General features: G+C 33.8%; 2 long non-coding RNA genes across 3 annotated transcripts; both read left to right on the plus strand.

The window, feature by feature from the left end:
• Positions 1–23127: 23127 nt before the first annotated feature.
• LOC130457409 (uncharacterized) lies at positions 23128–53027 on the plus strand. The gene is made up of 2 exons (XR_008916598.1): positions 23128–23464; positions 52933–53027. It is a non-coding gene; the product is annotated as an uncharacterized LOC130457409 (long non-coding RNA).
• LOC130457408 (uncharacterized) lies at positions 32082–37191 on the plus strand. Of its 2 annotated transcripts, XR_008916597.1 has the most exons (3): positions 32085–34590; positions 34780–34904; positions 36264–37191. It is a non-coding gene; the product is annotated as an uncharacterized LOC130457408 (long non-coding RNA). The 2 variants fall into 2 exon arrangements; XR_008916596.1 differs by lacking the exon at positions 34780–34904 and having other exon boundaries at positions 32082–34590.
• Positions 53028–72089: the final 19062 nt, after the last annotated feature.

Consider the following 72089-nt stretch of genomic DNA (forward strand, 5'->3'; position numbering starts at 1 on the left):
TTTCCTATCAATATATTCATGGAAAAATCTCTCAAGCAAAGATAGATTTCCATTATTAAAAAGAAGCTAATTTATGGTCATATTTTAATCAGATTTAATTGATATATTTCATTTTTACATAATTTAAATTCCCTACTGTATCCTTTTCGTTTTTGGTCACCAAGTATGAGATTTTTTCTTAAAACATAAAAAGAGAAAAAGAAATGGCAAAACTGATCAATTCATTAAAAATGGCATTAAATGTAATAAGAACACATATCTGGATCACCTAGTTATATATGTGAGTAGTGAGAGACATCTCATATTTCTTCCTTGGAGCCAAGCTTATTTCTTATCCTTTGCAATATTCATTTATTCTGTTTAATGGTAGTTCTTTGAATGCATGTATATATCCATATATCTAGTTGTGGTCAATTACACATATTGTTTTCTTGGTTTTACAAACTTCACTTTCTATCAAATCATTAAATCTTCCTATGATTTTTGTACTCCTCATAGTTCTTTTTAATGTTCTTTCTTTTATCTCCTTAATATTCCATTCTGTTCATGTACCATATCTCATTTAATGAATTGCCCATTTCATGGACATTCTCTATTTCTAGTTCTTTGTAGTTCTTTGCTACAACAAAATATATCTATAATTATTTTGCATTCTATGGAGTCTTTCTTTTTTCTTTCTTTTTTTTTTTTGCTAGCAATCTTGTTACCTAGCAATGGAATCTCTAAATCAAAGCACTAGGGTATTTTAATTATTTTGTTTGCAAAATTCCAAAATACTTTTCAAAATAGTTGTATTAATACATAGCTCCACCAACAATTTATCAGTGTATTAATCCTTCACCAACTTCTTCCTTATTGGCTATTCACATTCTCTCTTTACTACTTTACTAGGTATGAGATAAAACCTTCAAAATATTTTAATTTTAACTTTTTAAATTATTTTTATTTTTCTTATCATTAGAGATTTGGAGCATTATTACATATTGCTGTTAATAGTTACAATTATTCTTTTGAGAACTGTTCATATCCATTCTTCAATTATCTACTGGGGAATGGTTTTGGAATATGCACACGTTTTTGTGTTGATTGTTTGAAAATATTGGATATCAAACTCTTATCTGAGAAATTATATTGTATATATATATATGTAGTTATCAATTTTATCCTTTGAAATTACTTCTCTCTCATTAGATGAATAATTCATCTCTTTATGATACTATGCATTTATCTTCTATTTTTTTTTCTGTTTTTTAGCCACTAGAAATTTTTTTTAAAATAATTGTTACTTTATGTTACAGTTTGAGGTCTAGTAGTATTATTTCCCCTTCATATATGCCCTTTCATTATTCCTTTGATATTCTAAATCTTTTTTTCTCCAAATTAATTGTTTATACTTTTATCTACTTCTATAAAGTATCCCTTTGGTAGTTTGATATAATTAAATTTATGTAGTATTGTCATTTTTATTATATTGGCATGGCCTAGCCTTGAGCACTGAATATTCCTCCATTTGTTGTTTTTTTTTACTTCATTAAAGATTATTTCATAATTGAATTTATATAAATATCATGTGTTCTTCAGTACAATAAAACCCAACTGTAATGCATTTGTAGCTATCTTGAGTGAGATATCTTTTTTTATCTATTGCAAGTTAGATTTTGTTGTTACTTTATAGAAATGCTGTTAATTTTTATGACTGTATTTTGTAGCAAACATCATTGCTGAAATGGTTTTAATTAGTTTCTTTGCTGATTCCCTAGAATTTTCTAAGTAAAGTAACATGTCATCAGCAAATAGGAAGAGTTTTGTTTTCTTTTATGATTCTCTTACACTTTAATTCCATTGTCCTATCCTATTGCTACTTATGGCATTTTAAAAAACAATTTAAATAATATCATAAAGAACTCTGAATAGAATTACGTGAGTACCAGAAATGTGCTGAGAAGATAAGGCCCTTAGAGAGAACTTCTTGTAGTATTAAGTGCATTTGCTTCAGAGTTGGAAGACCTGGATGGAAGTATTAGCTCTTTTGATCACTAGTTTTACAATTTTAGGTAACTCATTCTGAATTTCTGAGCTAGTGTTCCTTCAACTACACAATGAGAAAAGTAGACTATATAATATTCAAGGTTACTTCTACTACTAGTATTATATGGTTTTAATCTTTAATTTCATTTTCCAGGAGAATGTAAAATTAGGTGTATATTGGAATAAGTCATCAGCATGGCTTTTTATACTACTACAGTCTACCTTTAGTACAATTCACCCTTTATTAGGTACTTCTTATGGTGAAAATGCAAAGTCATAAAAATATAAAAAAGCAAAGGCAATGTTTTCCAAGAATCTAAGAAAAACAACTCTATTTTAAAATCATAAACTCATTCAACATAACTACAGTATGGGGAACTAAAAGAATTTAAGAATTTATTGCTGTAAAAATTCTTGTTTAGATAGAATTATGAAAAAAAAATGGATTGCTAAAGAGTTCCTCACAATCAGTAGCAGAAATATGAACTTACTGAATAAATTACTAATAATTTATTATATTTGACTATTAAAACTTTCATTTGAGAGTATATTATATAGATATATAAGCACATCAATATATATGTAAAATAAAAATTTACAGCCATATATTCTTCTATAATGTCTATAAAAAAAACTGAATTTGTACTTGGGATAAAAATGCTAACTGTCCAAAAAAATGACAATGGAAATTAAACATATTGATATTTGTTCCTTAAAAGTTGCCTAGGAGCAAGTAGATTACTAAATGGATAGAGATATAAGCCTGGAAATGGAAAATCCCTGGCTTCAGACACTTTCTAGCTATGTTACCCTGGTAAAGTCACTTAATCTCAACTGCCTAAACTTTACTGCTTCTCCACATAGGAACCAATACTAAGACATAAGATAAGGGTTTTATAAAAAGTGGTCTAACCTAGCAAGGCAGCATTATATGGTGGATAGAAACCTAGCCCCTGAATAAAGAAAATTGTTTTTAAATCTTGATTCCTATACATCACTGCTTTTTAACCCTGAATAAGTGACATAACCTCTGTCTTATCTGGATTTCTAAATTTATAAATTTTTAAAGTAATATAACTTATTTTCTTTATCATTCTATAACAAAATAGTAATAAATGAAGAGACATTTTAGATAGTTACAAGAACAATAATAAAACAATTATAGAAAAACTGAAATTTATATACATAATATATGTATTATATATATAAAGCAGTTGAAATTCTCCTATTAAAGGAATAGAAAGTTACACTGTATATATTTATGTAAATAGTGCCTGCCAAAGTGTATTTACTTAAAGCTCTATTATTCATTCATTAATGATAATACATTTTCAATAAATTAAAAAAATAAAAATAAGTCTATAATCACCTGTTTGTATGAATATAATATGAAAAAAGACTAAAAATTCCCCAAATAAATCAGATCAAATGTTCTATACTAGAGTGATAGGGGACGGAACAGAATGTGAAAGATGTAGTAAAGCCTCCCGGCCAGCGAGAAGCTTTATGGTAGGAAAATAGAAAAGGGATAGAAGTTTTGAATCCCATGAAGGGTGTGAAAGAGCCCGACCTTTGAGATATGAGTAATGAGTCAGTAATCAATTATTAATATTCGGGAGCCACAGCCATGCTTCGACCACTGTACATTACTTTTAAGGTTATTCCCATCCAGTGATCCCAATTCAATACTGCCCTGGTCAGAGGATAATACTAGCTCAGTAGAGAGAGAGATTAGAGACTGAAAGAGTTAGACAATGCTAGGTATTAGCATTGGAAAAGAGAGAGAGACCTGATTGAAGGGCCAGGCCTCAGGATAGAAAAAGAGGAGAGAGAAAGAGGATAAGTTGGTCTGTAGGGCAAACCTGTAGATGTCCTCGAAGTGGGCGGAGCTGGCTGCATCCCTTTCTTTTATTCTCTTTGATATGCAAATGAATGGAATACATATTGATAAGTTACATGATGCCTCAATACATATAGATGAGTTACATAGTGTATTGCCATTGGATAATTGCAAATTATGACAAGGTGAAGGTGGGGTTATTTTCCTCAGGTGAGTGAGACAAAGGGAAGCAAGGTTTCAGCCATGCTGGGAATAGAGTCCATTGCCATGCGCAGAATGGCCATGTGCTCACTCACAATCCTTGTCTCTCCACAATACCTATGGGCTGGACTGCTACATGTAGTAATAAGATTCATAGACTTAGACTACTGTTTGCATACGAAAAGTGAAGGAAAGAGATAACTCCAAAGTTACAAATGTGGGAGACTACATAAATGATGTTGCCCCTGACATTAACAGTGAAGGGTAAATGAGGAGTAATATCCAAGAGAATATTGCTAACATAAGTAACCAAATATCTCTATAAAACCTGAATGAGGATTATCTAAACCAATATTAATTATATTCTTTAGGAAACTAATAGAAGGGAAGAAACAAGCTTTCTTGAATGATTTTATATAGTTGACCAGATTTTTAAATAACCAATAAATTGAACAGTTGCATGAGATAGCTGGTGGATAGAGCAGTGGACAGAGCATAAGTGATAAAGACCTAAGTTCAAATCCTCCCTTTTGCACTTACTAGATCTTTGACACTGTTAAGTCACTTAATCTCTATACATAGATGGTACAATATAAATGTTTATTCTCTTCATCTACCTTGAAGACATAATTGGATTGGGCCTGTGTATTGATTATAAAAAAAAAAACTAGAGAGAGACAGAGAAAGAGAGAGAGAGAGAGAGAGAGAGAGAGAGAGAGAGAGAGAGAGAGAGAGAGAGAGAGAGAGAGAGAGAGAGATTTAGTCAAGTAAAATGTATCTGCAAAGACCTGTTTCTAATAGATGCTATTCCTATTAATTTTTTTCATGACATTTCTTATAGGTTGAAGTTTAAGTCCACTCTTGGGATGGATAAAGTACTGTCCAGAGCTTGTAATATGGTCTATTCTGTTATCTGTGGTTAGTTCCTCTGCCTCAGGAGTCCTGTAGTGAACACTTGCTGGGGTGGGCTGACTGGCTTGTTATAATAATTTAGGAAAGGGAAAGGATTTATACAAAGGGAAAATCACATATAAATAACTGAGTTTATTAATAGAGGAGGGAAAATATAGGGGAGAATAAGGGGAAGGGTTTGCATCTGACTATTTACTCCAACCCACTATAGTTAATTTATAAAATTAATCCTTCTCTAAGCTAAACTAAACTAAAGATTACTAAGGGTTATATAATGCCCATTGCCTAGACCTTACCACATTTCTGCCTTAGAACCAATACACAGTATTGATTCTAAGATGGAAAGTAAGGGTTTAAAAAATAATATAAATATGACAGTATAGGAAGCTTCTTTAAAAAAAGGAAATAGAACTAGTTCATGATGAAGACATTCTGAGTATTAGTGATCCACACCACCCTTTCTAAATGATTAAAGCACATTGCCTTTGTAATACCTTCTTGAATATGGTCTATTGTTTATAGCCTTTGCTCTCTTCTATTTTGTGTGCCTATGTTACCCTAGGTAAATATTTCCTTTTATGAAACATATTCAATATATCATGTTTTTATCCTTCTCTAGTTTGATTTCTTCCTCTCTAGTCTGCAGTGGCTTATTTTTCAACAATTTTTTTCATTTTCAATAAGTAATTAATAAAACATTCTAATTAATATCCTTAACCCTATATCCATATACTCCTTGACCACCTTAATCTGCTTCTGTTCCTCCACTCAGACTTTTTATTTCATCACTTGCCAAATTATGAAGTGTGAATTCATAATCACAAAGATTTCCCAACCAGAATAAGGATTCCTCTTATACTTCTTCATTTCTAATTCCTATTTTTCTTCCTTAATTTAGTTAAATACATTTATCAGTCCTTTCCAAAGCTCTGTTTATCCTATACCTCCTCCACATTCCTAAAATAACTCCACTTTCCAAATTCCTCACAATAAAAATGAAAGAAAGCAATTTTAATACTTAAATATAATCTTTCCTCTTAACTTCTTAAAATGTCAGCAACCAAAGTTCTAGTGACTTTAATTTTATAGGATCATAGCATTTAGAGCTTGAAAGGACCTTAGAATCATTTAGCTTATTTGCCTTATTTTATAAATGAGAAAAGTGAAGTCCATATCAAAGATACAACTTATGCAAAGTCACAGTTTTTAAAAAAAACTTATTTTGAACCCTGTTCCCCTGAACTCAAAATGCAGTGGCCAGAAAGAATGATAAAGAAATTCCCTCCCCAAAATTCAATTTTTATTTAGATGTTTGGCCCTTCAAAATGTATCTCTATTAAACTTATAACCTAGGAACAACCAAATCATATTCATTCATTTATTAACAACACTAAAACAAGTAACAGTGAAATTATTTCTAATTCAAAAAATGTTACTAATTCTTAGTAGCTGATTAAATCTTAATATCTATGTTTAATAGGTATAAAACAATTTGCACTGTGATCTGAGGTTAAGTTGATTAGCCATGGTACAAATCTAATAATCAAATGAAAAAAATAGATATATCATCATAACCATCTTTTATGACAATGAATGTCAAAGGCCAGGAACAGAGTAGCCACTTAATTAAAGCTTATTGACAGACTAATATTATTTGTGTTTCTTAAAGTATATCATGATTTTTTTTTCTCTTGAACTAAAAGTCCTTGAAAGCCTCTATATATTTCAAAGTGTCATCTCATATTTTCTGCATATTACTTTTCTTCTCCTTCAGTTACAGGTTACTGCCTACTTTTTTCAGTTTTGGAATCATAAAGTTCACAATAACAATTCTATTGATGGAGATGCAAAGCTACCTTCTCTTCTGTGATTCCTGGGGAAAGGAAAATGAGCAAGGGTTGGAGAGGGTGGAGAGATAGAAAAATGCCAAAGCTCTTTAATAGTCATGGAGGTCTGATGTCTAGAATCTCTTTGCTGCCAACATTCTTTGTCTGGAACACTTTCCTAATAACACAAATAATGTGCTGTATGCAAAGGAAATGTTACCTTGTATATAAACAAATTAATATATTAAAAATCAACAACATTAAACTGTTAGAAGAAATTATTTTACTAGTCACTAAGATGCTGAGATACAGAATCTTCTCAGTGCAGTGAAATATAAGAGAAGCCAGATTTGCCCTAGAAAGGAAATGTAATTGAACCAAGAGGCTGGCATGGGACAAGGATGCTGCCTCTATGTTCTTAGGAAGAGATTCAATCTGGAATGGGTGACTGAAGCAAATTTCCTGACTGAAGACTGAACTAAACCACTGGAGAGGCAGGAAGAGAAATAAAGAACTCAAATAAGAACGAAGTAGACATCACCAAATAATGAATTGAGTTTGTTCCTGGTCTAATATCCTGGTCTAATTATATATATATATATATATATATATATATATATATATGTAGGTGATTTCCATCAATTTTATTTAGCATACTGTAAAGATAATTTTAGGGTTGTGACTCAAAATCTAAATTAATCAGTTGCCAGGGAAAAATCCCCTATAAAATATCCAAGTCAGTCTGGAAATTTATGGTAATTTTAATTAATATAGAGAGAAGGATTTAAGGAGAAAGAGGGAAAAGGATATAGGATTTCTCATACCTGGCCTGTGCCAGGGGGAGTTAATGATCTCTGCCACTGGGCCTCTGAAGGAGATTAGAGGCTTCTAAGAGGATAAAGTTTGGAAAGTAAAAGAGGGAAAACTCAGCCAAAAACTCACCACTGAACTGGACAATTGCTTGTAGCCATGGAAAGATGCCAAAAAACCCAGCACGCTGCCACCAGCCAACTCTCCACCACTAAAGGTATGGGAGAGAGGAAGTGACACAAAATATATAGACCTTTTACTTTTGTGTCCCCTCCTCTCAATTTTCACATCCACCAATCACATCAGAGAGCTTTTCTCCAGGACTACCCTTTCTTTAGTTCTTATCTTCTTTGATTAGATTATATCTTTGGAGTTACTTAGCACTTCTTTGTTTAATTCATCTTTTGTCATTTACTTAACCTTTTTGTGATTAATTTAACCTTTATAATTACTTAACACCTTTTTGTATTAAGATCTTAAAACAGACTTAGCTTAAAGTTCTAGCTTCACTATAAAGTAAGAACTAAGTACCTTCATTGTTCAATCAGGAGATTACAACTTTTTTCTTCACCATAAAGTAAGATCTAAGTAGGGTAGAGTAATTTAAAGTTCACACTACACAAGTTTATTTTTTTTCACAGTTCATGAGGATAGAAGTGCAAATAGGTCAAGATTACTTGGAAGAGATAGTTCTGACTTTAGAGGGATGCAAGTTTAGATGGTATTATTAGTTCTGTCTCCCAGCAACATTGAAATAACATGGTCAGATCTATAATAGAAAAAAAAAATAAAAAGCTCCCATATTGCAAGTATGATTGAACTCTTTCTTAGCATTGTTAAGCTTTGCACTCACTTATATACAATGAAGACAGTGACCACAAGGCAATATACAAAGATCTCTGGGCTTCACATCCAAATATAGGGTATTTTTCTACTTGAACTGAAAAGCTCATATGCTCTTAATTTAGGGCATTATTTTCACAGATTGCTCCAGGAGCAAACATTTTTTTTTCATTATAAATCTGGTTATAGCAAAATAACTGGAATGCAGACACCATTAAAATCTTTATTTCCCTCAATTTTTTTATTGTAATCATTTACCAAATTAAAAAAGGTTAAGTAACTCACAAAAGGTAAACTTAACAAAGAAGTGTTAAGTAACTCAAAAGATATAATCTAATCAAAGAAGATGAGAACTAAAGAAAGGGCAGTCCTGGAGAAAATCAACACCATTATTTACTCTTGTTCAATACTTTAAAAGACCTTTAGTTTCAATATTGTGGAATTCACCCCATTAACACAGATAACAACCCCTATATGCTTTAATAAAATTTTCCATTGTTAAAAATATGTCTGGATAGCAGAAGTAAATGCCACAACATCTTCAACAATGATAACAACAAAAGCCATACTCTTTCATGAGTATATAACTGTTGCCTGTATTCTGGCTTATTTCATCTTGCCTAAACCATGTACATATCTTACTTCTCAAAAACCTCTCCCTTAATCTGCAAATACTCAATACTTGTCTCCCTATATTTCTTCTCCCTTTTATGGTAAAGCTCTTTGAAAAGGTCATCTAACCTAGGTGATTCCACTTTCTTTTTTCTCTTTCTCTTCTTAGCTTTTTGAAATATGGCTTCCAAGCTAACCATTCCACATTGGTGGATTTTCTTAAATATGTATACCTCATAATTTTGGGACTCTTCTGAAGTCCAGTTATTTATCTTGTCTTCTCACTTAATACTCTTTCACTTGGTTATCTTATGTAGACCTCTCAGACCTACTAACATTTCCTCTGACTTCTAGTACTGTAGCTCCTGCTGATTGTTATACAGCTCAACCTGTAAATACCTTAAACTCAACATGTCCAAAATTTAATATTTTTCCCTCAATCAATTCATATTTCAAGATAATTCATTATTTCCCTTCTACTTCATTGCCACTATTCCTAAACTTCCTATTACTGTTAATTATATCCCTCAAAGGTACCATCCTCCTTCCATTTGAGTAGGCTCACAAACTAGTTGTCATCTTTGTTTATCTTTGATTCATCACTTCATTTTTCAAATTCCTACTGTAAAAAATAAGGGGGATCATTCTTTTAATAAATAATGGATGATTGGTTTGTCTCACTGGTTAAGATGCTATACCAGTGGGGAGTTAAGAGGACCAAGTAATCAGGAAACAGGGGCTAATTTCCCTCTGTTGAGAGAGGGAAATTGGCAGGACCTCTCTCTCTCCCCTTTAGGTGAATAGGAGCAAGGGTTTGAGGTAAAGTTTAGAGAGAGGAAAAGATAATTCCTCTCTCTCCTACTCAAGAGATATCAAGCAGGATATACCTCTTGAATCCCTTTGAGAACAGTGGCTGAGGGGATGAAATGTCAGTCTCCCCTGTCAGCTGCTTCAAAGGAAGGATCCTACTTTTCCTTCCCCAAAGGAGATATGTGACAGGCTTAGTCTGGCCTCACCACAGAAGGACTGACCTCAAGCTTTGAGGCCTGTCCCCAGTTACCTAAATATGCTTTTTGTTATTGTAATAAGCCAATCCAAAATCTGACTTGTTAACTAGAGGACTTATTGAAAGGTTAAGGTAAATGGGTTGAGTGGAAGTGGGTAGAGGTAGCCCTGTCAAGTTATACACTCAGCACATGACTTGAGGTTCATGTCAGTGCCAAGGAATGCTTTTTCCCCTTTCCCAACTGACTTCCTTTTTAATAATTCTATGCTAGTATTTCTGGTTTGACTAATCTTGAAAACAGTTCAGGGAAGCAGAGAAACCAGAAGGAATCAGGAGGGCTGGGTTCTGGAAAAGAGAGTTCTAACCAGCACCTCCCTAAGGGTCTGTGATCTTTGTAGCAGGAGCAGGAACAGTAGAAGGATTTTTTGGAGAGGAAACAGCTTCAGGATTAAAGGCAGTGTGGCTTCAAGGGTCCTTTCAGCCTCTCGGGAACTGAACCTTTCAGCTCTCAGTCTTGAGACAGAAGATCCAGGGACTGTTCAGAATGCCCCTCAGTCAACAGTTCTTGTCCCATAAGTCCTTGCTCTTCCAACTGCCATTCAAGTCCTGCCAATCAACAATAGGATTCCAAAACCCTTCCTTGTCATCCCAACACTACCCATAACATTGCTTCTGAGTTCCAACCCCCAAGTCTACTGATTTGTTGCCAATGTAAGTACAACTTTGTGTAGTCTGTCATTTACAGAGGACAGGCATCTGGATCAAATGAAATCCATCCTTGTCAGTTTCAATACCCTGCTGAGAGTCTGGCATTTTAGTCATTGGTCCAAAAACAGAGTTGTCTTCTCAGAGAAATAGGGCTGTACTGTGGAGCTTAATTATTCAGAGAAGTCAGCTGTTGTAACTTCTAATTTCCAGAAATATCTACCCCTAGTTGGATGGAAGACATTAATCAAACTTGAATCACAGTGGAGTAGAAAGAGTTCTGGCAGTAAAAGAACATCTGAATACAAATCTCAATTTTGATACTTAATACCTATGAGACCTTGCACAAGTCATTTCCTTTTTTGTGACCTTATTGACTCATCTAAATAGTGAGCAGTTCTAAGAACATTACTCTGTTCTGTTTTCTCTCTAAATCCTATGGCTTTTAAGGAAGTGATAAACTTAGACACAGTCATTTAAAAATAAAAGTAGATATTGGTATGATATATTACTCTCCCACTCCAAGAGAATATAAGTTTATTTAGAGTAGGGACAATATTTAGTTCATTTTAATTTAATTTAATTTTCTTTTCTTTTGTATTGGTATTCTCAGTATTTTTCCCAAAAGTTAATTGGGTTAGATTGAACTTAAACATTATAGGGAAATAACAAAATCCATTCTTTTCTTCTAATATTTTTGCCAAACTTCATTCAAAATCCTGCCAATATATCTATGCCTTTGTGGCAATGAGGGGGCCTAAAGCAATATTCTGTATTTCAGGTAGAGTTTTACTTACTTGATTTTCTATTTGCAGCACTGCTGTTCTTCTACAAAGTGATCCTATAGAGATGTCCTCAATTCTCTCCAAAATCAAAGAATGGCAAATAATATTAATAAAAATAATATCAACAAAAGTTCAAGGACATCTCTGCTTTGACATCTTCTGGAAATACCAAGGTAAGTTTATATTTTATTCTCTATAGTAAGCACCATCACTAACTTTTGAATCTACTAGTTTTAGCTGCAGTACTAATTTAGCTAGTTTAGCTGCAGTTTTTATTCATATATAGAGTTAAGTATTCAGTCCAAATTCCTATTTCCAACAAAATCAGTACAATGATATCATATACAAAGAAAATATTGTTCTTTATATGTTACAAAGGAAGTTAATTTTCATACTGAAAAAAATCCCTGAAAATTTTATATTCAAATTTCCTTTTTGTAATCATACTAAAAAAGAACAAAGGATAATAACTATAGAAGAGGTATGATGCAAAACAAAAAACTGACTGGGCATTTTCAAACTTTCCTTTATAAGAACTCTTCCCTGAATCCTTCTCTCTTCTCATTTTTATAGTTTTCTATTTATATGCAGCTTGTCCCAGTTTGACTTCCTATAGTTTCTATCAGAGCCCATTTTCATTTTTGCTAGAGAATAAGAGCCAGCAAAAAAGCTTCTGACCTCTCCACTAGTCCAGAAATAATGGGAGTATGGCACATCAAAGGTCAATACATTATAACCTTGTTACAATGAAGAGACTTATTATCTTTGCATGAATAATGAAAGAATGTGGAAAATAATAAAATTTCAACACCCTTAATTATTAACAAAAAGAAAATAATATTATTGGTATGTGACCTCATTTTCAAAGAGAATAACTCTTTCCCATAGCAGTATTAGAAATATGGTAAATGAGCTAAAATTATTACTACAGTTGGAATAAATGTTAAGGTTTAAAAACTCTTCTACCTGGAAAGCAGTGGGTCATAGTACAAAAAAACCATTGTTTTAGGAATCAGGATTCTACCATTAACTCTTTCCATTGAAAGGTTATCACCTTTGGAAAGTAAATTCTCATTAAGATTTCAATTTTGTCTTCTGTATATGGAAGTCCCTACCCCAATCTATGGATCAGACAAAAGTTTCCAAGCACTTAGACGTATATTTAGTTTTTTCATTGCTATGCTGATGAGTCATGTATTTATTTATGCTTCCCTTCTCTTTCTTGAGTCCCAGTCTCATAACCATTTCCATATGTTATATGTAGAATTGTATATTTTGTAGGCTTCTAAAGATGTCATCTTAAAAGAGGTCATTTTTTTATCCCAACCTATATGTCTTTGAGGCTTGCATATCTGGTTCTAGGGAACAACTATCTATCCATTTAACCAAGTTTTAATTTTTATGTCAATTTTTCCTTCTCATTCTCCTTAATTACACTTGCCTATCAGCTGCAAAATCTTGTTTTATTGTCTCCATACATTTTCTTACATCTTTCCCTTCTTTATTATTTTCATAGCCACCACTTTACCTAACATCTCTTTCCTGGACAATTATTATAGATTTCCAATTCATCTCCTTGCTTCAAGTCTTTTCCTCTCTCTACGTTTTTTTCCACAAAGTAGCCAAAGGGATTTCCCCAAAGTGTGGCTTTGATCATATTATTCTCCTATTAAGTGAATTCTAGTGATGAACTATTGCCTCTGAGATCATATATAAACTCTGGTATTGTAGTAAATAATAATAAGGGTCTATATTTGATTGGTAATTGATAAGTAAAGATCAGGCAGTTATCTTCTTTCTTTTGTCTACCCTCCCTTCCTCCCATTTCCTCCCTCTCTCCAGCCTCTTCAGCTTCCCTCTCTCTTTCTTCTTCTTCTTTCTAAATCACTCAGGGTGAGTTTATGATGTTTCAAATGAAATATTCTTTATCTTCTTTTATCTTAAGTAAGGGTTTATTTGGGGAAGACAGGAAAAGATAGAGAATGGAGGTAAGAGGATTGGGGATTTCCTTAACAGTACAGGGAGTCTGAGGTTGGAGGATGTTGGGATATGGTTCAAATTAAGAGAAATGTCTGAAAGGTCTGGAGGTTTAGTCACTATCATCAACAGAGTAAGTCAGAGAGATAACTGGACTATTGACCTTCTTTCTTCTGCTTTCAAAGTCACAAAAGACAACCTCCTGTCTGTCTTCCAGGTTAAAAGACATAACCCTTCAGTTTGTCTGTTCCTTTCCTTCCAATTGCTCTTCCCAGTGACATTCCAAATAGAACCTTCATTTGACTGACAGGTCATAAGCCTCTGCTTCTGCCTTTTTCATGCATCCCAATTTCTCTCTTCCACAAATCCTCCCTTTTCATCTTGGAAAAAATGCAACCAGCATTTTTTAATGATACTTACCTTTTAGATATATATTTTGTTATCTTTCTCACTATTTAATTCTTAACCCTGTACTATATTAAATATCCCTTTACCCCACCAAAATAACAATTATTAATGTATCTTAGCTATTCTGTCAATATAGTTCTATGCTAAGGTTGGGTATAGGAAAATGGTTTAAGTTTTCAAGGAATTTACATAAAATATAGTTTTGAATATAACAACTCATGTAACAATTTTAAACAATTTCAACAGTATCTTGAGTAATTGTCTTATACCCTAATGTCTATAAATTCAACTAAGTACAATTTCTATTACTAATAATTTCTAACCTAAAATCATAATATATTCTAACTTCTATACGTAGTTTTTTGTCTATCCCTATTTCCCTAAGGCTTTGAACAAATTTTCTAAACTGTCCCTACAGATAGTTATTAGAACATTAATAAATTATTCTATTATAGTTAGTTTGTTAGTACATTAGTATTCACATATGTACATGAGTTGTATCTATGCAGATTTACATATATACCAATATAATACATTGTTCGTGATTTCTGTGCAAAATCAGGCAGATAAGAAATTTTTGTACGTTTGAATTTTCCACAGAAATTCATATATGAGTGTGAATTTTTCATTTTTCAACTATGCATATGTTGTCTAATTACCCATTCCATGAGATTTCTTCATATATTATATTTCTGTGTAGCATGTGTATGTATATATGTGATGTTAACATGTAAGTTACATTCTTACATAACCTCATGATCACAAGTCCAAAGTTTCAAAATCTTTTGATGTTGATTGTAGAAAATTTATGTCTTGATCTCTTGTCTGTGCTGCATGTCACTTTTTTGTCTGTTGTCTTTCTTGATTGTGGTCCTGTGTTCTTTAATTCAGGAACTTATTGGAACAGTCAAGAACATACTGGAACAATCAGGAACATGCATACAAGATTTTTACATGTGCATGTAAGATTGAAATTTTCATTGTGCATGGAAGTAAGCTATGAATTTTTCATGAGTGCTTATCAGAATTCATTAGTTATTCTTCATGTGTGAAAGTAAGCATTATATGTGATCATCTTCATGAGTTGGTGCATGCATAATAAGTTCTTAGATTTTGTTAAAATATGAATCTGAAGTTTTCCTCTTATCTTTTGAATGTTTGAATTTTTCACAAGGAGATTCATTGTTTGATGTCTTTAGTTATGCCATGGAGATATTATTTTGATATAATGTAGTTCATTTGGTCATGGAGTTATGTTTTCACTTGAAATAACTTTGTTACTTTCTTTGTTGTTACTATTGTTGGTAGAGACTTTGTATAGATTATGTAGAGACTTTACTTTGGAGCTAATCTTTAAAAATGCATATTTTCCTTTGTGTTACTAGATTTCTTATGAAGCTGTTTTATTTGCTTTTGCAGAACTTTTCTGTTATCATTAACTCCATAAACATAAAAGGTAATCCATAAACCCCACCTGTTTACCAAAAACATCACCTCTAGCATTTTATTTAGATTTATATCCAAAGACTATGAGATTTTAAATAATTATATGTGTTTGCCCATGTGTGCACACTGCAAATATTTATCTAGATTATTAACAAAATTTACCTAACTCAAAAAGAATGCCCAAAATCAGATAATAGTCAACTTCTAAACATGTGATATTTACATTTTTATGTCTGCATTTTAGAAATCATAAAATCTTCAGAAGGCAATCAAAAATAATAGTGTAAGAGCAAAATACCATTTAAAATCAGTATAAGAAAAATGGGGTTGTTTTCAATCTAATCTCAATCTAGGAGTGACAGTGGGTAAGGGTAATGTTATGCAATCACCACTCTTAACTTTGGAAACTCTCCCTTTCTACCCATTTTCCCATGAGAGGGTAGATGACCACATCTCAAGATAATATTTGGATGAAGTGAAAGAAAATAACAATGTATATGTTCCTCATTCACTTTTCTCAGAAGGGCTTGGTCTGGTGAGGAAAGGTCTTATGTTTAGAGATTACTTTAGTCAACTCCAATTAGAGAAGTAGCATTAAAACAGAGATCCTTAGATTTCATGAATAACTTTGATGGAGAAAAAATACATCTTAATTTCAACATCAATGATTTCCTTTTTTTATTCTATATATTTTATTTCATGTATATAAAATTATTGTTCTAATTAGGGATCCATAGACTTCACTAGACTGCTGGAGGGGTCCATAACACAAAAAAGTAAAGGATTCCTCTCTTAGAGGAATGTGTTTGAGGGATTTTCTACTTTTTTTCTCTGTAAGAGAAGTGAAAGGAACCCTGTCCATTATGGTAAATAAACCTTATTAGCTAAATAGAATTGCTTGTTTTGTATAGAGACCAATGTCTCAGAATTTTATTTTATTTTATTTCCACACCGTTGAGATATGTCAGTGCATGTCATTACAGTTAACAAAGGTAAAATATAGATTAAAAAAAAAAAAACAACCTTCTGATTTAGGGGCCAAAAACTGACTCCTTGATGCAATCATAGAAGAAATCATTCAATCTTTTGCATCTCTATAGCTTAATTTTTCTAATAGAGAAAAAGAGATCATATTAAAAAGACCAAGTGGGTTGTTCCAAAGATACAGACATGAAAGAAAGTCTATAAATGGTGTAGTGGTTAATAACAATGTCACATTGCACCTAAGGCTAAGGGTGGGATTTGGGGGAGAAAAAAGATTAGATTGGCATGAGAATTAATTATAATTATGAAGAATTCTATTTAGCTATAGTGTTGATGAATGTGTGCTTGTGAAGATTTTAATTCCAGGTTTTAAGCTTCCAGTGGTATACTACATATGTGCATACATACATATGCATATGTTCATATATTTATCTATAGCCTTGGGGCCCTGCTTTTGTTTTGTTTGCTATTTAGGTAAATTGTTGCTGCCATTTTCCCATTATTGAAGAGAGGGATTTTCCTTGTTTACATAATGAGGGAAATCACTCAAATTTATATCTACTTAGTCTCAAATTTAGACCTATTTAGCATAGCTTTTTAGTAATTTTAACTGCTACCCAATCTTAACAGGCAAGAGGGAAAAAGGGGAATTTTCCCTGCACTGCAGAATGTTATGAAATAATTTTACAGAATTCATTATATATCCAGAATTACTTTAATAGGAGAGTGATATCACCATAGGATTATGACTCCTTTGTTCTTTAAAACTAAAGAAACTTGGAATATGTCTGGTCTTGAACAGAAATTTAAAGCATAGAAAATACTTCATTTCCTCAAGTTTTCCTACTCATATCCATCAAAGAAAATGTAGTTATATCTTTTTTATGTATTAAAATAATTTATATTTTACTATTGAATCAGGAGAGGAAATATGAGAACACATGAAGCTTAGCATCAGCAATCCAAACATATTAAACATATGCATATACCCAGATACACACATGAAGAGAGAAAGAATATTTCCTAACTTCCCCCTTCCTAGATTAAGATGCCAAATCAACAAAGGGACAACAGTTCAGCATCTATTCAGTATAATATACTGGGTTAGACATTGTGAAGTATATAGTCATGAGTAGGGAATATTACTCCCCCCAAATCAACTTAACAGTTTATATGAAACCCAATGAAATGTGGTATTATCATATGGATGAATTTTTTGTTTCTCGGTTCATTTGATCATATAGTCTCATTGCTTCTTGGACATATAAAATGAGTATTATAAAGACATCTTGAACTTAATATGTACCAAACTAAACTCATGATCTTTTTCTATATAACATATCCATTTCCAATTTTCAATATTTCTATGAAATGTATTACCATAGTTATAATCTCTTAGGATTATCTCAGGTTTTTCTCATGATTTTTTTCTATTCTTTATTTTCCTTCAAAAGACATTTTCAATAATTTATCAGATTACATAATTTCCAACTCAATAGGATTTATCATATTTAACCTGGCCAATTGTTAATATAACTGTTTAATAAATGCTTGTTGATTGATAAGTTGATTCTTTTCAAAGAGAAGCAAGAAGTCAGTATGAGCTGGATAGAGACAGAAGATTTTCAATAATTTTTCAAAGTAAGATGAATGATGAAAAATTATTTTAATTTACTTTTATGAATTTTTTATTCTGTATTAGAAAAGTAAAGATCATTATAAATATGTCTAGTCATAAGAAACATATCCTCTTTAACCATGTCCTGAAAATATAATATACTTCAACCTATCCTCTGAGGCCATCTATTCTCTATTAAGGCATAGAATGTTTCATCACGATTACTTTAAAATAGTGGTTGGTTTTTGGATTTATCAGTCATTAAGAACTTCAAAGTTGACTCAATTAAAAACTGGTATTTTTCTATAAAAATTCCCTGGTTCTATTCACTTCAGTATGCAATAGTTCATACAGATCTTCCCAGGTTTTCTGAAATCATGATTTCAGGTATCTTAGAACACAATAGTATTCCATAACATTCATCTACGGTAATTTGCTCCACCATCTCCATATTGACGGACATCCCCTTGGTTACCAATTCTTTGCACCACACTACCTATACCTTTTTACTTGTAGGTCCTTTTTTCCTTTTTCCTTGATCCTTCTGGATATAGATTTGGTAGCTGTATTGCTAAGTTAAAAGTATTTATACACGTTAATATCTTTGTTTGAGAGATTCCAAATTGCTCTCTAAGAGGATCTATTAATTTAATAGTTCACCAAGAGTACAATAGAGTACCTTTTCTCCTATAGGGACTATAGTATTTATCATTTTCCTTTTTGGTTATCTTAACCAGGCTAATGGATATAAAATGGTATCTCAGATGTTTTATTTCACATTTTCTAAAATAGTGGTAATGTAAGGGCATTTTCAAATGATTACTGATGAACTTTAGTTTCTTCCTCTGAAAAATGTCTTTTGATGTTTTTTAAACAAATTGTAATTGGGGAATGGTACATTTTCTTGAATACTTGAAACAACTCCCCATAATTTTTAAATAAGGTAATTTTCAGAAAAAATTGCTAGAAAGATTTTCCCCAGATTTCTACTTTTTTTCTAATTTTAGCTGCATTTATTTTTTGTGCAAAAAAAAACTTTATGAATATCATGCCATAAAAATTATACATTTTGCCTCTTATGAATTGTTCTATATCTCATCTATGGCCTTGACCTGTTCTCCAAGCTTTATGTTCTACAGGAAATTTTATTTCTTCCCTACTTCACTAACTTGGTCATGATATCATCCTTTGTGCCTAAGTCATGTGCCTGTTTAACTTATCTTAGCATGTAATATTAGATATTGATTGTTTCTGCCAAACTATTTTCCAGTTATCCAAACAGTTTTGTGTTAATTAATGGTTCTTTCTTCAAAGCTAGGATCCAATTATTGAAATATTTATATTTTTAGAGTTTTATAATTATGTTCATACAGTTAAAATGTGTGTCTTGGCATGTAGAATCCAAAATATATTTTTTTTCTTTCTGTAATTACTTTAAACAGAATTTCCTCTTTGTAGCTCTTTCTCTTTGTTTTATTAGTAATATGTAGAAATGCTAATAATTTTTGTGGGTTTGTTTTACATCCTGAAACTTTGCTGAATTTGTTAATTGTTTCAGTTAGTTTTTTGAATTGAATCTATAGGGTTTCATTATATGCCAGTACAATATCTGAAAAAAGTGATAATTTCATTACCTCTTTATGTTTATACTTTTGATTTCAGTTTTTATTTTATTGCAATAGCTAGTATTTCTAGTACAATATTTAATTGTTGTGGTCATTATGAACTTCCTATCTTTACTACTAACCTATTTTGCAAAGTTAATAATAATATTAAAAGGAAAAAGTGGCCTTTAAGTGAATAAATATCTCATCATTCTTGTAAAGAAAAATAAACTGAGTTGATATTTGGAAATAGGAACACAGACAAAGTAAAAAAAAAATCACAGAAATAAATATTTGAATAATTTAAGTGAATAAGTGGCTTATTTTCACATTAATAGAGACTAAACAAATATCTTCTCAGAAAATTTAAAGAAACTTTAAATGACAATGTCTTTATTGATTTTGTTCTGAATTAATGAGAGAAGGAAAAAGTAAAGATGGAGAAGGAACTATATTGGGGAGGAAAAGGGATAAGGAAATTGAGCTGTATGAAATGAAACATTTATATCCATGGAAAAAGACTATGGGTAATGAGTATCCAAATGAACTTCAATTTCATCTAGTTTGTTTAAAAGAATATTGGATATGACACACACAAACACATGCACTTATCTGTATAGAAATATACCAATATCAAAAGAGAAACAGGAAGGTAAAGACAAGGAAGATGCAGTGAGAAATCTGAAAGCAAGGACAGATAAGGAGGAAGTCATCAGCAAAATAATCTCATATTTAAAAGAAGATCAAAACTTAAAAGGAAGAAATAGTAAAAATGTGATCAGGGCTGGGGTAAGTAGAAAAGCTGCAACAAGGGAAACAGGCTATTTGACATAAAAGATGATGCATCAAGCAAATATTCTCTCTTGTCATGGTAGTCAAAAACTGGAAACTAAAAGAGTATCCTCATCTTGTGGAAAGGTAGAAGAAATTGTGGCATTATAATGTAATAAAACATTTTATTGTGCATAATAAATTACAAAAAATATTTTCATTTTCTGGGAAACTAAAGAAACTTTTATGAATTGATGTTAAGAAAAGTAAAAAAAAAAATCAAATGCTTTATACCACAATAAAACATTTTAAATAAAAGTAACATTGGACGACTTTAGAATTCTAATGGACACAGTGTCTAACCACAAGTCCAAAAGTATGAAGATGAAAGACAACAATCACCTCTTGATATAGAATTGATAAACTTAACATACAAGAAAGAAATGTTCATTTTTAAAAATTATAAAATGTGATATATTTTTCTTAGTGACTTTAAAAAATTATTTAGGGTATTTTTCCATGATTACAAGATTCATGTTTTTCTTCTCCCTTCTTCTCTACCCCCTCCCAGATCTGACAAGCAATTCCATTGCATTATACACATGTTATTGTTAAAAATCCATTTTCATATTAATTATATTGAAATAGAGTGATCTTTTAATACCAAAACCCCAGTCATATCTCCATTGAATCATGTGATTGAGCAATATTTTTCTTCTTTGTTTCTATTCCTACAATTCTTTCTCTTGATGTGGATAGCATTCTTTCTCATAAGTTTCTCGTTATTGTACTGAATCATTGCAGTGCTATTAGTAGAAAAGTCTGTTACATTTGATTGTTCCACAGTGTATCAATTTCTGTGCACAATGTTATTCCAGTTCTACTCCTTTTGCTCTATATCAGTTCCTGGAGTTCTTCTAGTTCATACAAAAATCCTCCTGTTCATCATTCTTTATAGCACAATAGTATTTCATTACCATCAGATATCACAATTTGTTCAGCCATTTCTCAATCAGGGGAAACCCCCTTATTTTCCAATTTTTTGCCACTACAAAAAGTGCAGCAATAAATACTTTTGCACAAGTATTTTTCCTTATGTTCTCTTTGGGGTACAAATCTAATAGTGGTATTGCAAGATCAAAGGCTATGCATTCTTTTAAAGCCCTTTGGCCATGATTCCAAATTGCCTTCCAAAATTCCTGGATCAATTCACAACTTCGTCAACATGGCATTAATGTCCTAATTTTGCCACATTCCCTCCAAAATTCATTATTTTCCTTTGTCCAATCTGCTAGGTTTAAGGTGGTACATCAGCATTATTTTAATTTGAATTTCTCTAATCAGGAGGGATTTAGAATACTTTTTCATGTTACTATTAAAAGTTTTTATTTCTTCATCTGAAAACAATTTATTCATATGCTATGACCATTTGTCAACTGGGGAATGGCTTGATTTTTTTGTCTCCTTATATATTTGGAAAATGAAACCTTTGTCAGAGAATTTTGTTATAAAATGTTTTCTCAGTTTGTTGCTTTCCTTGTAAGTTTGATTGCATTATTTGTTTGTTCAAAACCTTTTTTAATTTAACATAATCAAAATCACTCATTTTACATTTTGTAATGTTCTCTATCTCTTGCTTGGTCTTAAATTCAGATCTTAAGATCTGAAAGGAATACTATTCTATGTTCATTTAATTTATTTGTAATTTCACCCTTCATATTGAAGTCACTTATCCCATTTGAATTTATCTTGGTATCAGGTGTGAGATGTTGATATAAACCTAATTTTTCTCTTACTGTTTTCCTATTATTCCAACAGTTTTTGTCAAATAGTGTATTCTTGTCACCAAAGCTGGGATTTTTGTGTTTATCAAACACTAGCTTACTGAAATCATTACCTAATGTTTATTGATCCCCATGGATCTACTCTTCTGTCTCTTAGCCAGTACCATATTGTTGTGATGACCCCTGCTTTATATTTAAGACCTGGTACTACTAGGTCACCATCCTTCACATTTTTTTTTCATTATTTCCCTTGATATTTTTGATCTTTTGTTCTTCCAGAAAAACTTTGTTATAGTTTTTTTTCTCATTCTATAAAACAGTTTTTTTGGGGGGAATGATAGGTATGGCATTGAATATGTAAAATAATTTAGGTTAGATTGTCATTTTATTATATTAACTCCTCCTACCCATGAATAATTAATGTTTTTCCAATTATTTACATCTAGTTTTAATTGTATATAAAGTGTTTTGAGGTTGTGTTCATTTAGTTCCTATTTTTGTCTTCATAGATAGATTTCTAAATATTTTTTTATTATCTAGAGTGTTTTTAAATGGAGTTTATCTTTCTAACTCCTGCTGCTGAGTTGTGTTGGAAATATATAGAAATGTTGATTATTTATGTGGGTTTATCTTGTATCCTGAAACTTTGCTAAAGTTGCTAATGATATCCACTAGTCTTTAGTTGGTTTTCTAGAATTCTTTAAGTAGACCATCATATCATCTGCAAAGAGTGATCATTTAATCTCTTCATTGCCTATTTTAATACCTTCAATTTCTTCTTCTTCTCTAATTGCTACTCCTGACATTTCTAGTACAATATTAAATAACACAGGTGATAATAGGCATTCTTCTTTCACTCCTGATCTTACTGGGAAGGCTTCTAACTTGTTTCCATTATAGATGATTCTTGCTGATGGTTTTAAATATATACTGTTTATTATTATTTTTAGGAAAGGTCATTCTATTCTGAAATTTTCTGGTGTTTTCAGTAGTTGCATTTTGTCAAAGACTTTCCCCACATCCATTGAGATAATCACATGGTTTTTTATTAGTTTGGTTTTTGATATAGTCAATTATGTGAATGGTTTTCCTAATATTAAATGAACCTTACATTCCTAGTATAAATCTCATATGGTCATCCTAAATAATCCTTGTAATAATTTGTTGTAGTCTCTTTGCTAGCATTTTATTTAAGATTTTTGCATCTATGTTCATTAGGGAGATTCATTTATACCTTTCTTTCTCTGTTTTTCGTCTTCCTGGCTTGGAAATCAGTACTATATTGGTGCCATAAAAAGAATTTGGTAAGTCTCCTACTTTGCTTACTTTGTCAAATAGTTTGTACAATTTCGGAGTTAGTTGTTCTTTAAATGTTTGATAGAATTCACTTGTGAATCCATCTGACCCTGGGGATTTTTTCTTATGGAATTCCTTGATGGCTTGTTCAATTTCTTTTTTCTGATATGGGATTATTTAAGTATTCTGTTTCTTCTTTTGTTAATCTAGGCAATTTATAATTTGTAAATATTTATCCATTTCATCTAGAGTGTCATATGTCTTGTCATATAAGAACTCTTATATAGCTTTTAATATTTGTCCTAATTTTCTTTTTCTTGGAGGTGATATCACCCTTTTTTTATTTTTGATACTGTTATTTTGATTCTCTTCTTTCTTAATTAAATTAACCAAAACTTTATCTTTTTGATTTGTTTTTTTTCAAAGAACCAGCCTCTAGTCTTATTTATTAGTTCAATAGTTCTTTATTTTAAATTTTATCAATTCCTCTTTTAACTTTTATGATTTCCAATTTATTTTTTATCTGGGTTTTTATTTTCTTTTACTAAATTATTTTCTTTTATTTTCTTTTACTAAAATTTTTTTTAAAGTTGTATGCCCCCAATTAATTAATCTCCTCCTTTCTAATTTGTTGATATAGGCACTCAAGGATATAAATTTTCTCTGAGTACCTCTTTGGCTGAAACCAATAGATTTTGATATATTGTCTCCTCATTGTTATTCTCTTCAATGAAATCAGAAATTGTTTCATTGATTTGTTCTTTGACCTGCCAGCTTTGTAGAATTAGATTATTTAATTTTTAATTCCTTTTAAATTTGCCTCTCCATGAACCCTTATTAATTATGATTTTACGGCATTATGAGATGAGAAAGTTGCATTTATTGTTTCTGCTTCTCTGTATTTGTTTGCAATGTTTTTATGCCCTACTGCATGGTCAGTCTTTGCATATGTACCACGTTTTGCAGAAAAGAAGGTAAATTATGTTGTGTCTCTATTCAGTTTTCTCCAGACATCTATTAGCTCTAATTTGTATAACTTTTAATTTACTTCCCTTACTTCTTTTATTTTTTTTGTTGCATGTATCTTATTCTCATAGGGGAAGGTTGAAGTCTTGCAATAGTATGATTGTACTATTATTTCCTCCTTGAACCTTCAATTTCTACTTTAAAAATCTGGCAGTTGTATCATTTGGTACATATATGTTGAGTACTGATATTTCTTCATTATTTATGTTACCTTTTATAAAGATAATAGTGTCCTTCCTTGTCTCTTTTAATTGAATCTATTTTTACTGTAGCTTCCTCTGAGATCATGATTGCTACTCCTGCTTTCTTTGTCTTATTTTCAGCCCAATAGATTCTGCTGCAGCCTCTTGCTTTTAACCTGTGAGTATCTACCTACCTCAGATGTGTTTCTTTTAGACAACATACATTAAGTTTCTGATGTTAATACACTGCTATCTGCTTACATTTTGTGGGTGATTTCATCCCATTCACATTCACAGTTATGATTACCCTCTGGGTTTTCCCTTCCATTTACCTTCCTTCTTTAATCCTAATCTTACTTCTTTTATTCTTTCCCTTCCCTCCAGGGTTTTGCTTTTAGTCAATCTCCCCCCTTTCCTCTCCTGTTATGTTACTCCCCTTATCCCTCCCTTCTTATTTCCTTATTACTATATGACTTTTTAGATGACCTCCCCACTAGTTTCTCCATCCCTTGTATTTCTTTCCTCCCCACCATCCAATTTCTTCTTCCCCTTATACTTTTCTATAGAATATGATATAATTCTACACCCCAACAAGTTTGGCTATTCTTCTCCCTCTGAGCCAATTCCAATGAGAATATGGTTTAGGTATTAGGTTCCTCCTTTCCATCCTTTGGTTTCCCCTATCCCCATCCCTAGCATTTCTTTATGTGATATATTTTGTCTCATTTTAACTACTTTAACATTATTTTAGAGTTTTATATACATATATATGTATGTATATCATCATCATCATCATCATTCCATATAGGGATATAAGGCCTTTAACTTTATTGAAGCCTATAAATTTTGCCTCTTTTTTGTTTACCTTTTCATGCTTCTCTTGAATTTTGTATTTTGGCTTCAAATTTTCTGTTCAAGTCTAGTATTTTCTTTGGGAATACTTGGAAGTCTTCTATTTTATTAAATGACCACACTTTCTCCTGAAAGAATACAGTCAGTTTTGCTGGTAGTTGATTCTTGATTGTAGACCCAGTTTCCTTGCCTTCTGGAATATTATATTCCAAGCCTTCCAGACTTTCAATGTGGAGGTTGCCAAGTCCTGTGTGATCCTGACTGGGTCCACTTGACATTTATTTTTTTTTCCTTCTAGCTGCTTGTAGTATTTTCTTCTTGATCTGGGAGTTATTGAACTTGGACATAATGTTCCTGGGAATTGTTGGGATTTAATTGGCGATTTAATGCAGGAAGTGATCTGTGGATCAGGGCAGTTCACTTGGATATTTTCCTGTAATATGATGTCAAGACTTGGGTTTTTTTTTGTTGTTGTTGTTATGGCCTTCAAGTAACCCAATAACTCTTAAATTCTCTCTCCTGGATCTATTTTCATGATCTGTCGTTTCTTTAAAAGATGTTTCATATTTTCTTCTATTTTTTTCATTCTTTTGATTTTTTTTTATAAAATCTTGATGCTTATGAAATCATTAGCTTCTAGTTGTTCAATTCTAATTTTCAAAAGGCCAGATTTTGATTCTCCTTTTGCTTTTTAACTATTTTTCTTTTTAAATCATTCTCTCTCTCTCTCTCTCTCTCTCTCTCTCTCTCTCTCTCTCTCTCTCTCTCTCTCTCTCTCTCTCTCTCTCTCTCTCTTGCCTTGTTTTTTAGCTGGTCAATTCTGGCTTTCAAGACACTATTGTCTTGTTTTAGTTCATGTGTCTCTGTTTCCAGATGAGCTATTTTGCTTTTTAATTTCTTTTCCCAATTTTCTTCAGCCTGTGTTATTTATTTTTGAAATTCTTTTTTGAGCTCTTCCAGGGCCTAAATCCAGTTCACTGTAGTTTCTTAGGTTTTGATTACTGTTCCTTGGTCTGCTTCTGTTCCATCTCTTCTTTGTTGATTTTCTGAATGGAAGCTTTCAATCATAGTGTTTTTCTTTTCTTCTGTTATTTATTTATATGTATTTTTTTCTTTTTTCCCCCTCCTTGTGGGCTATACACTTGATCCTCTGGTTGCTTGCTAACTCGTTGCCTTCTACAGTATTCTTCTCTGTTCTGCTCATATACTTGATTAATCCAGTTGAGCTGATTTGCAGAGCTGAATGAGCCCTTAGTCCAAAACTTCCAGGAACAGAGGTCTAAGGTTGAGGTTTGGTGGCTGAAGGCTGTTACCAGCTTGCCCTCTCCTCTGCTCCTCTCTACCAGCTACCTCCTTGACAGCTGTGATCAGAGCCCTAAGCTGTGTGTACTTGTGGTAATAAGGTAGTCTGTCCCAGTTGGAGCCCTTTCCTTAAGATCCTCTTGCCTTCCTGAGTCTCAGCACAGTAGATGGGAGAGGGGTATTCAAACCTTCCTTCTTTCCTTCCCTTATACCCAGAAATTCAACCTTCTCTGTGTGCCTTTTAAGTTTAATCAAGCAGGAGGGTCCTGTAGCTCTGTGTTGTTGGTGGATTTGGTTTTCTGTACCTTTTGAAGCTATTTGTTTTTGATTAGTGTGGAAATATTCACACAGGAATTGATTTTTGCTATTCCTAAGACACCATCTTGACGCAGATCCAGATCTATTCATTTTTTAACATGGTAAATATTGGGATTTATTTGGCCAGGATATGTAGTTATATTAAGAAGAATTTGCATAGTTTGTTGTTGTTGTTGTTGTTGTTGTTGTTGTTGTTCAAGATAGGGATACTAAGAACTGACTGATTAAAAGAAAAATTTATTGGCACTTGAAAAAAATAAGTACTACATGCAAGGCACACAATTACTGATGTTACAAAAGCTAAACAAAAACAACATATTTTCTCAAGGAACTTGCTTCCATACTGAAAGAATGAAAGCATATACCTATGTTGAAAAATAAAAAATATACAAAAATACAAAACATTTTCAAAGGGGATAGGGGAATACAAAATGTTGGGAATAGCTTTTGGTACTGGATCTTTCACCTGAGAGAATTAGGAATTCTAGGAATCAAAAGAAGCAAATTCCAGACATCAAAAATGACCTGAACAAAGGCAAAGAGATGAGAAGTTGAATGCCATGTACTGTTCTTTCTTTCTCTGTCTGTCTGTTTGTCAATCTATCTGTCTCTGTCAATCTATTATGAAAGAATTTGAATAAATGCCACAGGCAAGGTCCAGCCTCACTAGGGACTCAAGGGGTTCCCAACAGATGGCGAATGATCAGTCAAGAAAATAACAAACGGAAGACAGCTGTATCTTTAAGGCCATGGCAATCCTTTGCATCTGATAGCTGCTCCACCATCCCCAGACTTGGCTTTTATTTTTATACCCATTTTCTTGGCACACAGATACATTACATAACACACATGTCTAAAGGAAGATAATTGAAAAAGCAATACATTAAGTTTTAACAAATCACTTGATTAACATTCTAAATTCTTGTATTGTGATTACAGATTCTTGACAGCATAAAAGTTCCACACAAGATAAATGATTTTGTCACAGGTGGCTTAATTTTCTCATTATCCTGTGAGAAGTTTTGAGCTTACAAACAATCAAGGAAATTTACTTATTACTTTTAATAAAATGGAATAATTAATCAGAAGTTCTTAAAAGATAATTCAACAATCATATCATTGAAGTTGAGGGGTACTGGGAACACAATACAGATTTAATATTAGACTGGTCATTTTTCAGGGTTTACTAGGGAGTTTCTGAGTTACTGGTTTGTGAAGTAGAGTCACTGAGGCATATTGAAGGTTGGTGTACCTGTACATTTTTTATGGGCCTTTATGATTGATTTGTATGAACCTTCATGAGAATAAGTTTCTGTGAGTGAGAAAGTTCTGGACTTGGCTAGTAACTACAGTTTTGCTGGGATTTATGTACCTAAGTAAAAGTTAACCCATGATAGTCTTTTGGGGTTGGATTTGAGGGTCTGATCTTTTGGTGATGATTTGGGGAATTAGGGTACAGGTATTTTGATCTTGTATTATTCCTTCTGAGACTAGGGGGGATAGTAATCATATCAATTCCATAGGGAAGGGGCACTGATGAGAGAGGTCATGCAAGGGGGACTGAGTGAGCAATCACATCTTGCCAAAGGCCACTCTGTGGCCTCCTTAGCTACCACACGTGACTCTGTCAAGGCATCATGACCTGATGACTCCCAGCAAATAAAGGAAATTATTATCAAATAAAACTGCAAAGGCAAGTGATATATACACTGTGAAGGGAAATGTATGGTTGATGATTTTATATTTTATTCTAGAGGCAATAGAAAGCCCTGCATGTATTTTGTGTTTATTTTGTGTCAAGGAGGTCATGGTTAGATCTGTATGCAATGTAATTATAATAGTCAAGCCTGGCCCTAAAGTTTAATGAATGTACCTTATTCCCTCCTTTGCAGGTATTTATGACAATGTATTTGAAACATTATATATATATATATATATATACACACACATATACATATATATTTACATATATATATAGTCAGACAGTTGAAGTGTTGCTTCTTTTACTGAAGTATATTTTCTCTATATCTTTTTTTCTTTATTACAAGGGATAGAAGACTGGGAATGGATGGAGGAAATATATATGCCTGCATATATATACACACATATCTATATATATATATATATGTGGAAATGAAATAGATATAAAAATAAAATTTATCAACAACTCTTTTTTAAAATCAAATATTCTTTGCTAGATTGCCATCTCTTTGAGGAAAGGAACTATGCTTTAATTTGTCCTTGTATATACCACAGTGCCTAATGCTGTACCTTGGTTTATACTTGTTGATTGTTTGAATGAATGATTGAAATACTTTTTTGAACTCAGGTTATTGCTTCTTCATCTCTAGTGCAAGGTAAAAACAAGTGACAAATTTAGTGCAACAGGTAAAAATACTATTTTAATAAAAACATCTATAACAAAAGCAGAAAAAAGACCATTAGAAATTTGCTCTCAAAATAAGCTTTTTAAAAAAATATACAGACTTATTCATCTTAATTTTCCCATTGTGATTATTTAGAGGAAGAAACATCATGCAGAAGCTTATTGTTTTCTATACAAATACTTTTAAGGAGATCCTGTTACCAAGTAAGGTCATCTATCCCATGTAAGAATGGTTTCTGAATTAGTTCCTATGGTTCTGGAATTCTTTTTCTTTGTAACACCGATCAAAGGCCATCCATACTGTACAACATAGTCAAGATAATTCTGGTCTTCAGGCATTCCAATTATCAAGTCCTTTCTTCCCTACAGGACACACAAAAAGAACATAGAGGACTGAGGAGATGGGATCAAATTTAAAATTTTATTTTAATATGGATAGAGATGCAGTGAGTACAGTGAAAATTTGGGAAATAACTCATATGATTAAAAGCTAAAAGAAAAGCAAAATATTTTCCCCTTAACCATATGACTATTTCAATAATTCTTCATTTTAAGGAAATATGCATTTTCATTTGATTTCTCTAGTTAATTGCCTCCATTTTCTCTTCCACAAAGTGAAAATACTTTCCACACATCATATCCAGAGATAGATAATTTTTTTGTTTTTGTTTGCTCTCACTCTATTGACCCAATTTAACTTTTTTTTCACATGTCTTAGTAGAAACCTTTATGTGTTCTTCAAAGGAGGATAGATTAAGAGCTGGAAGATATATCACAGAACATCTAGTTTAACTTTCAATTTACAAATGAAGAAAATGAGACCACTAAAGGAGAAATGATTTGTCATGTTCAGGAAGGTTACAAGTAACATGTGTTACATGTGTCTTTAATTGCCTGATGCTGACACTGCATTCAGCAACTGCTGCTCCCAGACCTTGTCGAGAGGAGGGAAGGTTTCTGATGACTCTGCTGGATATCACGAGCTTACAATTCCTTGGTAATAAAGGGAGAAAGAAATTCTCTCTTTTCCTCATATCCCCCAAGTAATTCCTTCTCAAAGTGTAGGATTTTGGACAGAGCATGACTAGGCCAGCCAGGTGTAGGAATGTATGATTTTCAACTAGTCAGCTATGTTTTAGATAGACCCAGAGGTATGTTTGATTCTTTTATCCCATAAATAAATCAGACACTTATTCAATACTTTTTAAGAGTCTACAACATGCAAGGTACAATACTAAGCAATAAGGAAAGGAAGGAAGGAAGGAAGGAAGGAAGGAAGGAAGGAAGGAAAGAAAAATATTTATCCTCAGGAAACTCACTATCTTATGGAGAAGACATTTGAACAATTTTGAAAAATAATTTATTTTCTTTATGGAATCATTTCTATTCAAAGCCTGTCACTTCTTGGAAATCTATTCAAAATTATTTTTACCTAATTTTTTGTTTGATCAATTGTTTCAATTGAACTGTTTAGGTGTTTATTTTAATTAGGATAGAATTTTTCAGTCCCAACCTCACAAATTAAATAACTAATTAATTGGTGAGAGAATTTAACCTCTAAGATTTCTTCTGGCTCCAGAGCTATACACTCTTTAAATTACTAATAGTGGATATAATTAATATGTTCTTCAAATACTTCTGAAAACATTTCCTGGCATTTGGTTGACTGATCTTGATTTTACTAAGGACAGCAAAGATTTTAACAATTTTTTTGGTAGTTTTGATTATAAGCTTTTGGGTTTCCTAGAACCAGTACAGTAGACAGTGTAGTAATTACCTCTCTAGATCATTGTATTTCTATTAATTCAGCCTTAGAGTACATTAACCTTTTAGGCAGCCATGTCATTCATGGGCTTACATTAAATTTTTATTCAACCTAAATTAGCAGGGTATTTTTTTTAACAAATTACTGTCAAATTACCTATTCTCTATTTCTCTAGTGTACTTTTATTCAATACAAGTCTAGGTCTTTATATTTTTCCTTCCATCAGTCCAGGATTTCTAACTACAGAGACAAAGTCTCTTACTTTGTTTATTTATGTAGTATATTAATAGCATGCAGTGATGTAATAGGTAAAGGCTCCTAAGGATGGATAAATCCTCACTGCCTTATTGACACTATAGGGCAGTGATGGTGAACCTATGGCATGAGTACCAATGGTGGCATACAGAGGATACATAGCCACCCTCCACCTCTCTTCTCTCCAGAGTTTGTTACTAGAAAGGCAAAGGATTTGGAAAGATCTGCACCTTTTTCCCTCTCCATTATGCCTGGAAAATAATTTTTCACATCACCCACTCCTCTGCCCAGCAGCCCAAGGGGAGTGCACAGTGGGTAAAGTAGGTGGCTCACAGGTAGAGGAGCTGGGGGAGAGTGGAGCCACTGCCCTCCTCTCTTCACTCACTGAGGACATCCTCACTTCACCTGGTCCTCTGCCTAGCAACCTGATGATGGGAGTGCTTTCTCCCTTCCCTTTGTTGGGTAAGGTGGGGTAGGTCACACTTGGCACTTGGTAGGAGGGAGGGGCAGGGCACATGGTCTCTGGGAGGGAAGAAGCATAGCACTCAGTCTGGGGAGTGGGATGGGGGGAGGTGGGACCTGCACTTCATCTCTAAACAGTTTGCCATCACTACTGTAGGGTATAACAGGGAAGGGAAGCAAGTTATGAACTATATAGTTTTATACTAAATTAAATAATGGGAGCTAGAATCTTTTAGCAATGAACCCACTTAGCAGAAATCTGGAGAGAAAGTGGTTATGTGTTGTTTAGAAGAATGCTTATAATTGTAATGTATGAATGTATTAGAATGTTATTACATCATAAAAAGGACAAATAGGAGAAACATAGAGTTGTATGAAGTGACAGAGAGTAAAATAAGATCACAGAATATATACTGTAATGTTATAAATGAAAACAAGTTTAATAGACATTCTAAGGAAACTGAATAATGTAATAAGCAGAAAAAAACTGCATTTGATCTGCATTTGATTGACAGGGACATGTGACATAGAATCATATGAGAGCCTGGGTCAAGATTCCAAGGGGGTTGAGGTCCCAACTGAAACCAGACTTCTTGGTGAAGCTTTTGGAGGTAGCTGTGATTTCCACCTCTCTACAAGATTTCTGGCCCTTGTGAGATATGAGCTGGAAGAGAGAGAGGCTTGAACAGGCTGCTGGCAGCTAGACTGAAGACCAAAGAAGAACCATTAAATCTCTTCTGGACCTGACTTGGACTTTACCTCTGTGATCTTGGCCCATTTCTGGACTCGGTTTGTGAGGTTCTATTTGGAGGGAATCTTAACTTATTTAGCTTAGATAACTTAGCAAATAGGAGTATATTTAAGGGAAATTAGTTTGGGGATAAGATTAAAAAATTTCCTTCTCCTTTGTTACCCTCATTCCTAATCCATTTCCCCATCACTAAACTTAAAATATTTAGATGCTTACCTCTTGTCTCTTCCCCCTAAACAATCCCACAATAACAGTTGGCAGAGCCAGCTAGGTTATTAGTTATTATTAATTGTATGTTTAATTATAAGTTAAGTGTAGAAAATTTACTTAGGGAAAGTTCAGTTTAGCCAACATTCTAAAACCTCTCTGAGCTGCCAGGAGCTCAGGAGGAAGGCCTAACAGAATTCTTAGGGCTTGGCTTGCCTATGGGGAGCCATTTTGACTGCAAGATGTGCTTCCGGTGATCATCTTGGAGCAACCACCTTGGAGCAATCATTTTGAAAAAAAAATTTATATTTTTGTAATTTTATAACAACTTGTATATTGTATGTTTATTGAACATTGTAATACCACCTATACTGTTCTTAATTTGTCTTTAATGGTTGATATACATGTTAGGCACAATTTTATTGTTAATGTGGGAGTAGATGTTGTACATCCCTTATGGTATATTGTGGGTTTCCCTAGGATATGTCACCTTATATTTGAATTTGATTGGATGAAACCAGTTATGAAAATTAAGCTCCCTGATTTTTTTGCTCATGTTCCCCTAAGTGTGATCTGTTGTTTTGTCTTGAATAAGTCCCGTGCACCTGTGTTTGCTTTTGGGAAATGGCTAAAGGTAATGATTACAGTAAGGATTCAGAGTTAAAGGTCAAGTTCCCCCCAAACAGAACCTCACAAACTGAGTCCAGAAGTGGGCCAAGATCACAGAGGTAAAGTCCAAATCAGGTCCAGAAGAGATTTGATGGTTATGCTTTGGTTTTCAATCTAGCTGCCAACAACCCATTCAACTCTCTCTCTATTAGGTGGTAGCTCACAAAGGCCAGAAATCTTGTAGAGAGGTGGAAATCACAGCTACCTCGAAAAGCTTCACCAAGAAGTCTGGTTTCAGTTGGGACCTCAATCCCCTTAGAATCTTGACCCAGGCTCTCATGTGATTCTGTGTCACATGCCCCTGTCAATCAAATGCAGATCAAATATAATCTTTTCTCTGCTTACTACAGTAACAAATGTTAATATTATGTTTTCCTATTTAGAGTTTTTCAACAGAACTTTAACATATTAATGTCAATGTTAGATTCCAAGGGTTTCAATTTCCTAAATTGAAAGGATTTTATTGGATAGCTTCTCATGTTACTTTATCTCACTATCTAAGAAATTTTGTTTTGCCTGATCCAGTATCCTTCCTTGCACTAGAACTCTTTGCCAATGTGAGCTAAAACTAGGAGATATATTTAACCTTGGCTCTGTCATTTATTTATTGTGTAACTAGATAGACTGAATTTCCTCAGGAAAAAGAGACTAAATATTTTTTTCACTCCCTAATATGTGTAAGGTACCATGCTAAATGGTTTAAGAATATTATTCAATTTGATCCTCACAACAACTATGATATATAGTGTAAGAATTAAAATTAGGAGACTGGTTGTAGATGAATAATTTTATTAAATCAAAAGTAGCAGGAAGAAGAGGGAAAAGTAGGAGAGGGAGCTGAAGGGGACTTTCCTTATTGCTACCTTAGCTGATTATCCTGAGATCAGCAGAATGGCCTACTGCTACACTCACCACTCAGATGCAGTTTCAGCCAGCATCATCAACACCCAAATCAAGAGGTAACTTCCTCCTCACCTTCTTAGAAAATCCTTCTCTGCCCACTAACTCTCACAGGACATATCAGGAACCAATCAACCATGACTTTCCATTTGGTCTCTGCTGGGGTGGGCAGGGGGGATGGGTTCAAAAGGGGGGATGATGGAGCAGTCCTGGGAACTAAGCTCTATTTCCTGTCTTTTGACTCTTAGCTTCCCTTTTCCAGTAGCTGCTCTATTGCTCAATTTTCTCAGTAGTATCTGGCTTCCAGATCAGTAGGAGATGACATTAATAGAGCAACACTGAAAAGAGAGAAATTTACTTCAGACAACATTTGGTAGGTGCTCTCATTATCTATATTTATCATTTAGAAAACTAAGGCTGAAAGAGGTTAAGTGATTTATCCAGGGTTACATAGCTCACAAGTGTCTCAGTGCTTATTGGGATTCAAATTTTCCTGACTCTAAGCTCAGGACACTATCCAATATGCCACCTAATTCCTCTCTGACCTTGAGTTATTTCATTTGTAAAATGAATGGCTTTGTTGACCCTAACATTCTTTCTAATTCTAAAATATATGGTACTATGACAACTTGTTAACTTGTTAAGATCCTCAGTTTTCCCAACTCTGTATGTTTGCTTATACCTCTCAGAGTAGCTGTAACTGGATTGGGAAGGGGAATGTGAAGATGGGGTTAACTCTCCCCTGCCCATTTTTAGATTTAATAACCAGAAGTGTGTACACACTATTTATACTTGAGTGGGGGACGTCTGTGAACCACATGTGCAATACTGGGTGATGAATCAGAATCAACTGACTTCCCCCTAGGCAGTCCTAAGCAAAGCTTTAGCTTTAATTAGTATAAGTAAAATGAAAGGAAGGCAGAGGAAGTGATGAAAGGAAGGGTCTTTAAAAATGCCAAGAGCTTCCTGTGAAGAGGTCTTTTGCCTTCAACTTGACCTTGGAGGAACTTTGGCTGAGGTCCTTGGACTGCTTCTATTTTCCCTTACAACTACCAAATGAGTGAGTGAGTGGAAAAGGCTGACTCCCTTCCCTGGCTTTCCTGGAGGTACTAGTCTCTGGAGGGCACCTTGACTGGGAGGATATCTCTTGGCTAAACCATTTGTTAATTGGTGCTTAGGCCTTGGCTGGGGCTTCTGGAGCCCTGCTGGAGTAAAGCCAGGGCTTGAGCAATAATCCAGCTCATTAAACTAGATTTCTTAATCTGCCCTCTTTCTCATTTCTCTACTTTCACACTTTCCCTCTATTTGTATAAACAAATTACTAAAATAAATCATTTTGGAATTGATTACATTCCTGGAAACCCTGCTATTAAATAATGTACTCCAACCCTTTATATTGACCCCTTACATTCTAGCCCTTACAGGAATCACAGATCATCTCTTGTCATCCTTTTATTTTAGAAGTGGAGAAACTATAGCCTAAGGAGATGAAGCAACCTGTCCAAATTCAAATAGGTAGTAGGTAAAGGTGGTAGTAGTTAGGGTGGTATGGTTTGGACACAGAACATAGACTCCAGATTTAATTATCTTTCCATTTTATCCTGCTAGAGGTATGACCTCCCCCCTCCTTTATTTCTAATACCTTTTATCAGCTCACTAAAAGCACCTCAAGTGTATCTCCAATAGCAGACAATAAAATAGGAATGACTGGTACCTCTTTTTGTTCTGCTAGGTTACTATATTTTGAAAGCTTTCTGTGGCAAACAGCTTGGAAATAATTCCCCAAAGAGGGAGTGCCCCATGAGACTTCAAAAAAAATGAATATCTGCAATATAAAGTAGGAAGCCTTCAAATGAAAAACATACATTTCTTATCCAGAGGAGTAAGAGGCTTGAATGCCTCAATTGTATACAAAGAGACTAGAGACAGCCTCTAGAGAATAAGATCCATAGATAACTCTTAACTTTAGCCTCTCAGCTATGGGATCCCCAAAAGCGAATGAGAAATAAAACTGACTGAATTGAAACTAAGCAGCCTAAAGGAAGATGAAGTGATTTACTTAAGGAAGAAACCTTTGAGCCTAAAAACAAGCAGATTGGAGAACCCAGGAGATAACAAAAGAACTATGAATGAAGGCTGTAGAATCAAAGGGAAGAGGTTTTTGGTGATCCAAGCTATGAGTCAGTTGCTGACCTACCTAAAAGAGGTCAATATCACTTAGGTGAAAAAATCATAATAACTCTGTTGTTAAAGAGAATACAGGATCACTCGGCCAAACTTGTTATTGAAAGTGGAAGAAACAAAACAAATCAAAATAAAGCAAAATTATAGCTTATCAATAAAAAAGTGAGCCTGGAGAAGCCACTGTATCCTCTTATCCAAAAGAGACAGCCCAAAGAACTCTGCAACTCAACAACCTACCCATTCCATACTGATGATCTTACCTGATACTGTTTCCCACATGACTGAATATAGTCACCAAGTGACCTGCTTTACTTAGACCAGCTGCAATTTGGTCATGTAGCCCTAAGCGTAACAAGCCCAGATAAAACATTGGTCTTGTAGAGATATTGAACCTTGCAAAAAATCCAGCCAGATGAATAGGATGAAATAAAAGTACTTCCTGAACAATTTGAATAAAGCAGATAAAATTTTTTCAAGTATGGAGTAATAATTTGCCTTGGCAGATTTTGTTCCCTAAATGAATATCTCCTTAATACTTTTACTTAAGTTCATGCACACGCTTTGTCCCTTCTCCTTTACCCTAGTCTCTTGATATACACAAAGGAGAGCTAGCTCTTGGTATTTGGAGAAATTCTTAATAACTGATATTTTAATTTCTTGTGAATAAGTACCTTTGAGAAAGAACTAAATCTATAGCTTAGTTGTTCAAAGGAAGTATAATAGTCATGGCCCATGAGGCGATGAGATATCAGAAGAGTTATCTCTATAAATCTGAAGATAATAGCACCCATCCCTCAGACCCAAACTGTCACTGACATTTTAAGCTGGGTAAGAGAAACCTGAAGTGGTATTCTATGACTATCTGGCATGGAGAAATATATGAAATTTTCTCTTAAATTTTTGTGGATTAATGTTATTTCTGAATCACTACCAGTAATTGCTCTATGGAAATTTTCTATTCTAGTAAAGTTTATTGGTTGAGTTTTCAAGGATATTTTATGCTTCCTATTTGCAGGATGAGAATTTGTTGTCTGTCAATCCATGAAATATAGCAGCTTCTTATTTAAAATTATAGAAATCATTTTGTGTTTTCTAGATATTGATAGCTATTAAATTTTTTCAGGCTGAAACATTATTGCATAGTTTCTATTGCTTTTTTGCATAATCTGTACTGATCACTAAATCTGACCTACTTAAAGATTAATTTTTTATCTTTTCTGTTGATGAGAGAGTATGATCCAGACTTCATAATCATCAACCCCTCTTTTTCCCTAAAAATATAATGGCTTAGTCATTTGAGTGATATTAATCTGTTTATGTTGTTGGCTGAGTTTGTATAGATGTTGCTGTAGGACAATGATGGTGAGTCTATATGACATGGGTGCCAAAGATGGCACACAGAGCACTCTGCAGGCATGACATCATGTTCCCTGCCCTATCCTCTGCCAGAGTTCCAGTACTAGAAAGACAGAGGGACTCTCCCTATCTCCACCAAGCCTGATGACATTTATTCACATCACCCACCCTCTGCCCAGCATAATGGGAGTGCACAATGTGTAAACTGAATGACCCACAGGCAGCTGTGTTGGAGGGGAATGGAGTACTCAGGCCACACCTCTCCCTCTCCCCCTCCCTACACTCATTGAGAACATTCCTTATGTAAAAATGGAGATTTGAACCCCAGACTTCAATCCCCAGAAGTCCTTGGCACTTCCCAGAATGCCCTATAATATCACAAGAGTCCTCACCTGGGCCAAGAACAAAAATTGTATTTAAACTTACTGTACCGCCTACTTGGTCTCTCTGCTTCTGCTTCTAAAGCACATGCAGCTCTCTACCTAGCAGGCAAGATGTAGAGTAAGTGGTTGTGAATGGGTTCTGTGCCTAGGCACATGTTATCTTATTTTGTATTTTCTTTATTTCTTAATCTTTAATAAACCTCATAAAAATATAATCCTTTTAGAAGAGAAACTAAATTTTAAATTTAATACTTACCACCCAGCAGCCTAATGGGAGAGCTACCTTCTCCCCTGTGTGGGGTAACGGGTGGGATGGGGTGTGACTGGCACTCAGTAGGGGTGGGGAGGGTATGGCACTTGGTCTCTGGTGGGGCACACGCATGGCACTTGGTCTGGGTGGGTAAGGTAGGGGTGAGGTCTGGCACTCCAACTCTAATAGATTTGCCATCACTGTTATAAGTCTTTTGATTTCTCTTTTGATATTTTATAGATTCTATCCAGAGTTTAATAATTTCTAGTTTCATTTAACAAATTCAATGTTACATTCTTATTATTATACTATTTGATAAAGAAATACTTTTTTATTCCAAAGGTCTTTCTGTTAGTTTTTAACTTATTTTTCATTGACTTGGGAACATCTATCCTTTCTTTCTTCATTCTTCTTTTTAACAATAAATAGGTATTCTCTTTATGTTTATACCTTAGGAATATGAACTCTGTATTTTTTTAATAACTGTCATAGAGCTTTTAACTAGACATCTAAATCTGTTATTATCCATTTCCCATTTCCCAAAAGTATATATCAAGACTAGTATTCTATAGGTGTTAAAGGCTTTAAATGCTTTGTTCCTATTGATATTTAGTTTCATAATGCCAATAAATCTTAGTGTAAATGACTATTTTATGTTTATTTAGAGTTTTCTTTTGTTTTTAATCCTTGTTACCTTTATGTTTTATATGTCTTGCCAGGAGAAAATGAATTTCTTGAAAGGTATTTGAAATTGCCATCTTCCTTAATTTATTCAGTTGTCACCCTCAGTTTAAGATTGAAGCCTTTGTTATTAATTTTTATTGACATAAATTAAAAATTTTGCCCTTTTTGAATTTATATGATATTTTAATATCTTGCATGTAAGATTCCATAGAAAAATAAGTTCCCTAATATATGTTTGTTAGACCTAAAGAAATTTATCCATGTGTACTGTGTTTTATTATTGTTATTATTCCTGTTTCTAGGATATTTTTTCATAAAATCTCATAGTGGGAAGAGACTTGAGGGGATCAACATTTCAATTTCTACTGGATCAGGAATTTTCTATTGAAAAAACCTAAGAAATGGTTATCCAACTTGAACTTGAAAAGCTCCAGTGACAAGAAGTCCATTATCTCTAAATTTATCCCTCTTTACTTTTAGATAGTTCTAAAACTAAGAAAAAATTTCCTCACAAAGTTGATTGCTCTTTTAATCAGCAAATTAAGGAGTACAGGAATACAGATTTAAATATATTCTTGTTTGCACCTTCTATCCACATCACCTCCCCACCAACTTGAAAGCTACTTCATGTCAATGATTGTATCTTTGTTTTGTTCGTTTTATAGCCTACACACTTTGTAGAGTGTCTTGCATATAACAATACAGATTATAATGGATTTGGGTGTTTGGAACTACTGATACAGTGGAAATCTGAAACAATTTGACTAGAAACCACAGTAAAAGCATGCTTAAGTCAAAGCTTTCTAAGTACCAAACTTTAGTTAGGTAGGAAACAAAGAAAACCATTTATGATACAACATACTAAGAATGGGTGCATAACTCAAGAGTTAGTACTTTCTCATTGTACTATGTGGTCTCCCATTGGAAACTTGGGAATATAAAAGTTGGAATAAGTCAAAAAGCATTTAAGAAATTTTTACTATATACCAATAACTTTTTTAAGCAAAGGATCTTCAACAAAATGTGGAAGAAAACAAACAGCCTCTGATCTAAAAAGCAACTTGCATTGTTATGGGGGAGAAAACATGTAAGCTACTCTATAAAAACTAGATAATCATAGAATAAATTGAAAATGACCAGAGAGGAATGGGAATAATAATAAGGAAAACAGAAAGTCTTCCTTCAGAAGGTGCGATTTTATCTGAAATTTGAACAAAGTCAAGAGAAAATGTGTATGTGGGCTATTCAGAGAAAATAGATGAAGTTTAAAATTGGTGTGTCCTTTGTGGGGACAAGAAAAAATACCAGAGATACTGTATTGTAGAGTGAAGGGAAGAAAGTAACATGTAAGTAGAAAGGAAAGGGAGGAAGAAGACAGATTATGAAGGATTTTAAAATCCAAAGAGATTTTTAAATGTGATGTAATAGGGAGATGCTTGATTTTTGCTTTAGGAAAATCAGGCTAATGTTTGAGTGGAGGTTAGATTGGATTGGGGAGAGACTTGAGAGGAGAGAGACCAACCTGAAGGCTAGCATCACAAAACTTTGGGCAAGCCTGTACTAGGCTATTTCCAACACTCTTATAGAATTTTGGGGGGAATTTTTTCAGTCCATAATGAAATGTTCATAAAATGCACTCTGTAGTCACCTTTCTTTCCTTCCTTCCTTCCATCCTTCCTTCACTTCTTCCTCCCTTTCTCCCTCCCTCCTATCCCTTCATTCTTTCCTCTTCTCACCCTCCCTTCCCCCACCCTCTCTCCTGGGGTGGAGAGTGTTTCATAAAATAGAATTGCTTTTGTTCTCTATTCTCTAAAGGCCTCCAATTCACCATCTTAAAAAGAGACATAACAACATAACAACAGAGTTGCATGAAATGAGATTCCATATCGTGCATTATACTTTTGCAGTGACAAATATAATAGAGTACTTTTTAAATTGAGAACCCTATAAGGAGCTCCTAATAACAGTAATGTTTCTAAAAAGGAGGAAGAAATTGTCAACTGATGAGTTGAAGATTTATTTCTAATGCTTTCTTTCCATAATTTTTTCCTTAATGGAATAGATGGTGAAAAGAAACTCTCTGGAAAACATTTAACTTGGTATATCTATGTTGCCCATCTTAAAGACTGACCACCTATTTCTTAAAACTGAGATAAATGTAATGATACAAGAAGAAGGTAAATTTGACTTTAAAAGCCCCATAAATAGTTGCTCTTTATTTATAACTATATTTGAAAAACAAGTGCCCTTAAAAACTTCCAGCTTCCCTGTTGGCTTGGTCATCTGCCCATAAAAATGGGTGTGATTTTTTTTTTCTTTTAGGGACTATAGCCCATTGACAATTCTGAATCAATGTCAGAGCAATTCTAAATGTTTTGTGATTAGTCTTTTAAGCTAGTTCAGAAATTCTGTGTTTCAAGACCACTTTCCAAAGGTAGTTTCTTCTGAAAGCTCTTTTAACTTCATGGCAAAAGAGCAAAAAGCCCGAGGTAGCAGAATGGGTAAAGAAAACATAATATAGCCTTTTGCTTTTTTCAGATTCAACAATACTGGTATATTTTTTACCTGAGGCAACTCTTGTCTCAAATACAAGCTGTGAGGTTTTCCCAATCATAAACAATACTTTTCTTATTCTCTGAATTTGCTACTTTTTAAAATGAATGGTTAGGTAAGAAATGATAATGTGACCAAGAAGTAGTCCATGATTCAAAAGATTCTAATTATTTTTGTATCAACAAAAATACAACTTCAGTATTTAGGGGAACCTATGCACTTATGAGCATAAATGTGCATGCACAAACACATATACACAAGTACACACTAACATCACAACCACCATATTTTATCCGAATTCAGCCATTTTCTATTTGTTTTAATTATGGTAATGTTATGATGACCATTTAAGTTGGTTAGCAAATATCAATGAATTAATACACTTATTAAACACCTCATATGTATCAGCCTCTGTACCAGATTTTAAGATACAAAACTAAAAATGAAATAAATTCTCACAAGATCTTTCTTTTTGACACTGCTAAAAAACTGAGGTTCTGGAATGGATCAATGAAGGCTGGTTTCTTGAGTGTGATCAGGTTATGGCATCTTTCAAACAGGGGATTACAAAGAATAATGTATGAAAAGGAGAATATAAAAGAAATATATGAACAGTAAAGAGATATTGATAAAAATATAAAAGCCTGTGATAATGTGTCTAGTGAGCCTTTCAAAATGCCCTTTTCTGAATTCCAGTCCCAAGCAAGCCATGGGTTTTGTCATAGACTCTTTTTTCTATATAATTTTGCTTTCAGCAATCTCCTAACCTCCTATAGGTTCAACTATCACTCATCAGTATGTTATGACCAGTTTCCAGAATACTCTATGTATTTCCCCCCCATCTCTAGTCTTTTATCAACAGTTGCATAATAGACTTTCCAACCTGATTTCCTACAGTCATTTCAATCTGTATCCTTTCACAATAGGATTCTTATCACCTCTTTTAAATTCTACTCTCTTCCAAGTTTCACTGTTTATATCAAGAGTAGTATCATTCTAATAGATATTTAAGTTTATAAGCAGAATAATTCTTCAATTCTCCCCCTTTCTTCCTTTCTGACAATTATTTTTCTTGTCATTTTATCCTCCAAAAATTTCTCATGTGAATCCTCTTCCCTTTGCTTACACAGACACCAAAGACTCCTGATTGGATTCTTTGTAACCAGTTTTTCCCATCTCCAGTACATCTTTCATGCACCATCATAGGAACAAATTTATTTTCCTAAAGCACAGATCTAATCATGTCACTCCCCTGATGAAGAAAATCCAATGGCTGACTACTAACCCTAGAAAATACACAAACTTATCAGGTTGTCTTTTAGATCTTTTGACAATCTGCCTCTATTTTGCTTTTCCAGGTATAATGACTTCAGATATTCTATGACAGAGACAAATTATATTCTCTAATCTGTCTCTCCATCACTGATTAATCATTATGCCTAGAACTTAATCCCATTCAATCTTTGCCTTATCAAATTCTTATCTTCCTTCAGAGCTCATTTACGTTCCATCTCCTATGGGAAGCCTAACTCAATCTCCACCTTAACCCATTGCTATCACCCCACCAGTCTCCTTGAAATTAGTTTTCATTTATCCCATTGTAATTCCATTTAAGAGAATTTAAAGATACTCCCAAGAAAAGTAACTATTTAATTTTTATCTTTGAATACCCAGCATGCCTAGAAGATAGTTTTTAATTCATATCTGTTATTATTTTGAATTCATATCTATTATAATATTGAAAATCTCTTTGTTTTTTTTTTGTTGTCGTTGTTTTGTAATTGTAATATTAAAAGAAAATTAATAGAAGACAGCTAGGAGGCTTAGTGGATAGAGAAGTGGGTTTGGAAATGTGAGGTCCTGATTGGTATGGTAAAAATCTATTTGGTTCAAGGTTCAATGAGTTCTCACTCTAAAGAAATTAAGGGTCCATGATAAATGGCTTAATGAATTAATAATTGTAGAAAGCTACCCAGATGTACTAAGTCCAATTTGACTTTAAAACAAAGATAAATTTGAAAATAATGAAGAACTCAGATAAGAGTATTCAACTCCTAAGATGTTTGAGGCTAGAACAGATTAACCCTAAGTAAGACCTAGACCAGTGATGGCAAACCTTTTAGAGACCAATGGCCCAAATTGGGAAATGGAAGCAAATCTCATTCTGACTGTAAGCCACCCACCTTACCACAGATTGGGGAGGGAGGAAGCCCTCCCATAGGTTTGCCAAAATGGCCTTAAACTAAAGTGACAGAAGTAGATTGGTTAAATTGTTTTTTTTTTTAATTACAGATTTATTTCCTACCTCCTGTATTTCTGAGTAACTTATGGAATGGTTCACAGTGAAAATTCAACTGAAATAGGACAAATCAATACAATACACCACAAAGCTTAGGCTCTAGGAGAAATCTGTATTTGTATAGTAGTTTGGATAAATAGTTGAAGTTATTTCCTTTGCTAAGAAAAAGATCAGAAGACATGAAGGAAATGTCTTGACTCCATATAATTCAGAGAAGAGTTCTTTCTGCCTTTTATTGTTTAAATAAAAGGTCAAGCAACTTACAAAAGGCAAGCTTAACAAAAGAAGTGTGAAGTACTCAGTAGATTTAACCTAACCAGCCAAGGTGAGAACAAAAGAAGATGAGAACTAAGAATGGGCAGTCCCGGGGAAAATCATCTACTGTGATTGGTAGATGTGAAAATTTAGAGGAGGTGACATAAGAGAAAATTTCTTTAAAAGGAAGGAATTTATTGAGTTGGCATGTAGTTTTTGGATTGGAAGTTAGTTGGAGTTGGAGTTCAGAGGTTTAGAGATTGCTTGAAGATGATCTTGTGGTGAGTGATAAAGACTGACTCACTCTCCCTTAGGCTCAGGCCTAGGCCAAATGGCCTAGGTCCACCCTTTCTACTATTCTCTCTCTCTCTCTCTCTCTCTCTCTCTCTCTCTCTCTCTCTCTCTCTCTCTCTCTCTCTCTCTCTCTCTCTCTTTCTCTCTCTCTCTCTCTCCTTCCCTTAATTTCTTCATTTATATTAATTAAAATCTCCATAAAACCCAGCTGACTTGGGTATTTTCATATTTGGGAATTTTCCCATGGTGACCACTTAATTTTAGATTTTTAAATCAAGACACTAAAAATTATCTTTACAGTTTGGCCGAAACCTTTACAGTTTTGGCAATTCACAGTCTTGGCAAAACCACATTTCCTCAGTTACAGGGACCAGTATCAAAACTTGAAAAATATGCTTTCCACAGATCTCTTACCTTCTAAATGGTCTCCTTACTTATAAAACTTCTACTACTTTGAAGTGTGACTATAATATAAAGAAAAAAAGTTATTAGGAGAGATAACAAAATTATCATAGGAAACATCAAATAAACAAAACAATAAAAGTATTGGTCTCAGTTATCCATGCATAATGCATAAAATATGAATATTAATTAAAATCAACTACAAATTATTAAGACATGAGGAAATTTTATTTCTGTTAGCATTGGTAAGTTAAGACCCATACCTGGAATGTAATTCTCAAAAGTTATATCTTATTCAAAGTAAATAGGATATATAAATGTAAGACAGTGTATCACTGCATATTAAAAGAAATACATGTATGAGGATATCTAGAAACCAAGGGACAGAGGAAGCATAATGGAGAATATTTATGTGAAAAATCAAAGAAAGAAATGGAAATGATATGTCATAGTGGCATCAGAGCAATATATGAATATTTAAATGTTTTAAAACCAGTTTTTCCCAGATATAAAAATATGTATGGACATATATTTTTTTTAATTTAATCCATTAGTAATACATACTTAAAAGTGTAGACATTAGCAAAATGAGAAATCAAGTCTTTATTTGTACTGACTGCCAATTTCTGATGTGTAACTACTCAGATTGAAAATTTGGCTTGTCATGAACAAGTTAGAGCTGGTTCCAGTATACTTCTGAATATATGAGTGACTTTAGCTTTGATTTCTGACAAAACTCCACAGTGTATTATTAAAGGAATACTCCTCGAACATTTTAAAAAGCAAGCAAAATTAACTGTATGAAAAAACAAGTCATTCCGAATTAACATTTTTACTTTTGTGGGTAATGGTGAATTAGGAAAATTCTACTAGTAGAGGAGTAGATTAGAAAAAAATATTAATATACAACTATTTAATTGTTAATGATGCATCTTACTATTCTTGTAGACAAGATGGAAAGATGTCTAAATGAGAAAACAAATAAAGTATATGTATCAGATTGAATGGTTGAACCCAAAGAATAGTTAATGATGATTTGTTAACAAATTGGAATGATATAACTATTGGAGCAGTTCAAGAAATCTGTTGCCTTGTGTTATATGACATTTGCATGTGATATTATGAAGATATAGAACTATTCAAAATTATATTATACTATCTTAAATAAAAGTAAGGTTTTTTCTCACTAGAAATCTTCAAGCAAAGCAAATGTTAGAATGTCAATTGTCATGTATATTTTTAAAAAGATTATTGTTCTCTTACATATTAAGAGTGGATGTCTTCTAAGGTCAATTCAAAATTTGAGATGTTTATTCTGTGAATTGTAATAAAACAAATGACTTAAATGAAATTGCCTTACTCAAATTGTAAGAGATGTTGCCATGAGTTTTCAGGGTTTTGCTCACAAATTGTTCAGTTCTACATCTTTTGAAATGCAATATTATACAAAATACAACTTACTTTTAATCAGTAGTGTCAGTATTTTGAGTTTTTTTCACATACCGAACATATACTATGTTTCTTCATATTTGATGCTTCACCTTAATTTAATTATTCTGTCTAGGTCTATAAATAACCCATTTGTAATTTTGATTATCATGATACTATATAATTTAGATTCATCATTTTTGTCATATTGGATTAGCCTATCCACGAACAATGAATATCTCTCAAAATGTTTGTTATTTTGCTCTGTCAAGAATATTTCATAGCTACATTCAGGTAAATCCTTAATATTTTATGTCTTAAATATCTCCTTTATGACTAGTGGTTCTTTTTTATTACAAACATGTTCAGACCTCCTTTATCTGAAAAATAATTTTTCTCACTATTTTCATCCTACCAAACTTCATGAAATAAGAAGTCTATATTCTGCTTTTTTTCTACTGGCCAATTTCAATCCTTTGAATGCTATTTTCTCTCTGTTGGTATTCTTGTTAAAATTAAACTATTTGTAAGGTTAAAACAAAACTGTTGTTACATCCATCTTCTTTTTCTAATCTTCAGATCAAATTTTAGCAACTGATATATTTTACTTCCTTCTATTCCTTGAAACTAATATTCTTGTACATTGAATCACCATGTTCTATCTCTTACTTCTTGGAACAGTTATTTTGTCTTCCTTGTTGTTCTTTCTCTCTGATCTCCTATCATGATATATTTGTAAGAATTTATTTTTCACATATTGAATTAACTCATATAAGAAATATGGAGTAGAAAGGCTCCAGTCCCTGTATATTAGGAAGGATTAGTGTGTATTTCTGTTTCTGGGATATGGGTCACATATCAAGTCTACTACTTTTTTTACATTTTCTTTATCCTTAGGAATCCCAAAGAATGTCTTCCCCTTTTTAATAGAATTTGGTTAATAAGTGGAGGGGACATGGGTTCTTTTCAAGCTTATCTGCAAACTTTTACCTTTCTATCTCTGTGTGTGGGAAAGGGCTGAGGGTTTCATGGACAACCTCCTAATTAGGTATTCACCCAATCAGAGATGTCTTGGGATATTCAAGGGAATGGCTCAATAATGAGCTCCTAAAGTTCCATTTATTAAGTTGCTTGACAAAGATTCCAGATTTCTGGTCATTGGAGATGGCCATTGACCTATATGTCATTTTAATAGTAATGATACTGGACTAACCAGTAAACTGATATTCTTACTCAAAAATCAGTTGCTTGAGATAATTTTAATAATAACATATTCAATTTGATGACCCCCAAATTCTCTTTTTCTCCCTTGGTGATATCATCCATTACAATTGATTTAATTAACAATTCTATATAAATGATACCCAAATCTATTATCTCCAACCCTGATCTAGATAAATATTTCTGGCTCTCTTCTGTGCACCTCCAAAAGTATATTCCACTAGCATCTCTGATTCAAACTTTGAAAAACCAAATTAATTTTCTTTATTCTGAAACCTGATTCTCCTGACATAATTAATTAATTAATAATATCATGAGGCCTCTATCATCCACTTAAAGCCTTTGGCTTTGCTTTCTAATTGTCTAATGAAGAATCACTTTACTAAGGATAATAGGTTGATATAACTTTGATTTTTGACATAGTCACATCTTAAGGGAAATATTTTATGAGTTACAATTATCAAGGCAGCAATGGTTCTACTTATAGACATTCTGATGGTTATTGACAAGTACTCTCTCAGTATAAGACAATCTTGGGCATTTTGCCAATGCAGAAGCAGCCACAAACTACTTAGATCACACATGAGTGAAGTTATCCTAGACATCTTGTCTAGAAACAATAAACTATCAAAGCACAGGACAGACAGAGACAAAGATGTCTGGCAATCTCAGAACTCAGTGGGCCATTCTGACTGGAGTTGAATATTTTTTCCATCCCCAAGTCCCCAACTGTCTTCCTCCTTAAATCTTCACTTTTCAATCCCCAATCCTATACTTTTCTCAGTCTTTTGTCATCATTTCCTCTGTTGTGGCTGAGAAAAACCATCCATTCTTGTTTTCTCCAATGAAGAACTCACAACTGAATTACATAAGTACTACTTGTACTAACACAGAAACTATGTCTACAATGGCTCTTATATGGTCTCCCATCTTCCCTTTTCTAGAACCACATGCATAAAATAGGACAGGGTCACTCTCACACATCCTCTTTATAACAGACTTCTAAACAATGTTTTTGTTACTTATCTCATACTCCTCTAAGTCATATTGAGTAAATGCCTTTCCCAAGTTAATCATTCAAAATAATTTAATCATATCACTCCCTGGTTTAAAACAAACAACCAAATAGAACAACAACTACCAAAACCCTTTAATATTTTCCTATTATCTACAGAATAAAGGCTTCCCTCCTGGCTCTATTCTAATTTTCCAACTGTATCTGATACTCTGCTCCCCACACATTATACACAACAGTTAAAAATATTACTTTCATACTTTTTGCCTCCTTCTGTAATTATATTCTCAACTTAAAGCTCTGCCTGTCAAATTTTATCATCCTTCAAGGCTCAGCTCTCTACTTCAAGCAAGTCTCCTGTGTTTGCTTTACCTGTGAGAAATGTATCCATTTTCTGAACCTCCATGTTTCTTTAATTCTTCTAGAGGAAGTATAATACTCCGCTTTACATTTAAGTATTTATGTGCTTCTCATACTCTCCTTCCTATACCATCATCCCTTATAGTCCAGAGACTTAAACTTACTTATCTTTGTTTGACCCCCTAACACTTAGTTATAGTAGTAGTCTCTTGGTAACGGAGGATGACGATTGTCTTTCTGCATTTTCATCTATGATAGATGAGTGTGCACAAAGACACTTGTGAGTGAAGGAGATTTAAGTGGAAAAGTCGATGCACAGAGACAGTCCCACTTTCTCGGCATTGGAAGCCTGGGTCCATTGGTATGAAAAATCATTACACCTGGAGACTTCCTCAGCTGCATTGGATGGCAGTGTTGTCTTTTGTGCTCCAACACGCCCTAAGCACTCCACAGTGCTTTGCTGTGTCGCCATCTCAGCCGTTGAACCTTCTTATTGGTTTCTTCCGTCTGTTCAACTGAAACAGTCTTCACATGCTGGGTGAGCAAAGCCTTGGTTCACCAGGGGTCTACAACCCAATGGCTACTCTCACAAGGTTTAGCTGGCCTGTCGAAGCCATTGCCTGGGGTGTGGCCACTGCCGCATACTAGCAGCTTCTAGGAGCCACAAGTGAGAGCTGGGTGTCAGGTCGGGGTCAGAGACTGGAGAGCTGCCCTAGAAGGGCACAACAAGCCCTCCATACCAGAGATACTACCCCTCCCTGGATACCCCATACATACATGATTATATATGATTATATATATATATATATATATATATATATATACATATATATATATATGCACTTATTGCCTTGTATATTATAGGCATTCAATAAGAATTGGCTGAATTAAATTTATTATCTTATTTATACTGTGCATTGCTTAGTAAGCTCCCTTATATATTGATTGAGCAAAGATGAACTTCAGTCTAGCCCTGTCCAAATTATTATAAATTATATTCATTATAGACATTCTTCAGTTTATGATATAGAGATGGTCTACACAAGTTTTATGTAAAACAGATTCTAGAGTTTTTTATTGGGATATCTTGCTCTCTTCTTTTTATAAAGTTGCAATTTTAAAGTGATTTCACTGAGTATATGCTAGCTCCTGGTGACAGTGGTACAAGGCCAGCTGGAAGGAGGTAGGACTGAGCTAGTACATGAACCGGTGTATAGGATATAGTGCTGCCACAGGAAAGAGGTTGCAAATTTAAGGTGATTTCATTTAGAAAAAGGAGATTGAAAATACCATGATTTCAGAGGGTGAAGGAAGGTAGGTTCAAAGTGAGGATTACATATAATCATAGATTTAATATTGGAAGAAACCTTACAGGTTATCAAATACTTTTCTCTCACTTTATAGATGAGGAAAAAAAGTCTAAGGTAGTTAAATAATTCACCAAGGATCATATACCTAGTGAGTATTTGAAATGGAATTTGAACCCAGGTCTTCTGGATTTCAAATTCATCATTCTGTTCACTAGCCTGGAATATCAAATTAAACCAGATGGAATAGGCAACAAACTGGGTCTGCATAAAGGGTGAAGTGCAATTTTCAGAGTTTGTGATAAGAGAAAAAAAAGAATCTATGCTGAAGCATAAAGTGAAGTGACAGAATCTGTGGTTTGAAAAGGGCATATAGGAACAATATAGGCAAGGGAATCCACACAGAAGCACAAATGTAAGCTATAGATTATAACACTGATACCCTGATAAAAATGATGTTACTGCTGAGGAAAAAGGAATTATTTTCATCTGTCATGATAGAGGTATAGAATCCCAGTCAATGGAATTTATAGAATTGTTGTATTCTCTCTCTATGTGTCTCTGTGTGTCTCTGTCTCTATGTATATGTGTATGTAAATGTATATCTATATCTATATCTATATATATATCTATATCTATATCTATATCTATATATATATATATATATATATATATATAGAGAGAGAGAGAGAGAGAGAGAGAGAGAGAATTATATTCAATGTTCTGGGTGCTATATATCAAAAAAGACAACGACAAAATTGGATAAAAGTCTGAAAAATATTTCATAGATGAGAAGAACTGAGAATGTTTCATCTATAGATGGGAAACCCAAGATAGCATCTTCCAATATTTCAGGGTCTGTCACATGGATCAAGAAAGTTCATTTTTTCTGTTTTACTTCAGAGAACAGAACTAGGGGACATCTTAGTTTAAATATGTGGGGAAGGGGGAGGAAAGTGAAAAGGAAGACATAGCAGTAGTTAAAATAGTCCACAAAAAGAAAGGATTGGCTCATGAAGTAGAGTTTTTATCACTAGAAGTGTTCAAGTCAAAGACAGATGATCATCTATCAAGGATGAAACCATAGACTGTCAGAGCTAAAAAATAAAAAAAAAGATTTTAGAGGTCCTCATTTTCCAGACAAGGAAACTAAATCTGAGGAAAAACAAACAAACAAACAACTATTAGAATCAAAGAATCGTTATGACAGAACTAGAAGGGACATTAACAATCACCAAATCTAACAGTTTTATTTTACAGATGAGAAAACTGTCTGAGAGAGATAAATGATTTGCATAAGCTCAGAAGTCATCTCTTTTGCAAAGCCTTGCCAGATCCTGAGTCTCATTAGGTGGAAATGATCTCCCCCTCATTTGAATACTTGTAGAACTTTATTATACTACCCTTATGGTATATATATTATGTACAATACAATGATAAAGCATTAAGTATTTATATGTCCAGTACTATAAATGTATATGTGTGCATATACACTTTTGTCTATATAAACATCAAGTCTCTCAAATAGGTCTCTTCTTATGCTTATGTCTGTATCTATATCTTACCTATACCTATAAATCTCAATCACACATATATTTATTTATTTTTAAATGTACATATTTATATAAATATATATTCCATAATATATATTTATAGATAAACATATAGCTCTATTTCTGGTTTCTTTTCCATTTCATCTCTATTGCTGTCTATTTATATGTAAAAATATGTATGTATTTACAAATTTGAATTGAATCTCAATTAGAGGTAAAAGTTTGAAGTATTTACAATGTTTGGAGTAGACAATATTGACCCAAGTTGAAATCATATCTGAAACATTTACTAGCTATGTGACCTTGAGCAAGTCATTTAACTTCTAGCTGTCTCTGTTTCTTCAACATTGAAATTGAGACAATAACACCTATTCCCCCAAGGTTGTTGTGGGGATCAAATATGATAATATTTGTACATTTTTTCACCCAACATTCTGCAATAAACAGGCACTAAATTATTATTGCTGAGATGCAACAGCCTATCAATCTATTCTCTGACACTTGTACTATTTTTTTTTCCTGATGACACTAAGAAAACAAAGATTCTCTACCAGCCAATACTGCACCATCCATATGTGGGTCCATCCATTACAGTTTATGGAGATATTTTGAATGCCATGGATGATTTCATTTACATAAACTATATTTTCCAATGATGTCCTAACTGATGATTATCTATACACATCTTCATTCCCAAATGATCAAATGGACTCTTTTGTGTTGAGCTCGTGGTAGGGCTGGTATTGGACTGATTAGCTACAGTTGAACACACTGTATTTTAGCTTCAGCTTTGTGATAGCATTGGTCCTCTTCAAGTATGAAGGACTAACAATGCAATTCTCTTCCTTCTTTGACAGCTGCATGGAACACTGAGAAGTTAAATTTCTGACCTGACCCAGAGCCTCAAAGCCAATAGGTGTCTGAAGCAGGATTATAAACCATGTCTTCCTAATTCCAAAGCCAACTATCTATCTGTCCACTAAACAAGTTGTGTGTGTGTGTGTGTGTGTGTGTGTGTGTGTGTGTGTGCTTGTGCATGCATGAGCATGTATATGTCTATTGAGTAGAAAATAATTAAGTAATCAGTCTCCACTAATAAGGAAATGTCTGCCTAAATTGACTTTGAGCCGGAGCTACATTGAAAAGCACTCCTTAAAAGCCTATTTCAAAAAAGGCTCTTCCAGGAACCTTTACAAATTTACCTTTAGAAAGCGTTACTTTACCAGCTTCTTTGGAGAAACTTTGAAAAGAAAGAATTTTGATGTGATATAGAGGTACTAAAGAGTAGAAAAAGCTGTTCAAATTGGACTTTGAGCAAGGTAGGGCAGGACAGAGAAAGGGGAAGGAGGGAAGAGCAAATACTTATTATATGCCAACTATATGCCAAGTCTTATGCTAAGTACTTTATAAATATCTCATCTCTTCCCTCAGGCTCTTTGGAACATGAAGGGAGTACTGAAAGTATCTTCTAAAGATAACCCAGACCACACTACAGTATGGTCTCAACTAACTCCAAACTTGGGCTTGATGGGGATTGTTGCTCTATCAGTGAGGGAAGGAACAGATAAGCAACTATGATCATGCTATGGGTTAGTCTACTGAAGGAAAAAAGAAACCTCATGAGAAATCGAGAGATGGATACCCATGGAAAGAGTAAAGAATAGTTCTTCAGAATGAGGCACAAAATTACAAGTCTAAAAGATGTCTTGGGCTTTGATATCATCAACTGAGGACTCAAAACCAATCGACTATTTTGTAATTCATTCCTAAGGAGAGTTGAGGCAGCTGGTAGCTAAGTGAATCGATTGCTAAGTCTAGCATTAAGAAGCTCAAATCCAGGCTCATATATGTGCTAGTTATGTGATCCTATATAAATAACTGCTTGCCTCAGTTTCCCCAAGTGTAAAATGAAAATAAAAGTGCCTATATCATGAGATGGTTTTGAAAATCAGAGATATTTAAAAAAAAACCCTTAGCACAGTATTTGATACATAGTAGCACAATATTTGACACGGAGTAGGTGCTATCTAAATGCTTCTTCTCTTTCTCCCCATTGATACTATCAACTAGCAGTAGCAAAGGATGGCCACAAAGATAACGAGAACCAATGATACAATCCATGAACAAGAAGCAGTGACTGAAAAATCCGAATGAAAGGGCAACTAGGTAATAGAGCACCAGGAATGTATACAGTTTGCATGACTAACTAAAATGCATTCCTGCAGATAGGGTTGCCCTTTGGGTTTAGGACTAGGAAATCTCTTGATTTTCTTGGACAGAGATGAAAGTTTTTTCCCATGCTTTTTACTGTGTAAGTATACCTGTTATATGTTTTGAAATATATATGTGTGTGTGTGTGTGTGTGTCTAAATACATTTAAGGGAATGTTATAGCTACTTGAGGGAGTAGCAGGTACTAAAATTCACAGGTTTCAATTGACTTGTTTGGATTTTTCATGCCAGAAGAATCTGAAATATGGGATATGTAATGATAATTGTAATATAGGAGAAATTAGCTCAGTTAAGAATGTACTGTAAAATGCAAACTGCCTAGACTAACAGAAGAAGAAATAGAATTCTTAAATAATCCCATATCAGAAAATGAAATCCAACAAGCCATCAAAGAACTTCCTAAAAAAAAATCCCCAGGGCTTGATGGGTTGACCAGTGAATTCTATCAAGCATTCAGAGAACAGTTAATCCCAATACTATAGAAACTATTTGACATAATAAGCAAAGAGGGAGTTCTACCAAACTCCTTTTATGACACAAACATGGTACTGATTCCAAAACCAGGCAGGTCAAAAACAGAGAAAGAAAACTATAGACCAATATTCCTAATGAATATAGATTCAAAAATCTTAAATAGGATACTAGCAAAAAGACTCCAGCAAGTGATCAGAAGGGTCATCCACCATGATCATGTAGGATTTATCCCAGGGACGCAGGGCTGGTTCAATATTAAGAAAACCATCCACATAATTGACCACATCAACAAGCAAACCAACAAGAACCACATGATTATCTCAATAGATGCAGAAAAAGCCTTTGATAAAATACAACACCCATTCCTATTAAAAACACTAGAAAGCATAGGAATAGAAGGGTCATTCCTAAAAATAATAAACAGTATATATCTAAAACCATCAACTAATATCATCTGCAATGGAGATAAACTAAATGCATTCCCAATAAGATCAGGAGTGAAACAAGGATGCCCATTATCACCTCTACTATTTGACATTGTACTCGAAACACTAGCAGTAGCAATTAGAGAAGAAAAAGAAATTGAAGGCATCAAAATAGGCAAGGAGGAGACCAAGTTATCACTCTTTGCAGATGACATGATGGTCTACTTAAAGAATCCTAGAGATTCAACCAAAAAGCTAATTGAAATAATCAACAACTTTAGCAAAGTTGCAGGATACAAAATAAACCCACATAAGTCATCAGCTTTTCTATATATCTCTAACACAGCTCAGCAGCAAAAACTAGAAAGAGAAATCCCATTCAAAATCACCTTAGACAAAATAAAATACCTAGGAATCTATCTCCTGAGACAAACACAGGAACTATATGAACACAACTACAAAACACTCTCCACACAACTAAAACTAGACTTGAACAATTGGAAAAACATTAACTGCTCATGGATAGGATGAGCCAATATAATAAAAATGACCATCCTACCCAAACTTATTTATCTATTTAGTGCCATACCCATTGAACTCCCAAAATATTTCTTTACTGATTTAGAAAAAACCATAACAAGATTCATCTGGAATAAGAAAAGATCAAGGATATCCAGGGACATAATGAAAAAAACACATATGATGGGGGCCTTGCAGTCCCAGACCTTAAACTATATTACAAAGCAGCAGTCATCAAAACAATTTGGTACTGGCTAAGAGACAGAAAGGAAGGTCAGTGGAATAGACTGGGGGAAAGCGACCTCAGCAAGACAATATAAGATAAACCCAAAGATCCCAGCTTTTGGGACAAAAATCCACTATTCGTTAAAAACTGCTGGGAAAATTGGAAGACAGTGTGGGAGAGATTAGGAATAGAGCAACACCTCACACCCTACACCAAGATAAATTCAAAATAGGTAAATAACTTAAACATAAAGAAGGAAACCATAAGTAAATTGGGTAAACACAGAATAGTATACATGTCAGACCTTTGGGAGGGGAAAACTTAAAACTTAGCAAGACATAGAAAGAATCACAAAAAGTAAAATAAATAATTTTGACTACATCAAATTAAAAAGCTTTTGTACAAACAAAACCAATGTAACTAAAATTGGAAGGGAAACAACAAATTGGGGAAAAATCTTCATAGGAACCTCTGACAAAGGTTTAATTACCCAAATTTATAAAGAGCTAAATCAATTGTACAAAAAAATCAAGCCATTCTCCAATTGATAAATGGGCAAGGGACATGGATAGGCAGTTCTCAGATAAAGAAATCAAAACTATTAATAAGCACATGAAGAAGTGTTCTAAATCTCTTATAATCAGAGAGATACAAATCAAAACAACTCTGAGGTATCACCTCACACCTAGCAGATTGGCTAACATGATAGCAAAGGAAAGTAATGAATGCTGGAGGGGATGTGGCAAAGTAGGGGCATTAATTCATTGCTGGTGGAGTTGTGAACTGATCCAATCATTCTGGAGGGCAATTTGGATCTATGCCCAAAGGGCGACAAAAGAATGTCTACCCTTTGATCCAGCCATAGCACTGCTGGGTCTGTACCCCAAAGAGATAATGGACAAAAAGACTTGTACAAAAATATTCATAGCTGCGCTCTTTGTGGTGGCCAAAAACTGGAAAACGAGGGGATGCCCATCAATTGGGGAATGGCTGAGCAAATTGTGGTATCTCTTGGTGATGGGATACTATTGTGCTAAAAGGAATAATAAAGTGGAGGAGTTCCATGGAGAATGGAACAACCTCCAGGAAGTGATGCAGAGCTAGAGGAGCAGAACCAGGAGAACATTGTACACAGAGACTAATACACTGTGGTATAATAGAATGCAATGGACTTCTCCATTAGGGGTGGTGTAATGTCCCTGAACAATCTGCAGGGATCTAGGAGAAAAAACATTATTCATAAGCAGAGGATAAACTGTGGGAGTGGAAACACTGAGGAAAAGCACCTGCCTGACTACAGCGGTTGAGGGGACATGACAAACTCCAATGCAAATATTAACATGGCAATGGGTTAGAATCAAGAACACATGTAATACCCAGTGGAATCACTCATCGGCTATGGGGGTTGGGGGGGGGGGAGGAAAAGAAAATGATCTTTGTCTTTAATGAATAATGCTTGAAATGATCAAATAAAATATTATAAAATTAAAAAAAATTAAAATTAAAAAAAAAAGAATGTACTGTAGTCAAATGTAAGGTTTATAGAAGGGATCTGGGGTACTTTAAGATTTTGCCATGGAACCCTAATGAGGTCAGAGATAGAGAATTTTAGATTGTGTCTTAAAAACATCAGTTGAGAAACAGTCACCCGCTTCTGGGACAGAGGCTTGGAGGTTGGTTGTTCCTGGCTTTCTCTCTGATCAACCTTGGAGGTTGTGGAAGATTTACAATATCTTAAACTTGAAGGAGTTGAAAGCTGTTTGGAGCAGAGAGAAGGAGAATTATTGAGTACCTCTTTGGAGCTCCTCTTGAGGGCTGCCAGAGTGCAGTTGCTGGTAGAACCAGCTGGTGACTCAGACAATAGAATTGATTTCTGACTGAAGGGAAGGAAGCTTAGCAAATCTATAAGTTAAGTTTATAAATTTTGAAATAGGTTTAGTGATTTAGAATTATATTTTAGTTAGATAGTGCAGAATAAGCAGGATCACTATTAGTGATTGAGAAGTATTCCTGTGAGGGAAAGTGGGTTGTGGGAAACTTATATACAATTGATTAGTTAACAGGGAATCCATTATCAATACCAATTCTTCTTTTACTTTCCCTTTTATATAATTATTTCTAGTTACAATAAATATATTTTTATATAACTGGCCTGAGCCAGAATTCTTTAGGTACTGTTTAGAGAAGCCATCTTTGTCAACTGTCACCTCAATAGCCTGTCCACACCAGTGAAAAATATTGGTATTATCAATACCAATATTCTATAAAGGATCAATAATCCTTATAACAGATATATACACAAAATTCCAGCTATTCCAATACTTAGAAGATCTTACCTTCCAAAAAAGTTGTTTCAGACCATAATAAACTTTAATAAATCAAGGTGAGATAATGTTCAAATCAACACTGTTGGGGAAGAAAGCAGCTGTAATAATGCTCTACTGGGAGGTAATGGCTCTGCCATTAATTCAATGTGGAATTTAAGTTACATTACCTCCTCTGCCTAAGAATCATTTTCCACATCTCCAAATAAGAAGATTATATTAAATTATTTATATATATACATATATATATATATAAGGTTTATTTTATCTCTTAAGCTTCTCTCTATATCTGAAAATATGTTCACTGAATATTAAGGGGAATTCTTGACAGTTTTAAGTGACTAGCAATAATACTAATGAATTTGAGCAAAATTAAATAACAAATATTTAAAAATTAAGTTTTTCTATACCCTAACCATGTTTTAGTTATTACAAAGAATATATTCAATTTTTCCCAAAAAATATATTCGTATGCATTTGTAGGCGATAGGATGTGAAATAATTTTTATTTCATGTAATTTTATTATAACAAATCATTTTCATAATATTTCTGAGGGATATGTGATAGATACAAAGATATTAATAAATACCTTTTTAATGTATTGGCATATCAGTTTCTATTTTAAGTTCATATATCCAACATCCTCATAAGGATTAGGGATTCCCTTATGTGGAAAGCTTGTCTACCAGCACAGAATTTTCTAATGAATCCAAGAAACTTGTGGAACAAGCTATGGCCCATATGGTTTGCCCAAGGTCACATAGCCAGTAAGTTTCTTATTCAGGAATTCAACTAAGGTCTTTATGATTAAAAATCCAACATGTTATCTACAATGTCATATGTCTCAGTAAATTCATATAATTTGATAAATCATTATGTATTTATTGAACACCAGTCATATGTAAGATAACAGGCTAGGTCTTATGTCATGACTTATGGTAAAACTAGAATTTGAAGGGACGTCCTCCAATTGGGAAATGGCTAAACAAGTTATGGCATGATTATGATGGAATATGGATGGAAAATGACAGTATAATTTTAGAAAAACATAGATCTACATGATATTTTTAAATAATTTAAAATTTTTAAATTATAAAATTTTTATAAAATCTTTAATAAATTAAAAATGAGCAAAACCAAGAAAACATATACAACAACAGAAATATTGTTTAAAGAATGATTTGTGTATTTCCAGTTCCACAGAAATATTACTGATATAATAGAAATAAGTAAGACATACTTTTATATATACATATAACTTTTTGTCAGATGATGTCTTCTCAAATGGGTGGAGGGAGTTAACTGGAAATTTAAATGTAACAAATAAATAAATAAATAATGTAAAAAGAATATTGGAATGTCTTCTCATAGCCTTGAAATGGATTGTATAGCATAAGACACTTATTTGTTGTGTTTCTGTTGGCAACTCTTAAGGGTAAAATATTTAACTTATTCATGTGGGAGTCTACATCAAAAACAAAAAGGGATCACATAAATTACTATGTTGAGGCTCACTAACTTTTTTTCATTCTTACAGATTCAAACTGAGCTATTTCTCATGATAACAATTAGTCAAATATCCTTGCATTCAGAGATTTTGTAAAATTGCATAGGCTTATTATATGTATATTGAAATACTTATTACATTTTATATGTATAGAAAACTGAGATACCATATCATTGAATACTTTAGTAATATCTTAAAAAATTAACAATTATATTCGTAAAATCATAGTAATAATTCAATTAAGAAAATTATATCACTTTCATTGCTTCCAATTATTATATTTCATTCTATTTTCATAGTTTTTTCCAAAAATTATATCTATTATATTATAAATATTATCAATAGTGAAGGATTAAACAAACTGCATTGAAAGAGCTTCTGCCTTTCTCCGAAGTCCTGTAAGTTAAAGTTATATGAGATAGTCTTTATTATTATTATTATTATTAGAAATGGTTAAAGAACACAGGGTCAAAGTTTTCTATACTTGTCCTTTTCTCTCTCCAATTGGAATGATTGGTTCTTTATTCCATCTTTATATGAGTTTAGAATTTATCCATGTAGTATTCTTTTCTTCTGATTCTCTGCCCATGCCTTGCTCCTCCCAACTTCTGCCACCCCTACTAACCTAACCTGCAGGAGTCTATCAGTGATTTCTAATCCTTCCCTTCTACCAACAGAGTTTAATTGAAACCTACCAGCCCCATGTAGTCAAAATGCTTTTGTTCTAATTCTAAGTTAAGATGGTATCAACAACTTCTATGCATCAGAGATAATTAATGCTTTAAAAAGTCTGATTTCCAAATTGCTTTATTATTCTATTGCCTATTATCAAAGTGTCAAAAATTATGGGTGGTAGTATACTTTGTGTGATTTCAATATTGTTCATGATACAATGGCCATTTTCTACCTTTTGTTTGTCAAATGAAGGGAAGTTTCACTTGCTAAAATATTTTGTTAAATTCTACATTGATAGGGTTTACCTACATTTTAACAAAACATATTTCTAAAAGTACCTTGCACTCTTCATGTGAAGAAGAGAGACTTAATCAAGATGTAGATTGATTTCAAATTCAAATTCAGAGATGCTGTGATTCAATGCCAACATGTCAAAAGCTATTTGGGTGGTATTTTAGCAATTTGTGATTGACCTTGAGATGTTTAATAGTTTTATAAATTGTCATTATAAAGGCATAGGAGACATAGTATTCACATATTTAGATAATTCAAAGATGGAAGATTTAGTTAACTAACTTATTAGGGGACAGACTTTCAAAAGATGTTAAAATGCTCAATAGTGAAATGTAAAATCATGTGCTTGGGTTCAAATGCAAACTCCACAAGTACAGGATAGGAAGCCATGGTTACATAACATTTTTTTGAAAATGGCCTTTACATTTAAGGGGACTGCAAATTCAGCATGTATCCACATAATGATGTATCTTCAAAAAGTCATTGAGGTCGTGGGCTGCATTAAGAAACAAGATGTAAGTAGTTCATTATCCCTCTCTCCTTTGGCATAGAAAGAGGACATCAGTTCTAGGTGCCACACTTTTTCAATGAGGATAATATGAGGAAAATGCCCAGAGGAGGACAATTAGCATAGTGAAATGCTACAAGACCATGTCATATGAGCATCATTTGGAGAAGCAGGAATTATTTATCCAGGGAGAAATCATAACTGTTTTTATGTATTTGACGAGCTGCTATTTTAGAAAAGGGTTGACTTATTTTGTTTGTCTCCCTAGGATAGAACCAACAGCAGTCGTTAAAATTATGAAAAAGAAAATGGAGGTCAAATGACTCTCCAACTCTCAAAATCTGATTCTTAATATTTTAATATCTCCTCAAACAAACTGATAAAGCAAAAACTATGCTAAAAATACTTAGAGACACTAGATAAGTGTAAATCCAATCCACTGATTTCATAATGAAGTAGGCAGAACAACCAATATAATAATAGAATCCATTAATGAAAATCCATTGTCCCAAATGAGGGAGATGATAATTCTGCTGTGCTAATTTTAGAGAATTTTTTTTTAGTTCTGCATGCCTTTTGATTTCTTTATGAAAAGATTTATTATCCTGTCATCTATATTAGAGAAATTAAAAAAGATAACAAACATATTTCTCATCTTTGTAAAGAAATTTGAGTTTGTAAATCAATATATTAACCCTGGGCATGTGCTTTAGATATAAGATGACAAAAACCCCAGAATTTAATAAAATGTCAAACTAGGATAGGTCACACATATGGAAATTTGTGTGATATTTTCATTGATCCCAGCCTGCACTTTTTGACATGTATCCTCAATAAGATCACATATTGTTTTGAATAATGAAATACTATGAACTCTGAAGAATCAAAATTGCATGTGCCTAAATGAAAATGACAAATGCATTGTGGTCATTTTACTGATGATTAAGTATGATCTAAAAAGGCTGCAAAAATATGACAGGAATAGCAGGTGAGTCAGTTTTTCATAGGAGATGAGAAAACATCAATGGAAATTTCAAGTTACTGGTACTACTGAGGAAATAAATAAGCTGGCTATCAGGAATTAAGATGAGAAGATATAAAGTAGGAATGATCTGCAGGTGTTATAAAACCGTTGTCTACAATTGAGATGGCAAATCCTCCATAATACCCACAACCTGACCATAAAGCCTTGAGATACAGTAGTAATGGACTGATGAAATTATCTAGATAAAAATCCCAAAGAAAATGAGGTGACTCAAAATCCTGACTTGAGGAAGAATTGAAAGAACTGGAGATTTTTAGCTTAGAGAAAAAAATGACTTGGGGACACTATCATAAATCTATATTGAAATAATCAAAGGATTGCCATGTGAAAGTGTAACTAGACATATTCTGGATAACTCTGAAGAGGAAAACAATAATAAAGATGTGATAGTAATGAAGAAGCTATTTTTTTTTAATTAATGAAAAGAAAAACAAATGTTTTCAAAGAGGATCAATGACTTCAAGTTGTGATGTCTTGACTTTCAAGTGTATTGGATTTAAATAAGCACAAAGTGGCCAGCCTCACTCTTTCTTTCATAGTATTCAATGTCTGTGGCAAGACAGAAGTTAGGATGACTGGTTATAGAGTGGAATATAGTGGATGGATGACCTTGGTAGCCTTAATATCTGACCAAGCTCTAAATTCTCAGCAACTCTCTTTCATGGACAGTAGAGCAAATTGTTCTCATCTGCTCATTCTGCAGAGGGAATTCTTAACATATTGGAGTAGACATCCTCCTGTAACCCACAGATTGGTTTGAGTATTATACATTACCTTCAGCCTGATTTAGTTCATCTGAGGAAAAAACTTTACAAGGGCGATGTGGTTATGCATGCTACAACTTCTAGGAGCCACAGGTAAGAGTTGAGTGAAAAGTGGACATCAAAGGTGGAAGAACAGCCCTGAAAAGGTCTCAGTAAACCCTCATTCCAGAGATACTAGTTCTCCAAGAATACTTCCCACACCTCATTGAATCATTAGAGAGTTCCCAAGATGAAATGAGTTAATTGTGAAATAGGTCCTTGTTACTAATAAAGCAAGTGACAACTAAATAACTACTTGTCAAGGATGAATTTGGTCTAGCTGATGTCTAAACTTGCCCTTAACACTAAAATACTATGTTGCTCTTTAGAAAAATCTAAAAATATTAACATTTTGATTAATTCAGTCAGGTTTCTTTGTTTTTAAGCACATTTATGTCTAAATAATCTTTAAACATTTTTTGGTAAATGACAAAACTGATCATTTCTGTGTACCCTCTAATTCAATTTCTCCTTTATGTCCTTTAGAATACAGAAAGGATCAGGAAAGGGAAATACTTGCTACATAATTTCTGCCACTGGACAAAAGATAAATAAATAAATCCTCTGATAAACATATATCTTGAGGAAAAGAGCTAAGAAAAAGATAAATTTTGCAAATAAAGTTGGCTCTGCCTTTCTCCCAGACTCACCATCAATTTTGGGCAGCTGAATATCATATAATATAGCAATAAGGCCTTTAGTGTATTAATATAAATAAATAAATGCACATACATATATGTGCATAAGATATATGTATATTGTGGAAAGGAAACTAGACTAACAGTTGGTAGGGGAAGGGGCAACTGGGAGTGGCAGTTGGGTCTTGTGACTAGCACTTCCTTCCTGCCAGGAGTGGCAGTTGGGTCTTGTGACTAGCACTTCCTTCCTGCCAGGAGTGGCAGTTGGGTCTTGTGACTAGCACTTCCTTCCTGCCAGGAGTGGCAGTTGGGTCTTGTGACTAGCACTTCCTTCCTGCCGGGTTGGTCTTCCTTCCTGGTGTTGGAGGAGGGAGGAGCTTGTTCAGCCCAGTCTGGTGTGGTGTGCCTCTTCTTGGTTCAGCCCAAAGATTCAGACCCAATCACTTCTGAAAGTCAGACCTGTTCTTGTTTGCTTTCTGTGTACTGCTAAGATTCTGAATTAGACAAAACAAGGACTGATATAGAGTAGATGGGAGTGAGAGAAACCCTCTGCCAGCCTCTGGGGCCAGGCCTCAGCTCTGAAGCTGAGAAAAAACTCCAATCCCAACTGGTTAATAAACTTTATATTACTTGAATTTGCAGTCAGATAAGTGGACTCTCTTTTCTGGGCATAGAGGGAGCTGAACATCAGTTCATTCATTCAACAACAACAGTCCTTATTGGACAACTGCTGCTTCCTCTTGGCAGGGGGCACCTCTCTCCTTTGCCTCACGGAGCAATATTCCCTCTCTCCCCTCAACTCCTCCTTATCCCCATACAAACCTCACTTTATCCTCCATTTTTTCAATCCCCCCTTCCTTTCCCAATAAATATTACAATATAGAAAGATCATATTAACTTTATTTTCCCAATAATTAATTCTATAAGTTGTATACACTTCAATAGGCTGTTCATACTGATAACAGAATCATTACTCTTACTAGTCTTTTTATTCTTCCTTCTACTTAAAGGCTTTCAGTGTTGCCATTTCACCTACCACATACAATTTAAATTCCTTTGTTTCAAGGTGGTCATATTGTAGGAATTATATTGGTTTTGAATCATTGTACACAAGTTTGAATTCTAGTTCTGCCACTTATTGTCTGATTGACTTCAACTTGGATTTCTTGGATTCCATTTCTTCATCTATAAACAGATGATCTTTGATTTTCTTCCCAGTCCCATTGTCCTTTGATTCTCAAGACCAGGCTTGAAGAAAATATGATCCCCAAATACAGAACTCAAGAGAATCACCAAAAGGTAATTAAGAAAGGGGAAAAGAGGAAAAGCAACTGCTTGACTATAGGGGTTAAGGGGACATGTCTGAGGAGAGACTCTAAATGAACACTAATGCAAATACCAACAACGTGGAAATGGGTTGGGTTTGAATCAAGAACACATGTGAAACCCAGTGGAATTGCGAGTCGGCTATGGGAGAGGTGAGGAGGGGAGTGTAAAAAATAGACTCGAATACAGGACTACAATCCCCATGAGCCTTTGCTCCACTTCCCCAGAATGCCTTGTAATCTCACCTGGGCCGAGATCGAGAAGATATTTAAGCAAAGGCTTTTGAAGGGCTCGGGCTTTTTTTTGGACTTCCGTTTGGAGCAGAGGCATCTCTTCCATGATGTGAGGTTATTTTGTCTAGGCCTCTGGCCTAGGCACATGTTTCTTACTTGTATATTCTTAATCTTTAACCTTTAATAAACCTCTAAAAAATATATATTCCTTGCAGAGAGAAACTAATTTCTACCTGCCTCAGTCTCCCCCTCTCCCCTAAATTTTAATCTTTACAGTTTTGGCTAACCACTACGGGAAAAAGAACTTTCAATCTTCTGATTTCTTTTCTGATCTTAAATTCAGTTTTAATAGCTAGTACCTAGAAATTTTTTTTTGAGCCATATCTCTCTGGCCAAGGTTTTCTACCTTCGCAAAGCTGCTACAGGCTCCGGACCTGCTGCCCACCCCACCTGGCTCGGCCCCGCCGCTTCCTGCCTGCAGTCTGCAGCCCTGATCATCCTCACCTGGTACCTTGTCCCGGCCTTGACCACCCCCGCAGCCGCTCCAGCTCCTGGCCTCTCACCAGCCGCTGCCTGCCTATTTCTGTGCCCCAGACCCAGGAGCCCGACCCAGCCGGCTCATCACCCAGATCCTTGGAGCAGATCGCTCAGGACTCATTGCGACCAGCTGGTAACAGTATTGGCCACGTGGGCGGAGGGGAGAGACCAGAGGGAAAGGAGACCGGGCAATTTTCCCTTAGGCTAAGCCTCCACGTGGCTGGGGGTATTGGCCACAGGGGTATCAGAGAGGGGAAAGACAGAAAAGACTAAAGAGAAGAAACAGACTTTTCAAACAGAAACCTAAAAAGCAATGGGCTGTTTAAAAGGATTTTTGACTCTTCTGGCAATTTCATTGATTTTGCCTGCCTGTCTGGGAGCAGACTCAGCCCAAAGATTCAACTTTAACTTTGGGGAGGAAAATGGGTGGCCCAGCGAACTGGAAGCCAGGCCCAGAGACGGGAGGTCTCTAGTTAAAATCTGGCCTCCCATGCTTCCCAGCTATGGGGCCCTGGATGGATCCCTTGAACCCCATAGCCTAGCCTTTACTACTCTACCTTCAGACAATAGACATTTAAATGGATAAATAAAAACAAACAAACAAAAAAAAAAAACCCAAGGAACTTTGAAGAGACTAAAGGCTATATTCTAAGGCATTTCAGACTCCAATGTTTTAAAAAAATCTCTGTATTCTATTGCATTGTTTTGTTATGGTTTAACTTTGTGATTTTAAGTTCATATATTACTGGATTGAATATTATTCTGTGAACTGAAGGTTGACTGAATTTATTTTGAATGTACTGAGTTTTAAAATTCTGTTGTTTTCCCCCTATAACTGTGTTGAAAAAATATTATTGTGAATAAGCCCATATATGAAAAAACAGCTTTTTTCTATTTTGCTGAGGATAGATGGACTTCAGAACTGGTTATAATTGTATTAACAACCTTTGAAAATTTAATGTGCTAAATACCTCAAATGATTTGATTTTAAGGGTTTTTTAAATATGATTTTGGAATTTTTTTTAACAGTCTGGTTATTTTTGCCTGCCCCTACCACGAGGTAAGGCCCATTCTAGTAGCTGAAGTGAAATGTATTTTATAACCCCCAATCTTCCCACATGTGAATGGAAGTTGGGCAGTTAATTTCAGGGCATTTGTACCCTTGGGAAAAGCCTCCAAGAACAAGGAGCACCCCTTTATTTATGCTCTTCAGCTCACTATTTTACTTCTACCAGGATGATATATAGATTTCTTGATTATGTTCTAAACCCAAGATGAGTTTTACTTTGTTTTAAAATATGTTTAAATACCAAGGTTGAAGGATTGCTCTGTTTGTAAAAATTGTGACAAATGTCCATCAATTCATAGGTTTTAAAAATGTCATACAGCAACTTATGTGAAATATGAAAGTGTGTTTGTTTGCTATTGTAATTAATTGGGCTATTGAGAATTTTGGGGATTTTGATATCTACATAGTTGTACTATTGTATTTTAAAAGATGAAAAAATTGTTAACCTTGTTCAATTCATTTGCCTTCTACTCACAGTGATCATGGCCAGATACAAAGAGGAAATGGATCTCATTTTTTGGTGAGAAAGCCTTGTATTTTATATTTTCTTAACTGACACAGAGTGTCAATGATTATAAGCTATATTTTTGAATTTTTTAAAGCTCTTTTATTATTATATTTTTCTTGCATGTGCAATATACTTTTTCAGTTTTTTAATTATTTTTTCTTTCCTTTTTATATTTGAAGCACATGTCACCAGTATTAAGATTTTCTTTAACCTTTTGATTTTCAGTGCTACAAATTTAAGATACATTTTCTAATGCATGCCCTAAAAAGCTTGTGACTATGAAAATGATGCCACTAATTATTTAAATAAATTATGGGACTTTGCTTAATGATTCTGTCTGATTCTAGGACAAGATATACACAAAAGAGCCACTGCATAGTGCCAATAGAGCATAAGGTCAAAGAGACCAACCAATCCTGGTGAAATTGATTTCACTTTGAGCCTAGACAAAGAGGGCTTGAACGTGTTTGGGGTTCGAGGTTGCGGCTGTTTAACATGTGTTAAAAGCAGGTCTTCCTTGTTCCACATTCTACCAAGTACCTCAAACTTGGCTCCCGGAACCTTGGCTTATATACTCTGGTCCCCTTTTCTGCCTCATAGTGTGGTAACTTTCTGTAGTCCTGGCTACTGACTGGGTAAATGCATCATTGCTTAGATCATTTTGATTGGGCCCTGATTGAAGGACCTGTTATAGATTTATTTTTCTTCTACTTGGAATTTTTACACATAAGACTTTGATAGTCTATATTTTCATCCAGAAATTTTTCTTTTCTTTTGGATTTTCTGATGTCTTTTTAATATCTCTTGCCAATTGATTCATATACCTCATACCTCAGCCATGCATCCCTAACTGATTCTGAATCTTTCAATCACCCACAACACGGGGGAATGTAAAAAAATATCATTATTTAAATTGCAAAGTTTAAATTCCTTTTGAGAAGAATTTTAGATAAAGAAGATGCTACCTCTCTGAATCCAGAACTGAACTGATGGAGAAGCCACCATGAAGAAGCCTCCAGACCACAAGTTGCACAAAATTGAACTTTGGGTGTGGTTGATTGAACATTTATTTGTATGTATACTTTTATGCCAAAGGGGACTGCCCCCTAACGGCTTTTTGTCAATGTGTTCAGAAATTATTGGTTTTATTCTTTTTTCTCTTATCCTCACACTATTGTAATCTTTTAAGTTTATTATGTTTTTATGATCCTTTTGGGGAAAAATTAATTTTTCCACAAATGATCACACGGGGGGATGTAAAAAATAGACTCGAATACAGGACTACAATCCCCATGAGCCTTTGCTCCACTTCCCCAGAATGCCTTGTAATCTCACCTGGGCCGAGATCGAGAAGATATTTAAGCAAAGGCTTTTGAAGGGCTCGGGCTTTTTTTTGGACTTCCGTTTGGAGCAGAGGCATCTCTTCCATGATGTGAGGTTATTTTGTCTAGGCCTCTGGCCTAGGCACATGTTTCTTACTTGTATATTCTTAATCTTTAACCTTTAATAAACCTCTAAAAAATATATATTCCTTGCAGAGAGAAACTAATTTCTACCTGCCTCAGTCTCCCCCTCTCCCCTAAATTTTAATCTTTACAGGAGGGAGGAAAAGAAAAGGATCTTTGTCTCCAATGAATAATGTTTTGAAATGACCAAATAAAATATTGTTTAAAAAAAAGAAAGGGGGAAAAACAACAAAAAAAAACTTTTTTAAGGGACCCAATAAGTTAAAATGATTTGTATCCCTACAAGAAAAGAGGATATTGGTAACTATTAAAAATTGTTATTATAACCTGCTTAGCTAGAAGAATTATGTTTGGAGGGAAGAGTGACAAACTGTATAGGATGAATATATATGTATATACATATATAGGAATACATAAATATATATATATATATATATATATATATATATATATATATATATATATATATATAAAACTAGAGGTAAATAAAAGGAATGAATAAGCTGCACAATCTTAAGCAAATCACTTAACCTCTATTTTATTTCAGATTTCTCATCTGTTAAATGATGATAAAAATAGCACCATCTTCACAGGGGTTTTGTGAAGAACAAATTGCATATTATTTTTTGAATGCTTATCTGATTACCTGAAACATAGTAGACACTATATAAATGCTTATTTTCTCCTCTCTTATACATTAAAAAAAAATTACACCACCAATTCCCAAACTACTTCTCAAGATAAAAGATAGCAAACACAGGCACATTCCCCAAAACATACTGGTAGAGGAGGAAGACAAACACATACAAAATGCCTCCTTCCAAGTGATTGACATTTAGGTAGAAATGGACTATGATATACTCTCTTCAGGGAAATTACCCATAGTTACCCCAAGTCTTACCAAAGTCTAAAGGTTCACCTAAGTCTATGTCAGTTTTCAAAGGCAACTGGAAAACTATCAAAATAAACAAACAACAACAAAAATATACAACATTGGTCAGGGAAATTGACTTCTCCCTTACCCATTCACTTTTTTACGTTATACCCTATATATATATATATATATATATATATATATATATATATATATATATATATATATATATATAGTATATAACATAGCCAAAATACTGCAAATATCAGTCCCTCTCACACACACACACACACACACACACACACACACACACACATATATACATATATATATACATTCTATCTTTAAAATAAATGTTTTTGATTCATTTCATGATTTATATTTCTTCAGCAGAAGAATTCTGTATTATCAGCATATCCCATAAAAAGAGATTCCTATAATCAACCATCTCAGAATTGTTAATGTCTGTTGGATGTGACATGACTTATGGAAAGGTCTTACGATCTGGTTGCTCTGATTAGGCAAGAGAGAAGTTTAATTGGCAATTTTCCTTTTGTGTCTCAGAAATTAAAGTGACTGTTGTAAAATAATAAAATATCCAATTGTGTTTCAATAAGCTCATTAGAAATTCTGAATTTAGAGATACAGTTGAACCAAAATACAATCACATGAAAACTCTCAAAATATACACTATCTTCTTTTCTTTGGATATCTTTTTTCCCAACCCAGAATTGAACAGTAATATTGCAAACTTAATTTATCAAATTAATTCCTATAAACTTGCCTAGTTCTCTAACTATTGACCTCCACTTGCTTATTACTTCCCTTCATACAATCTATTATATGCCTATTAATGTGTGAGCCCTTTTAATTCCATTGAAAGAAATTTCTATGAAGATTAACTAGACATAAATTTACATAATCAATATTAGTACAAGTCAGATTTGACTGACTTTTAATCTCACAATTATCATAGCTTGGTCAGATAATTTAGCACAAATTACCTGTACATAGGAACTTCTCATGAATTTATGGTCTTCTCTTTTGAAAATTTCTTTACATAATAAAGGAGTGAAGTATAAAAAAGTAGAAGTTTAATTTTCTGGGCTGGGTATAACCTTTGGCTGTACACAAATGTCCAAGAAATTTCATTTCCACAGGATGATATTCTGACCTTTGGAAAATAATTAGCAACTGACAACATGAACTAAACAAATTAAGAACCTATAAAAATTGAATGAGTCTGAATGTTTCTATAAACACTTTGAACTTTCCTTCCATCTTCTTGGCCATATGGGTGCAACTAAACAAGTCTTTCAACTTCAGGCTCCAAGTGTCCACTTCTTTGCCTCTGAATGTGTAAAGAATTCAATCTATGATATGTATTCTCTATGCTTTCAGTCATTGCTTGACCCTGCCATTCCTATAAAAATTTTAGTGCTATGTCATCTACTCCCTCAGTTCTCAGATCTCTACCAAGTAGAATTTAGACTGATATGATAAACCAACTCTGGGAAATGTTTACCAATATGTGGGAAAAGGACTGGATTTGGTGCCAGGAGATATGAGTTTCAATCCCTAATCTGCTATTGACTCCTTATGAGGCTTTTGATGACTTCACTCAGTTTCTATAAGCTTTATTTTCTTTATCTATACAAAAGCAGGTGTGCAAAGTGAGATCCAATAAAAATTTCTATCAGTGAGTTTATAATTTAATGGAGGGGTTGAAGGCATGGCAAAAATAACTATGAAAAAAGTAGATTGTCATATATGCATAAAAGAAGTCCAGTGTAAGGGGCAGAAAGTAAGGGGTTAATATAAAATGTTGGACTGAATTATTTAGGAGTAGTGTTGTCAGGAATTTAGTCAAATTCCAAAGAGATTTATTTTAACTATTTATACAATATAGAAAGAGTGAAAGTAAGAAAATCAGAAAGAGGACAGGGTAAGATATTAATTCTACACAGTAAGTATTTTGCTCCTGTCCCCTGGCTCAAGCAGGTAGGGCTAATTAGTCCTTAGCTAGAAGGGCCTCAGCCTTGAGCCAAGGACCTGGGGATGCAAGAAGCCTCTCTCAATAGGGCAGGTCTCTCCTGAGGTTAGTCCATTCAGAAAATCCAGGAAAGGAGTCAGCCTTTTTCACTCACCCCACATGGTAGATCTAAGGAAAGTAGAAGCAGTCTGAGATGCTCAGTCAGAACTCCTCCAAAGTCAAGTTGAAGGCAAAAGACCCAAAGACACGCTTCACAGGAAGTTCTTAGTATTTTTAAAGACCATTTCTTTTTTTCACTTCCTGGAACTTCCTTCCATTTTATGTGTACCAATTACAGC

Source organism: Monodelphis domestica, chromosome 2 (genome assembly GCF_027887165.1).
Source record: "Monodelphis domestica isolate mMonDom1 chromosome 2, mMonDom1.pri, whole genome shotgun sequence".
Taxonomy (NCBI): domain Eukaryota; kingdom Metazoa; phylum Chordata; class Mammalia; order Didelphimorphia; family Didelphidae; genus Monodelphis; species Monodelphis domestica.